The sequence below is a fragment of the Agelaius tricolor genome, unplaced genomic scaffold (genome assembly GCF_023055355.1).
Source record: "Agelaius tricolor isolate 1412-34295 unplaced genomic scaffold, bAgeTri1.0.p SCAF_2, whole genome shotgun sequence".
In the NCBI taxonomy this organism is placed as follows: domain Eukaryota; kingdom Metazoa; phylum Chordata; class Aves; order Passeriformes; family Icteridae; genus Agelaius; species Agelaius tricolor.
Genome location: NW_027269262.1, coordinates 51,761,340 through 51,833,428, shown reverse-complemented (window position 1 = coordinate 51,833,428; position 72,089 = coordinate 51,761,340). Strand labels below are relative to the sequence as shown.

The 72,089-nt window shown below is 38.0% G+C and overlaps 1 protein-coding gene across 1 annotated transcript; it reads left to right on the top strand.

Moving 5' to 3' along the window:
* The first annotated feature begins 33,197 nt into the window (after positions 1-33,197).
* LOC139585754 (desmocollin-1-like) lies at positions 33,198-53,076 on the top strand. The gene is made up of 14 exons (XM_071418689.1): positions 33,198-33,395; positions 33,871-33,990; positions 35,171-35,326; positions 36,220-36,364; positions 36,639-36,805; positions 39,060-39,194; positions 40,063-40,248; positions 41,476-41,735; positions 41,931-42,073; positions 43,237-43,452; positions 44,943-45,176; positions 47,824-47,945; positions 49,012-49,248; positions 50,003-53,076. Exons 2-14 carry the CDS (start codon positions 33,946-33,948, stop codon positions 50,198-50,200), a joined length of 2,244 nt encoding a protein of 747 aa, XP_071274790.1. The 5' UTR covers positions 33,198-33,395; positions 33,871-33,945; the 3' UTR covers positions 50,201-53,076.
* Positions 53,077-72,089: the final 19,013 nt, after the last annotated feature.

Genomic DNA, 72,089 nt, shown 5'->3' with positions numbered 1-72,089 from the left:
CAGAAGCTAGCAAACATCTTGAAACCAAAGAAACATTTTAATATTTATAAAACACTCCTTTATCGCCCCTGGAAAATGGCTAGAACTTTATAAACTGTATTGTACTTCCATGGACATGACTTAAAGATGGTTTAAGAGTCCTACTTTAGTAACAGAGTATATAATCAAGACTTTCAAAAAGGATTTCTATCTTAAAGAACCTGTGTTGCCAGAAGGTATGTTTTCTGGCAAAGAAGTTGTTTGTACAAACTGTTTACCAGGTTGTTTACTTCCACTGATTAGTGTGTAGCAACTTCATAGTTAGGAACTGGGGAATAAGATGCAACTTAAATGGGAATTTCCTGACAGTTTTCCAAAGCAGGTATCTTTATTGATGTCATGCATACATTGTAAAAAGTTTGTATTTTGTCCAAAACTTTTGGCCCTAATTAGTAGGAAATCACAAAATGATCTTTTTCTGTAAATATCTCTAGGTAAACCCTACTGGTCTGTGAATAGAGTTGGATGTCTGAGAGAGAAATAAAGTAACATAGGAGTCACTGATCTTGATTTGTTTATTATTCCTTTTAGTAGTGATCCATGAGTATTTCCAGATTTAGTATTCAAAATCATATGGAAGTTTTAATTATTTTCCTGAGCCTTGATATGAAATAAAGAGATCAAAAGCTTTAAAGTACTAAACACAATTAGGAAATACTACAACAGATGAAATTTCCTCATGAATCTGAAATATCTGATAAAATATTTCTGGCATGTACATACTACTATTACCATTTCAAAATCTGGTCTTGCAGAAGTGAGAGGCAAGTCAAGCTTCTGTACAGTGACTACACCTACAATGAATAATTCAGTTGCAAGAACACGTGAGTCATGTTAGGATTTCACCTGGCTGCCTATTCCCTGGGATAAAGGCTTTAGCAGAAGCACTGCTACCCAGGGGAAGGTGTGGCTGCTGTCTTCCTTTTTGCAAAATATAAGTAACGATGTGGTTTGATTTGATTAGGGAGCTCAGATATAACCAGACCAGACCATTGGTATAAAATTCCTTTGGGGGAATGGTGGAGAATTGTATTCTGAGATATCACAAGAACTTCCCCCAATAGCTTTTTGGGGCTATAATGAATCTCACTAAGAAATGTCGCACAGCTGCCCTCAGATGGTGCCGAGCCCTGGTCCTGCAGTAGGGAAAGTAGCTGGGGACAGAACAGCTACAGAAGTGACATCTCACATTTCCAGCGAAAGGCAAAATCAAACCTGGCATTACACAGAAGGAGCACTTGAATACTCCTACTGGGAAAGATGGCCCAACTCTTTGAGACTTGAAAGTGAACACCCATAAACTTTAGCAAAGAGTGGACTGGCTCCCTGCCAGCCTCTCAGAGACCTTCACAGAGCATCTTCTGGACAAAGCACTAGAATGGCCACAGACTCTGCACTGTGAAAAGCAACCTTCCCTCACCAATTTAGAGGCACAGATTGTTTGTTAGAATAGCATTAACCTTAAGATTCAACATTCAAAAACTGTTTTTCTGATGGCAATCTGATGTAATTGGAATGAGTCCAGAGGAAGACCACTGAGTTGATTAGATGGATGGAGCATCCCTCATATGAGTAAAGACTAAGAGAATTTGAATAATTCAGCTCAAAAAAGAGAAGGCTTTGGGGTGACCTAATTGTGGCCTGCCAGTACCTGAAGGGAGCCGGCAAGAAAGATGGAGAGAAACTTTTTACAAGGGCATGTAGTGACAGGACTAGGAGGAATGGCTTCAAACTTAGATCAGATTTTAGGAATAAAATTCTTTACTGTGAGGGTGCTGAGGGACTGGAGCAAGTTGTCCAGAGAAGTTGTGGAGGCTCCACCTGTGGAAATGTTCAAGGCCAAGCTGGATGGGTGTCTGAGGAACCTGGTCTAGTGGAAGTTGACCCCATCCATGACAGGGGGATTGGAACAAGAAGATATTCAATGTATTCTCCAACCCAGGCCATTCTATGATTCTGTGATTCTATGATTCTACACAAAACTTATTTAAAACCATTCTGTACTTAAGGATTTTTAACACTTTGCATTAAATGGACATTTAGAAATTGTGGTAGATGTACCACAAACCACGTCTGTGTTTTGAAAAGCTGTCATATCCATGCTGATGTATAACGTGACAGCCATATCTTCATATACCAATTTCTGACCACTCTGTTGCATATGTGCCAGTAAGTTCAGTGTGTGTGGGTATGTTGATGGAGTGTTCACATAAATGCATCAGTATAGCCTACTGATACAATACTTTACTTGCCAGTATAAACAGTTTTAGTGGAAATAGGCAATAAAAATACTTCTTGTTATGAGGGCCACAGGTGTAGATTTCTGTCATCTTTAAGGTTTTAATTTTCAACTACGGGACATATTTCTCAAAGGTGATTTTTTTTAACATAGCCAATTACAGAATCACAGAATGGATAAGATTTGAAGGGACCACAATGGACCAGTCACTCTGCTCATGCAGGACCATCTTAGAGTATGTGGTACAAGACTGAATCCAGACAGTTCCTGAATATTTCCTGTGAGGGAGACTCCACAACCTCTCTGGGCAATCTGTTCCAGCGTATGGTCACTTGCATATTAAAGAAGCTCTTCCTCACACTTGGTGGAGGAAGGCCACTTCACCAAGAAGAAGTGGAATTTCCTGTGAATCAGTTTCTGCCCATTGTTTCTCATCCTATTGTTTGGACAAGTGATGTACAGCTGCCGAGAAAGACAATAGTAAGACCCTGAAATGCAGCTGACAACACACGATACAATGACATACATTTAAATATTGAACATTTAACATTGTTTAATAATGTCCTTTTTGGAAAAAGGTACAAATTTAAGTATACTTATAACTGCTTAATTACAAATGAATATGTGAGGAGATAAATAGAGATGAAAAATACACTGTAATCTGACTTTGATATCTGAACAGCAGCTTTCCAACCAAATGCAATGAAAATGTTGGTTAGTAGCATAGTCAGAGATAATTTTCCCATTAATCCTTAGGTAAAAGGAAGATCTAAGCTTTTTGCTGTGAATAACATCTCTAATGACTTGCTTCACACTAACAGTAAAACTGTTTGCCTAATTTACAGTACTTAGATGATGTGAAGCTATTGCTCCTTCCTATCCAATAAGGCAGCTAACCTATTGATCAAATGCTCCTTCCAGTATTGCATTAAAAGTGTAATCACTTGCTTATTTTTAACTGAAAATCCATTCTTGCCTGTAATCTCTAATTTGCAAGTGACCATAGCATCACAGCTGCTTCTTCACATAGTCACATTTCTCTAACAGTGAGAAGAGAAACACAAAGTAAAAGTGTCAAGAGTTGTGTTTTATGTCAAGGTAGTTCAGAATATTTCTCATTCCTTTTGTTTTTACCAGCCATAGAGAGGAGAAGTACAATTATTTTCAAAATTTCTTAGTCCCTCTGTGATATTTAGGTACTCTGGTTGTGTGTTCCAAACAGCATTTTTTCATCACTACTCATTTTTTGATTCAAGTCATGATAAGAAAGGCAGATATTTCAGCATAGATTCTCACTGTCACTCAGTACACATGTTCTGCCAACATTTTATGCAGCTTTGTACATTATGCAATACAATGATATTTTTTAAGTACATGTAAATTATCTTTTTTGAATTCCCTAACAAAAAAAATGTCCTAATCTTGAAAACATTTAATGATGTGCATAAGAACTACTAGTAATCTCAGTTTAGCATGTGAAGAAATGTTTTCAAAGCTAGAAGACATGAGTGTGCTTGAATTTAAATTACATCAATATTCATGGAATAATATACAAAAATTATAAATTATAAAATGGACTGTGTGTAAGCTTTCATGTGTGTGGACTTGCAGCCCATGAGAAACATCAATAACAAACTTATTTTCATACAATAGGGCTGGTTCCTTTTAAGAAAAGAGCTTCAGCATACTCTGATTCTTGCAACTATTCACCTGACACTGGTACAAACATTCAGATCAAGAAAGTAGTATTTATAAGCATATAATTGTAGAAATTAATTTCATCTTAGTCAATAAAAACCTTGTTTTTTACATTAGGTCTTTCATATTAAGTCTTCACTCCTTCCCCTCAACAATAAATCCACAGAATGATGAAGAAAGATCAGTTCTCCAAAACTGAACTCCTTTTACAATTTTTTTGAGGAAAAATCCCCAACTCTTATAAGATTTTGCTTTTTACTCTATGAAGTCTTTAAGATCATAAATATTAGCTAAAACTGTCCTGCAATGATAGATTCATTACGAAAACCTGGCTGTTGAGCACATTTCTTTCAAAGAAGGAATACATTAGAAATGGGGCTTTTGCTGACCACAAGAAAATTTTTCAAAAACTCCTTCACAATTTCAGTTTATTTACTTTGCAATTTAAACCCCCAAATAAATAGATATAAATCAGCAATTGACCAGTAAAACCAAGTAAAGTTCTAGCAATGTGGGTTGTTAGATTAAAACATGAATTAATAAACTACATTTTCATCATGTTTGGAAAAGGATTTTTAGAAATTTAGGATTATTACTCATTTTCAAAGGCATTAACCTATCACAGATTTCAAGGTCAGAAGAGACTTTTATTTTACAAAGGTTTAAACTCTGTAATCTCCATCAAGCCCATAACTACTATTTGAAATATGCTAGTGTCAAATAATCCATAAATTAAAAGTACAGAATATGCTGGCTAATAGGACTAGGCCACTCTGAGTGTTTGAATCACTAATCTCCCTCTTGATTCCCCACATTGTCGATTCCTGACCAAGTAGGGCCCAGCCTCAATAGGAAAAGTGGCTCTACCCCAATTAACCTGATATTTAGGACAGTTGAAGAGGAAATAAAAATATGTGGCCTTAATTCTGCTAAGGTTGGGGATGGCAGTAATTTAGGATATCCTATATGAATGTTTTAAACTGGTGACTGTGTCCAATAATAGAAATTCATCATTTTGTTTTCAGAAAATACTCAATATAAGAAACAGTATTTAAAAAAAAAGTATTTTGTATAAATAGAAAAGTCTCCTAAGGGCATGCAAAAGTACTAATTTTGTACTCATATAAATTATTTTCAAGACACTAACATTTTCAAAACATTAATGGTACATCACCTAGTTTACAGACATAAATGGAAGCTGATACTGAACTATCTATTAATGCAATAAAAAACAAGTTAGAAGTATGCATTGTGTTGAAATAATATAAATTGATGTATTTTTTCTCACCTCCCCTTTAATTATGCAATATTACAGCACACAGATTTCTGTGCAGATGTATAATCTTTATTACCATATTTACAACATAATTTTAAAATTATGTACATCTCATAAGAGACAATAGCGAGACTGATAATGTTGGCTTTTCTTTATTTGTGAAAAAACCCATACTAAATGTGTTTAATATGCTTTTCTGCTTTATTACTCTGACAATATAAATGCACAATTTAAAAACTGAACACTTCCAAATGTAATTTTTCCTAAGGAAAGTGTGGTTTTCAAAGGGTGCTATTGTTATTATTCTAATTTTTAGGCATTTGCATACACCTGCAATTAGAACCATGGCAATAATCTATTATTTTGAAATGTCATTTGAGATTCTTCTGTATAACTGTACTCAACCAGTTTGTGTTTTAACTCATGTAACAATACTATGACACTCAAAATTGCTCATGTTAGAAAGGCCTTGAAATGAACCTATATTGAGCAGTTTCACACTTCATAGGATTTTCATTTACTTTAAGTCTTAAGGAATGTTTCTCATTACAGATATACTGAATTTAATTTCAGACATATATGTCTTAATAACAGTTTTTGACACAGAAAACATGAAAGAAAAGATGATGACCCAAAGATGTGAAAAATTATTGAAAAAAAGGAGAAAGTTTAGAGAGTTTTGTAAATTAAATATGCATTGAGACAACACTCCTAATTCTGTCCACTCTTCTTAATTACAGAATTTAAAATCATAACGAATGTGTTCTTTTTCTTATTTCCATTGCTTGATTACTTTGTTGGTGCTAACCTGTGAATACTTCTCCACATGGCTGCCCTGGCAGAGCCAAGTATATTACAGGTGTTTAGGCATTTCCCACAAAAATTCTAGCTGCACCTGGAAGGAGGAACTTAACAGATCATAGTAGGTAATAACTCAGTTGTTAATCACTGGAAACGTGGCAGGCCTCAAAGATATGTTTTTGTCACATTATTCTGCTTTGCAGAAAGTATCTGCTAAAAGTTACTTCTAAGTGCCATAAATACCAGCACTAGAAGTTTCATCTTTTCCTCTGAAGGACTCCTTTACCAGTGGATTGCATCAGAGTAAACTTTGAAAAGAGGGTTTCTCTCTGCCTTCTCACTGCTTTTGTAGAAGTCTAGCTCTTAAAACTGTGAGTGGTGCAGACTGTGTTTACACGCAGGATAGGATCTCTTGTAAGCAGTTGGTGCTGTTCTTGCACCTGGGTTGTGTTTGCCTCCACTTGCCACAAGCCATGCTGGCCCTCCACTGTTGCCCCCAGCCCGTCTTGTAGACCTATGCAAAGGCTGGGCATGTTTCATGTACACAGAAATAACTCGTTCTGGGTAAAAAAATAACCACAACACTTAAGCTAACTTTAGGCAGGTTGCTTTTTCACCCTGACCAAGTATTTTGCTGCTTTAGATACAATGACTGCCCACATTCAAACATAATTGCTCATGATGCTTTGAGGTTCTAGTGCAAAATCTCACAGCTGGGTGAGGTTCAGCTTTCTCACCAAGCTGGCATGACTGAGCTTGCCTTGCTGAACTCATCAGAAATGATATCTCTTGCTGCAACTCTCTTAAATTTGTTCAAAACATCTCTTCATCAACTGAATGTATTTGTTTTAAAACTATATATTTTAGATTTTATTAGAATAAATAATACCATACACTTATAAAATCTCACGGCGTTCTGTTAATGGTTAGACTATTCAGATGCGATATAGCACGTTCAAAAACAAAATAAGCTTGTGGGAACCACCTATGCATTTGTCCAGTTCTAGTAAGTGTGAGATGATAGTTTCACTTGCATACACATGCCTGAGGTACATGGGGAGTTTGACAGTCTTTGACTAAACACGTTCACATGAAGAACAAGCAAAGAAAAAGAGAAAACCCTTACAGTATCGTGTTTCTTGTTTGTTTGTTTGTGTGTTTTTTTGGTTTTTTTTACCTAATCAAAGTCATAAGAATATATGCATATGCTAATGAAGGTACAGACCCTTGAATTTCCCTTCTGTAGACAAGACAAGTCTAACCTGAACTTTGTTTTCCGTACAGTCTACTTGCCTCCTTACAGACTGGAAACTACTTAAACTAAATTGGTTGGACTGCTGAATAATGCACAAACCACTGTCTTGGCCTAACTCTGCAGTGCCCTGTTAGGCAACAGAGGGCATTAACAGAGGTGAAAATGCAGTTGCTACCATGAAGCCAGTGGTTTTATACCACTGAAAATAGCACAGGTGATGAAGAAAACTGGGCCTCCCCATCCCATCTATAAAAACGCTTCAGGGGTCTACATTATCAAACACAAGGGAGAAGTGCTGAGAGCTTTTTGAACTCTATCACCAACACTAAGCCACCTTCTGTTTAGAAGAGGAGGGGGCAAGAATTTTGGGATGGAGGTGTTCACATCTCCTTGCTGGCATGTGCTGGGATTCTCCTGCAGTCTCTTTCAAGCCTGTGAACATCACTCCTGAAATGGGGAGAGGTACTTGCTACCAGGTGAGCTGAGGCACTCCTGTCTGCCCTGGGGCTGAGATTCCATTAGGCAAACACTCCCTGCTCATTACTAAGGAAAGGAGGCAGAACAAACATGAAAAAGGCCTTCACTCCTCCTTCTCTACCTTCCATTCTTACCTTGCTATTTTTTCCCTTAGCAACTTTTTGTCTTGTTTTTTTTGCAACTTTCCTCCTTGTTTTCATATCTCAGTTTTTGTGACTCATATCCCTAGCTTATGCTGAGATATTTTTCAAAGGAGTATTTATTTCTTCTCCACTACTGAAAAGTATTTTTTTGAAGCTGGCTTTTCAATGGAGCTTTATGTTACTTTGGTACAACTTTTCTTGCTTCCTAATTATTTTCATATTTCCATATTCTTTGATTCATCTATTTTATTCTGTTTCTTGTCCAATCTTGTTACCTCACTTTCTCTAGTCATTAATTTCTTTTGTCTTTCTGAATTTCTTCCCCACCTGTTCATTCAGCTCTCCTCTCATTTTCCCCTTTTACCCTTATCCCTCCTCTAATTTCTCTGTAGTTATTTTTTTCCTGATTTTCAAGCAGTGTCCTGTATGGCTTGCTCAGCCTTTCAGTCCCTAGGGATGGGAAGGGAGAGGACTGGGAGGAGAGAAAATGAGGAAGGAGGTTGACTTGAGCACACTGTTGTCCTACAGGAAAAAGAAATGCTATCTTTGCAAAGTCCATAAACACAGTTTGACTGACTCACTGTACACCATACTGAGCAGCAACCTCCTTTCCTAGGATAATGAGAGCCTCGGAGGGATGGTGGTTCCCTGAAGTATGAAAACATGAAAGAGGACTTCCCCAAAGCCATTGGGTGGAGCACAAAGGATGTGGAAAGACTGGAGGGCTGGAGAGTAAAAATGATGATAGATAAAAGTGAGGAATTCAAGCACCATGAATATCAACAATTGAATAAGGTAGCACTATAAATGCTTTGGCTTCCATTGACCATCAGCTGGTGAGGCTGGGGGAGTTTTGTGTCTGTGAGTCTGAATAAGTCCAATGTTATGAATTCTGTCATGAATTCCTATATCAGTATACAATAGCCAAGCAAAAGATGTGTATATTACAAACTCAGTTCATATACTTTTAACTGGAAAAAAAAGGACATTTTTGGTTTTAAATGTCTGAGATATAAACTTCTTTACTGCAGGTACAGGCTTAGTCATTACAGATGCATAAACGATACTGTATAAAATTTCTTAGGAATACTGATGAGTCATTTCAGGGATCTCTACTTGTGTGTTTGAACATCACCAGTTATGTCAATAATATCTGATTTCTGTATTCATGCTTTTTTCTTCCTTTTCTTCCTTCCTGCATCCTGATTAGTACATTTTCATTGTAGCTCCCTGTAACTGAAAAATATGAAAAAATGTCTTTCCCCTTAAAAACTTTTCCCTAATTTTTTATGGGAAAGAAACATGTGACATGATTCTGTTCTTCTGCAACCATCTTCATGTTTTTACATAGTTTTCTAAAAAGTGAAGACAAAGTCTTAAAACAAGAACATCTAATTTGCATTTATTTTACAAAGATTTGAATTTCTATTAAAAGCTCCAAGAAGAAGTGTTGGACCCATAAGGAGGACTGTCATCACCATATCTCTGATACTGAAAACCAGCAAAATAGTGGTTTATGATATCACCTGAAATCTGAAGGATCGGCCCTTTGTTCTAATGCTCCATTTAATTCTTCATCCAAAAATTCTAGAACAAGTTTCAAGGTGGAAAATCTAAAAAGGCTTGCCCTGTAATGGACAGTTCGTGCTGTCCATACAGTCGTGCACTCTCACAATGCAGGTCTGCTGGATTTGCCTAGGTCAATGAGAGAGTTATGAACAGGTAGTATTATCTATAGTATATGATATTCTAATATAATTTGAACACAGGTCTGCTTAATTTTCTCATAATTAGCTAAAGCTCTTTTATTCTTTGGTAGTCAACAATGCAACAATGTAAAGATAAAAGCTTTTCAACATCCTTTGCTTGTAGCAACACAATGAAAAAGGAAATTAAAACAGTTTAATTTTATTTTTTTTAATAAGATGTTCATTCTTTTGAGTATCAGACAAAAGTAGAGATCAAATGAAAGAGAAAAAAAGATACATAAACCAAACTGATTACAAGAAAGGGTATAAATTAATTAGACTGAAAAGTGTTTTGGTTTTGCAGCCATCTTTCTCTATAATCTCAAAAAACATCTAAAATAATAAATGTTAAACGTGTGCCGAAACTAACGCGCATGTATTGACTTGTCTATGCTTACAAATGGAATAATTTAAACAGACCATGGCGAGGGAATTAGAGAAATAAAGGAACAACCACGCCTATCCTTGTAAAGCATGTAGAACTGAATAGCATGAAAGAGCATGAGTGAGTGAAAGAAAATTGTATGTGCGTGTGTATAAGCTACTTAAGGTGATGATATTAAATTAATGTATCACTAACGCAGGGTGGATGAGGTGGGCCTGGTCAGCTTCCTCTTTCCATGACAAAATAAGATCTGATCAACGCATTAATTAAACAAGCATTTCATCTGTTAATTACTCTGTTATTGTCAGAGTTTTAAGAATTCTAGTGAATGCAAGCCACAATGCTGAGATTTTACAGGAGAGATCCTTATGACATTAAACTGACATAACTGCAAGATTTTAATATGGGATGGAGTCAGCATGAAGAAATAAGTGAATACTTCTGGACTTATAAATTTATCCAAATGTACTCCACATAATGTAGAAGTCACAAAGGGTCTTTTGTGGTTTCTATAGCCACCAAACCAGAATATCGTAACAAAATTCTATAGAACATGAAAATTATCACAGTAGGAAGAATGTCTCTTCACGAATGCCAAAGCATCAAGTAGAGACTGAGATGTCTAATTCCATGCTCAAAGTTTTGAAAGTTTTGCCCTAGTAATGCAAGGCAATGTTGTTTTTTTCTTTTTTAAAGTTGGACACATAATTGGAGATTCTTTTTGAGCATTATGAAGCAGATGGGAAAAAAATGACCAAATGTAAGTCATCTGGAAGTCATAGTCAATGTGAAACACGTGAAGTTATCAAGAAGTATATACTTGTTATGCAATTTGAAAACAGCTCTTCGAGTACAAAAATTCTATCTATATTCTAGCACATATAGTAAGACTTAGGAGTGCTCCAACATCAAACAGAGAACCCCTATCATGTCCTGTGGAAAAAAAAAGAAATCATCCCATGTTCCCACCATCTCTCCATCTCCTCTGTGTCCTGATTTCCACTGGATGAGAACTTGTGCATGTGGAAAGCCCATTGTATGACAGTAGGTTGCAATAGATTTCTCTGGACAAGAACAAGGTCAAGACTGCAGGAAGCACTGGAGACACCCAAGCTCACTATTTAAACCACAGAACCACAGAATGGCATGATTTTGGAAGGGACCTTAAAGATCCTCTAGTTCTTAGCCTCCTGCCATGGAAAGGGACACCTTCACTAGACCTGGTTGCTCAGAGCCCCATCCAGCCTGGCCTTGAACACTTCCAGGGATGGGACCATTCACAACTTCTCTGGACAACCTGTCAAGTGCCTCAGCACCTGCACAGTAAAGAATTTTTTCCTAAAATCTAATCTAAACCTATTCTCTTTCAGATGGAAGCAATTTTCCCTTATCCTGTCACTATGTACCCTTGTAAAAAGTCTCTCTCCATCTTTCTTGTAGCCTCCTTTCAGGCCCTGAAAGGATGCAATTAGGTCACCCCAAAGCCTTCTCTTTTTCAAGCTGAATATCCTAGAGAATGTATTGTTATCTAATACTAAAATTATGCCAAGCATAAGAATGTCTCTTTCTTCAATTGCCATTAGACATTTCAGTGGGGGTCAATGTCTTGGGTTAGGGTTAGTATACAGAATGTATACTAAGAATGCATATAGTATACAGAATGTAGCAGTTAATCTCCACTGGAAATTATGAGAACTTTAACAGAAAATAATGCTTCCTGATCTTTTGCCTTTTCCTACATTTGGATCAACTCCTATACCAATAGGCTCAGTAATTTGTGCTTGAATAATACTTTAAGGCTTAGGAAGTAATTATTAAAGGTTTCTGGTCTTGGTTTAAGGTCTTCAGCAGCATGAGTCGCCAACTCCTTCACCCCTCTTTTTTTAGCATGCTGAGCTTTTATAATCTCTCACCATACATAGTATCTACCAATTTTCAAATCCTAAGCGCAGCTTTTTAGATGTTGCTTTAAAATTCTTTAAATAAGTATTAGGTGCTTTGTTCTGGTAGTGTTCTTACCAGAATTGGATACAGATGTAAACTCTCTGTCTTTTTCTCCCAATCTCCATATCCTATCTGAGGGTCATACTAACTCTGCTTTGTTGACTGTTAGCATTGGAAACTTGTGTTTCAATTGTTGCTCCTGTATAATTCCTCTACTACAACACGAAAAAGGCTAAGGTACGCCGCACTTTGTCACTGTTTTTATTGGTAAAACCTGCCTTCAGCAATCCCATGTCCCTGAGACCAGAGGGAAAGTCTGGAGCCAGGAGGGCTTACCTTCAATGGAGGAGGATCAAGTCAAGGAACATTTAAACATACTGAACATACAAAGATCCATGGCACCAAGTGCTGAGGGAGCTGGCTGATGACATTCCAAAGCCACTCTTAATAATCTTTGAAAGGTTGTGGGTATTGTGGGAGGTTCTCAAGGCTTGGAAGAAAGCAAATGTTATGCCTATCTTTAAGAAGGTCAAGCAGGAGGATTACAGGCTGGTAAGGCTCACCTCAATCCCATGGAAGGTGATTGACCATGTAATCCTGGAAGCCATACCCAAACATATTAAAGATAAGAATGTGACTGGAAGGAGTCAGCATGGATTTATGAGAGACATCCTGTCTGACCTACCTGATGAAGTGACTACCTTGCTGGACAAGGAAAAAAAAAACCAGTGAAATATTTTTTGCTTTAACTTTAGCAAGGGTTTTGACACTTTTTCCCATAACATCCTCAGACGAAACACTGAAGTATGGGCTAGATAAGGAGACAGTGAGGAAGACTGAAAACTGGCCCAACTTGTGGGCTCAAAGGGATGCAATCAGATGCCAAAGCCCAGCTGAAGGCCAGGCAGTACTGGGGTACCTCAGGCTGGCACTGAGGGATCTGATACTGCTAAACATCTTCATTACTGACCTGGACAGTGGGACAAAATCATAGGTAGGACAGAGTGTGGATCCTCTGAAAATTTACAGATGATCCAAAACAGAGGAGGAGCTGATACACAAGAGGGTCATGTCACCATCCAGATGGAATGGGGCCAGGGGCAGAGTCCAGCAAAGGGCTACAAAAGTGATTAACATCTGGGAGCATTTGACTCTGACATGCTCATGCACCCACTCAGAGGGTGAGAGAGTTGTGACTTCTGAGTCTGGAGAAGTCTCAAGTGGGAATTTGTCAATGTGCATAAACACCTGATGGTTGGAACAAAGGAAATGGACCCAGGCTGTTCTCAGTTATACAAGGGACAATGACAAAATGAAACACAGGAAATTTCACTTAAGTGAAAGAAAAAGCTTTTTTACTATGAGAGTACTCAAACATTGGCAGAGGTTGCCCAGAGAGTCGGTAGAGTCTCCTTCATTGGAAATATTCAAAATCCAGCTGGCCACAGTCCTGAGAAACCTGCTCCAGCTGGCCCTGCTCTGAATACAAGGTTTGGATAAAATGATCTCCAGAGGTATCTCCCAACCTCAGTCATTCTGTGATTTTGTGGTTCTGTAAATGACAGGATACAGGTTCAGTAATTGACATGATATAGCATTACATTGTTAGGTGCAGCCTAACTGTTTTTCCTACAAATAGGCACCTTTTATTTTAATGTGATTTATTTTTTTTTTTATTTTCAAGATATGGTACATAAAGGAGAAAACTTGAAAAGCCTTCAGGGGTGATTTCCCTAGTCTTTATTAATTGAAAGTTGCTCTCAGATGCCACAACTAATTTTATAAGGGTATTCCATTCCTGGAAGAATTGTTACAGAAATGCATGAAGCACTTAAAACCAAACATGTTAGGGTCAGAACAAATAACAGGACATCAATGAAAATAGAAATACTTTCATGTAAAGTGACAGGGAAATTAGGAATGATAAGTTACTAAAAGGAAAATAAAAGTTTGTGTTCATTTTTTAGACTATTATTTTATACACTCCCTCCCCCTCCCCCAAATAATACAGGACATATTTGCTTGATTTTACAGTACTTAATATGGGACAATAAGCTGGGATCCCTAGACAAGTAGTGACTGAGAGTAGAGGTGAGCATCTCCCACAGGTGAATCCCCCCAACATCAACCATTTTTACAGAGGCACCATCTTACCCTACAGAGGAATGAGGGAACTTAGAGAATGTGATCATGACCTGCAGTGAAATCAGTATCTAAACTTCAGAAGAAAAACTCTTGGCCAATCTTTCAAACCAATACAGACCAGAGTTAAAAGCTTCTAATATTTTCAGTGAATTTCAATTTCAGGTGACTGAGAGCAAAATAAATGATTCATAGTTTTATGAAAGCTGTTTTGACATAATTATTTGTCTGAGTTATGGTAGGATAAAGACTGGGTAGCAACAAGTTTCTGGGCATGTATATCTCAAAAATAATCTCAGAAGTATCTTGAGGCACCTCAACAATGTAGGCAAAACTAGGTGGTGGCAAAAGGCATTTCTCATGCGGGTAGTTGGGATGGAGGAATCCGGGAGTTGAAATAGGCACTGTGTATCTGCTGAGGTAGGAAGGTTTAGAGAGCCTCAGGAAACCCTAGGGAAGCAGCACAGGAGGAAACAAGAAAGGCCTGTGGGGATTATGGGGGCTGTGAGAGCTCAGCGACTTTCCAGGCTTTCCTCTCCCAGAAGATGGGGAGAGGCCTTAGACAGGCCATGGAGGTTTCAGAAGGCCGTAGTGCCAAAAGGGTCCAGAATTCCTTTCCCACTTTTTTACTTGAAAAAAACTCCACTTACAAGCTGATTTGATTTAATAATCACAGATAGCAGCCAACACAACCTCCCATACAGAGTTTTATTGAAGGGTTATAGGTGTTATCCTCCCACAGTTGGTGCCATGTTGTGCTCTCCTGCCATGGGAAAGAGGAAAGGATGAGGCTGGGCTGGGGGCTCAGGGACACAATGGGGCTGATGACCTTCAAATAAAGCCTGAGAGATGAGCAGAGCAAGATGCAGCAGCTGTTGCAAGAAGAAGCTAAAACCAGCTGCTCACCATTGATTTGAACTGGTTCTTTGGAGAACAACAGCCACCAAATTTAGTGTAGGTAGCTAGGCCTGTATAGTCAGCCACTTCCTCTGGCTCTTACAAAGAGTTTAACACTGTCCCAGAAGTTTGCCAACTTATGTACCTGCTCATTTTGCTCTATCCTATAGCCAGCTGTGCAGTAAGCTTAGGAATAAATGTAATTTGAAAGAAAATCAGTGGAGTAAGAAATATCCTACATGTATTCCTGTGTGTAGCAAAATTTGGCAGATCAAGATACCCTAACTGCCAGTGAAGCCACCCATCCAACTGCAGGAGGGTCAGCGAGGACATAGCATGATTTTCCATGTAAGCTACACAATACAATACATCTTAACATAAATCTCTAAGAATGTACACTCAATACTCCATTTTATTGACTTTGAATACCAATGCCAGTGTTGTCTTCTGAATAATTTCTATATTTCCTTAAATAATGTTTAAGACATATACATAAGGATAAAGAATTTTACATTTCAGTGCAATTCAGCTAAGCAGTTGTCATTTCCCCTGTCTTCCTGAGGATGATTCTTAATGGTCTTGGTTGAGGTTATAGCTGGCCTTGCAGAATGCATGGTATGTGGAAGGTATACATCAATCTTGGTTTTGTTTCAGACTGCCCCCTTTGTCAGACTAGCGTTGATCACATATACGGGACTAGTACCAGTTCTGGCAAACCCTGCTTTGCAATGCTGAAGTCAACTAAAGAGTTAGGTAAACATATAGAGAAATAACCTTAAAGATTCAAACTAGTTCTAAAAGTACAGATGTTACTGGTTAGAAGTAATCTCTCTAAATATTTTAATTGCTTTCGTTCTTTACTGGCCACAGAAAACTGAGAAGGATCCAAATGTAAACAAATTACTGCCACAGAGAACTGAGGAGAATCCAAATGTAAACAATCTAATTGGGAAATTTTCTTTTAGAAACATTAGCTAATCAGGTATACAAATTTTCGTATATTGTGGATAGCGCAGTAGCATCAGTGAGATCACAGACTAAATTTTCTCTTAAAATGTTAATTTCAGAGCACAGAAGGAAACTATCCACAGTACCATTTAAAGAGCGTATTTTTAAAATATTATTTAGTATTTAATTTAAATTAGGAAGGTAATAAAGTTTAAGATTTAAATTTAGAAGGTAATAAAGAAAAACTCTCTGAAGCACTTTCCCCTTAAACTTGTCACACTGGTGTGATCACAAGTGTATACTTTTGAAGAGAAATAAAGAAATAAAGAGAGTGTTCATCTCATCTAGTTATCATCTAATTGATACTCCAGGAAAGCCCTCATTATTTCATCCCACATTTAGTGAAACAGCATCTCTTCTGCAAATCTTCTCCATTAATTTTGGCAAAAATTCTAGATGCACAGAGAATAGTAAGAGTAAGAAAGTCAAAGTACTGCCTGTATTTTAACCTGTCACATGTATTGGTACCATTGTGTCTTTTAATTGTACTCACAGAAGCTCCATTTGATTAAAACAAATATGTCATTGGCATTTCATTGACATTCCTATTTACACTAACTGAATTTGCCTAATGACAGTAACCCACATTTACAGAAGTTCACATGAGCTTAAAGGAAAAGAAAACTAATAAGGAAGGAACATTTTGCAATATATCAAAACTGTGAAATAAAGGATCATGATTTTTACTCCAGTAGCACAACACTGGAAACTGAGTTTTAAATTTTTCTGTTCCCTTCTTTTCTTCTCCTTGAGACTAACAATTACCTTTTCCTCATTCACAAAAGACATTATTGCCCTTTTGCAATTCCCATTGCCCTGCACAGAGATTTATAAAATGTTGTAATTCTCAAAAATCATTCATATCTGCAAATTTTACTAATCCCCAGGGAAGGAAAAAAAAAAAGGGTAAGCCCTTGGGGTTTATGTTGTTCCCAGAGAAGGCCACGTTCAAGGACACTTGGGAAACATGTCCTAGGAAACTCTTAAATGCAATTATTTGTGTGAGAGGAAAACGAAGAAGTAAGTTAGAGCTGCACAAATTTCTGTGCCAAGAGAAGCAAAAAAAACCACTGGGGCTTAGTTATTTTCTTATAAAAAATGTGAAATGCTGTAAAACAATACCCTGCAAATATGTCATTTTTCTACCTTTATCTACATATGGGAAAGCGATACTCAACAGTTAATGAAATTGAATGAAAATGTCTATACACAGCTGTTAAAAGAGACCTTTTTGGCACATGACTATTTAAGATTCTCAAGGTTATTTAAATTCATGCCATTCATTAGCTGAAGATTACATTTCTGTACACATTTTTAATTTTCTTTATACTATTTGCATGTTTCCTCAACCACAGTATTAATACCCTTGCCTAGGATATTTGTATTCAGCAGAGCAAGGAAGCAGACCAGACATAGCAGTACTAGATGCAGCAGTAGAAGATGTAGTAATAGAATTACAAAACAATAAAGCTACAAAACTAGTATCAGCTGTAGTAATATTTTCAAAACCTGTTTAGTCATTCTACTTTCCTCCTTGTGTCTGTAACATTATTTTTTTTCTGACATGCACAATATATAAACACCACCAAAATACTGTTTTCTCTAGAGTATTAATGGTTTTCTTATTGATTATAAGAAAATTAAGGTTTGCAAGCACACCTACAATTTCTTGAATTCATGCTTCTATTTGTTAAAATAACTATTTTTCTTAATTAGATGAACCTAAATAATAAATTTGTACAGAAAAAGAAAGGAAATACATCCTTGGGCAATTCTGTGTTTTCACACAGAATCCAAAATGATTATGACTAAGTTTTGTTCTGGCTTTTATTCTCATTGGCAATTCCTGAGTTTTTCCTTATACTACTGTTTTATATAAAAATACACAAAGTTGTCTCAGGGAGTTCCCCTTCTAGGATGATTCATCTTCCAGAAAACGTTCTCATCTGATGCTGTAGGAAAGAGAGGAGAGAGAAGAGAGGAACATGTCTACAGTTCCATGAAATGCACATAAACTACAGCCCTGTTTTCAACAGAAACCTGTCTAAATGATAGAGTAATGTATTAGGAACTTAGCCAAATCTTTCACCAGAAAAAAATAATAACATGCAACTTTGAACTAGTGTCCTCAATTGCCTTAACAAATTGTGTTTGATTCATTGATTGGAGTTAAACAATAGTTATTTTGGCCAGCATTCAATATCAGACTGTCACTTTTTCCTTTTGCTGTGTTCCAGCAAGGATATTTCATTACTTTTAAATTAGTTGTCACATGTTTTGTGATCAGAGCTATTAAAATAGATATTTATATTTAGATTCTTCATATTAAATCCTCTTAAAATGTACCTACATGGTGTTAGGCTCTGCCACAGCAAAAATTGCTTAGCAAATACCTGGGTATCTCAAAATTACTCCTGCAAAACTCAAATGAGTTTTGGAAACAGTATTCATGAGGAAGTTGCAGTACAGAACTGAGATTAAGACTCCTGATGTAAACTCTAGCTAGCTCTCAGTATCACAATAGAAATGGCATTAGAGTCTATAATCAATGTTAATTCCAGAAGTACCCATTAGAAAATCTTGTTCATTTACCTGTCCTTTGTACATTAACTCCAGATTGTGACTGAGGCTTCTTGGCTTTTATTAAAAAAGGTTTAGATCTTTAATAAAAAGCTGTATCTTGGGGCATGCTCTCTCTCCTGGGGGAGAGAAGGAATGTTGCTTCAGTCTGTGTCACCAAAAAAATTGAGAGTGCAAAATATTATTAAATAATCTATCCAAAGAATTAAAATATCAGGCATTCTAGAAAAAACAAAACCAAAACCAAAACAAAAACAAAAACAAAGGAAGGGCTTTCCAAAACAAGGGCTTATGATACTTGGATCTGAGGAGAAGTTACTTTCTGATTCTAAGTCAATGATTGATGATATCTTACTCCTTGCTGTTGCCTGTCTTTGATACATTCCAAACTTGGAGGAAAAGGAATTAAAATTTCCCTGGAGTCTATGCTGTGCATCAAAACTTGTAAAAATTCTTTCCTGGCTTATGTACAAACGAAGGGAATCCATTATCCATGGGATGAGCTGAATTCAATGAAAGACACTGCAATAAATATTTCCAGCATTTTAAAAGCAAGTATGAGTCTGTAAAACCCTCATAAACTTCACAGTTATAATTTTCAAACAATGAGGATTTCTTGCCTACTACTTCATTTGAAAAGCACATACAGGGTTTCCCTCTTTAAATAGTTACAGACTTTAAATATACAATGCCTTTTGTAAGATCATTATGCCTAAAAAACTAAACTTCTTATCTACCTTGATAGCTTAAATAGCCTTTTAAACTTTCTAAAATACCTCTTTCTATTATTATATTAGTATTTCTTTATTTTGATCCAAATTTATATTATTTTATAAACATGGACCATCTTGCTAATACTATGCACTGTAATGCTAAAATTCCTCAATCTTTACTGAAAGTTCTCCCTGTAACCTTCCAGTAAATGCAGTTCCCTCTCTTTAAGTGCCAACTCCAGTTAAGCCTTCAATTTAAACTAAAACTTCTGGATTTAGTCTCTATATGCTTTACTTTCTATTATGCTATTTTATCCTACATTTTTAATTCCCATTCACAATGTGCAGTCCACCTGTTCTTGCTAACATTGGTTGGATTTTTCCAGTGTTACATCATCCTCACCATGGTTTATTAAAGCCAATTTTTTAAAGCAGTGTTGTAAATAATGATATTAAGCAGAACTTGTTCTAAGAGTGGTCCTTGGAAAATATAATTTCTAGCCTCTATCCATCTGGAAAATTCTCTTAGCATTGTAATCTTCTCTTCAGCTACCATGTTAATTGTTCCATAGTCCTTGTTTTAACTTCCACTTTCATTTCCTTTCCTTTGATATCAATTTTAATTCCTTTGAGTCACTGCTTAACTGAAACATAGATTATTAAATTTAATTAATTGATCCCACCTGAAGGATATAAAAGAAAGATGCACTATAACATGACACAATCTACTTTTGCCAAAATCATATTGAATTTATCTTATTTAGACTTCATGTTCTTGGTAACTCTTCCATACAAAACTGGCATATTTTATTAAAGACAAATGAGGAATTCTTTTGGATATTCCACTCTTCCTTATCAGATACATGTATCACCCTTACTATTTTCTAAGGGGAAGCAATAAAGTACCATAACCAAAACTGCAGCTTCTTTTAAAATAACTCACAGGATATTATCCAGGCTGTTCAGATTTCACAAAATACCTGCCTATTTTTGAATTCACCATGGGTGTTATAATTCCCATTTCCTATTCTTATTGGATAATCTTTTATTAGTCATATATATAATTTCTTCAATTAAAACTGGGGCAAAGTATTAAGATATGTGACATTCAATATCCTCTAATCTCTGTCTGATTCTGAGGATATGACCCCACTTGTCCCCTTCATATTATTTCTATAGCACTGTGGTTAGAAATCTTATATTTTTGTTTTGTTTCTTTCAAGGATCTAGCTGAGACAGATATTTTGACCTTTTGACTCTATTTTTCTGACCTACACACTGATAAACAATCTCATTTCAGTAAATTCTCTTATCACCTACCATGTCCTGTTTGAGGTGTTTAGTGGTCCAGGCAGGCCCATAGTTCTTTATTTCTACATACTGCCTCTTAAAACTCAACACCAGATTACTGAAATTTTCTCTTCATGTAATTCCATGGGTAATTTGCATTTTAGTCCATGAGTGCCTCTTTGTTGCTTTTATTGCGTCAAAATGTGGAAGCTTTAACTATTACTAATCTTTGCCTACCCTGTGCTTGAACCTATTGTGGGAGTTTTGAACCTATTTGTGCTTGCTCATTCCAAGAATACTGTCTCAAACTACATTTCTCTCAGCTCAGTCCAAACTCTTGAATTAAGATTCATGGCTTTTAAAGTAAATGTAACATGGTGGTTATAATTTTTTTCTTATTAAAGAAATTTGTCTGATGTTTTCTCCGAGAACATCTAAGCTGCTGTCATGGTATAATTAATACTGTAACTTATTAGCTATTTTTTTTTTTTTGTCAAAACCATTTCTAGGAAATCTATGTATTTCTCTCATAGTTTCTAAGAGTCTTCTAGCACATATACAATTCTGTTTTGCAGATTATAAAATGTGTTAGGGAGTCCTCTTGGCTCCTTTAAAGACAACATCTTTCAGCTCATTCTCTAATTTTTCTCTTACATGCTAGGAATATGACTATGGGAAGTTTCAGCTTCGACATCTGTTGTGAGTAAAAAGGAGTCATAGGATTAATAAAGATAGTACATGAAAAGAGGTATGATGAGTAACACTCAAGCAACTCCTGTATCAGCCCCTCCTATGCAATTTTATTATGCATCTTTGATGTGAGAAAAAATAAAGCTGTGCAGAACAAATATATCCGGTTTCAAAGTATTTGACAAGCTGCTGTCATTCTGTTCTTGATTTATATGTATGTAACTAGAAAAAATGGAGATGAAAGCGTGATACAGAACTAATTCAAGATTTTAAATGTACCCAATGTGTTTTATAGGAGGCACAAAAGCATTTGTATCATAACACTTAATACCCTCACCTCTGCTAGATGTCTTGGAAAATACAACAGACAGACATTATGAGAGAAAAATAAAATTAACCTGCTTTACCACCCTTTTGAAGGTCCATTACATTCATACTATCTCTCACAGAATAAAAATAGAAAACTGATAGTATAAGAAACAAAGCATGTCTGCATTGTCTTTTCCCAGTATACTCTTCAACTCTGCCAATCAGTGTTTAGGGATTTCCAAAGTCAAGCACTCAGGACTGTGTCTCTAGCAATCACTGATGAGCACACCTTGTGCTATTTTTTCTAATCTTTTTTCTGACATATTTATACTTTTTCCTCTATAATAAGAGAGTACTAAGGTGCACCATGCGATTATTTGTTATAAAAATAAACATGCCTGCTTTCACTCGTTTTTATCTTATTGCCTTGGCATTCCCCTTGACAACTTTTAAATTCTCAGCTTACAAGAAACTGTGATTAAATATTCCCTATTATTATCCGTATCTCATTTGTTACACTGCAATTCCCTGCCATAGTTCTTTTCCTCACCTATCTAACCTACTACCCACTGCCTTCCATTGTTGATTCTGGATTTAGTTTCCTTGTATGAAAACCACTTTTTAGTTCTTTTCTTGATAGATTCTCTGCCTCCTGTAGGTGCTTTCTGAGATGCCTGAACTAGTATGAAGAATTTTCAGTGTAAATTCCTTCATTCACACAGTGGCAGGATTCTGCTTTCAATTTTGCATCCCCCTTCTTCCTTTTCTAATAAGTTTTGATATTCCAGCTGCTTTTCAAATGCCCCTGAGTAATGACCTGATGTTTTCTGAGAAACAAAAATTCCTTTACCATAAGGGGTTTCTGCATTGGAAAGCTGTTCATGCTTTTTCCTGCAACTCAGGACCAAGTGTGTACACTTGCAGAAAACAATCACTTATATTTTGGTAATCATGAAGATCAGTTGGCTAAACATTTGTTAAACACAGAAAAAAAAAAGCTGCACTACTTTCTTACCTACAAGACATATTTTGTCTTCTACTACTCAATTTTTTCATTAGTTGAGCTTATGAAATTTCACCACCAACCACTTCCTTTTAAAATCCTTTGATTTGGACAAAGTTTTTGAACTAGTTTTGAAAAAAAAATAGTTTTAATATGAGCTTTTTGCTTCCTTTTGCTCTTGGTTTTGGCCTGAACATGGCAAAACCCCTTCCCTATAATACTTCCTTCACTGTCACTTGGAGGTAGAAAATTCTGGATCTTCACTTCCAAATAAACTGATATAGCAGCAACTATTTTCCTGGATTTTAACTGGGAGACAGTTTTTCAACCAAGTGTTAAAAATGCCCATGCAGTTTTAAATAAACTATTTCAATCTAATTTAAAGATTCATTATCTCTATTTAAAATTATTTTATTAAAACAAGAACTATTTAATAAAATGAAAATGTTTAAATTCATAAAAGATTTTTATATAAAGATCTGGAGGTATATATACTTAAATGGCAAAGAAGGAAATTACCTAGCATTTGTTTGAAATTGCTCAATGAAATACCTGATTATTTCCCCTTTGAAAAAAGCAGATGAAAATCAAGATCTGCTGTGACAACAGGTATACTCAGATCATGAAAAGTACACCTTTTGCTAGACAAATACTGGTTTTCATATAAGAATAGTGATGAGAATTAAGTGCAAACAAGAAAAGCTGGCTTAAGTACAGAGGGTGCATTTTATTATTCTGTAATGTAAAACTGATATAAATAAAAATTTGGATAAGCATTTAAATGAAAACAGTTTCAAAATTGGGGATTTTGTCCTAAATTTCAGAGTATGCTTGTATTTTAATATGAGAAAAACAGAAGTGCAAAAGTATGAGGCTATAGACTTCAGTGCCTTATTCAATCCAACCCTCATGTGGGAATGAGAATGAGTAATGTGGAAGGCTTCAGACCACTGATAATAATTATTCTCTAAATTAAAGATGAGCTTTAACCCATCTTCTTTGATGATTAAGAAAGCCAAATTTTCAAAGCTAATTAGTTTCTCAGTAAGGGTCATTGTTGTTTATTGTTCAGGTACTCTTAAGGTAATTAGTATGCCTGACCTAAATTAGGCACATTTTGCACATTTTATTAACAATGCAGCAGAAACCCCTGACCAAAATATATGCTGTGCCTCTCTCTTCTGAGGTGGCCTACCAAGGAAGCAAATTTCACATCCAAGGATGTGATCCAACATAAACATCTGGCTGCAGGTTCTTGGTTACTCGACCAACAAAGGTTGCACCATCCTGCTGCTCAGGGAAAAGTGGCTTCCATGTTTTCCAAACTCTTTATTGGTGTGATGTGTAGCTTCATGTGTAGTGAGCACAGCCAGACAGAAAAGTACTCTGAACTATCAAAGGAAGCAGTAAGGAGTGGTTTGCCATTCTATCTCAATAGCTTGCTATGTCAGCAGTAGAAAGTAGCTGATTTTACAGAAAAAGAGTAGAAATCATAAATTATTGAATTATCCCTCCTCCCTATAAAAAAATATGCATAATCTCTTCCAGCTTCCAAACCATTAGCATTTTAGAACTTTCTGAATGAAAGGTGAAACTGCTTTTAATATCCAAGATCTAATTATTCTGATATTTAGATTATGAGAAAGTATGCAGTCCTTCCCAGCTTGTCTTCTCTGTATTGTTACCAATTGTGTATCCCTCTAACAGCTTCCTTGTTTTTTCCAAGCTTCCAATTTTTTCCAATTCTCAAGAATCTGGTCCACGTAGTCTTCAATCTTCTCCACTTAGCTACAATCTTTTCTTGTTGCTTTTCTTGGTACTGTTTTTGCTTCTACTGCTCCTTTTATGAAGCAGCTTAACAGAATTGCAAATATATCCTTTTCGGTATATGGAGGTACCTGTGGCTACAGAGAATATAACATTAAGAGGTTTATGTTGTTTCTTTCAAAAGAATTATGCTGGTTTATTTCCCTTTGATTGACATTAGTCGCTGAGCTCAAGATATTTGCAGAGAACCTGTTCTCAGCAAAGCAGCAGCAAGGCTAGAGCCTGCCAATCTATTCACATCACATTAGTTCCATTACTATATTAATTTGAAATTTCACTTATCAATTTAGCATCTTTTCACTCACCTTTGAGTGAAAGATGGTAACATTTTTGTTTTACTTTGGGTAGCCAGCCTTAAATGTGGCTGTCATGAATATAACAAATTCTCCATTGTTACTGTGTTACTACTAATCTCCTTTCACGCATCCTTTATGAAAAGATGGTCAGGTCCAGCTGCCAACCTCCACTACATAATTCTTCTTTTCCCTATTTAAAACCATTTATGATCACAGAAAAACCTTTACTCCTATTGCAATTTTAATTTAGGATATTTTTTGGTGATAGGCTTTATCAAGCTCTTGGATGAAACTCCTGCATTGAACAGGTAAAACTTAGCAATTTATGTATTGAGTCCAGTCTTACACTCTTATTGATTTTTGAGATGAAATGGCCCTCTATGACAGCAATGCTAACTCTTCTCCAATATTTCATATGACTTCACATGCTTACCAACCCCACCCATTAATAATCCCTTATACTAACTGGTCTCCAAGATAATCAAATTACAAGTAAGATTTTTTGTTAAAACTTTTCCCCTGTGATTATCATGCATACCAGTGCTGTCAAAGTATTAAGTAAAACTGTTGGAGGATTCAAACTGCAATTATGTGGTTCTGTTGTGGAATTTGGTAGGTTCTCTGTGCCCAAAATAGCATGAAACAAAGGGATGTTTCCCCCGCCACATTCCTGTTGCTTGACTCTAGACCTAAGAATGCACTCACAGGAACTTTAAATATAAACATATCCTTGCCCACCTATGGTCAAAAGCATGGTATGGGAAGAAGGTTAATTCAGAGCTCCAGCTATGAGAGCTCTGATCCAGCTCATGATCAAACCAAAGCCTTGAAATCGGTGTATAAGCTCACGGACACACAGCTCATAGGGCAGGGATTTACTCCAGTTACACAATACAGCTCTTCCTATGGGCAGGACAGCCCATTGTCAAATACCTCTCTGCTGTACAAATGCTTCCTGGTGATGAGGAAGGCGTGAATGACTCTAAAATAGTGCTGTGACTAAAAGGCATTTACTCAGGTGGAATTTCCAACTGGATTTTTGAACAGCTGAGTGACTTTGATGTAACTGACATTAAGGAAGACCCAAGATTTTCTGGGAGGAACTCATGGTAGCACAGGAGCACATGAGAGACCAACCAAGCTGTGACAAAGTCAATGGCCTCTCTAGCCCAGTGTGCTTTCTCCAGCTCTGGCTGCAAGACAACAGCCAGAAAAAGGCAGCCTTGGGCTGAGGGTGCCACAATCCCATCTCATTACTATTCCTGTCTATATCTTTCCTTCCAGCATTTGCCCTGTCTTCCCTTAATTCCTGCTTTCTCAACCACAGCAGCAGCATCACATGCAGTGTAGGGGTCCAGTGTGTTACTGCAAATACTGAACAGCATGTAGGAGGAGGAAAACACGAGTGGTACGAAGCCAGGCCAGAATTTTAAGATTGTTAATTAGGGCTTTGCAATAGACAGTCTGGGTCAACCCAATCTAGGCACCTATTCTGACAGATGTGGGTTTGCCCCACACTGACACTAAGCAAAGAATTCAAAAGCTCAAAAATGAAGTTTTGACCACAAGGTAAATAATGTGAGTTATTAGGTTTGGATGGAAATTATTGCAGGTCCAGACAATTCATTCCCTTTCTGTCCACAAGTGCTTGAATGGAGCATAATGTATTAAAATAGTTAGAAATTTGGCTCTGTGCTTCCCACCAGGCTGGAAACCGCACTAAGGCAAAGAGGAGGGTCTGATGCAGCTGCAGGGGGCTGCAGGGGACTGAGGGCTCTTATTTTGTGCTTATCTGAACACTTCAAGTGGGACAGCCACTGTGAGTTGCTTCTTAAGACAAATCATGCTTTACCCATTCAAACAAAAAAAAAAAAAGCAAAAGAAGTGATACAGCCTTTTTTTGTCAGCTCCCACTGAGTCTGTATGATGTTATTCAGTGCAATGTTTAGGGTGCAACCATCAGCAGAGCCATCCAACAACACCAACATGCCATGGAGTAGTGCAGCACAGAGTTGTGACTGTTATCATAGGTTATCACAGGTTACCACAGGTTACCTACAGAGTGCCCCGTGCCCACAGCGCACTGCTATGTAACCAGCTGCTCACACATCTCTGTGGATGCCCACGTGATTGGGGGGGACACGACCATGCTTTTAGGCATTCCAGCATTCTCATGCCCATACAAACATGCGCATCCCTCTGCCACTGCCCGATGGTTTTACCCCTCCCTACCTTCTTGCCACCTACAGTCAATACTGGTGACCTCCAGCAGTGAATGTCTCATGCTGTCAAATTCAACTGATCTCTCCTTATTAGCTTAAAATAGTACAAAACAGGTTTATTTTTTAGAATTTTTGCCTCTGAACTGTGAATTTCAATGTACATGAATGTAAACAAATAGTGCAATCGACTTGGTCTCCTTTTTGGCGTGCTTTGGGACTGGCTACAATAATAATTGACTGGCTATGGTAATAAATGTTTCTAAAGCAAAACGTGGAATAAAATGTAGCCGGCAACAGAAACACCAGTCCTTGCTTCAGGCTGAAAGGTCTTTTGCTCAGCCTGTTCCTACGGGAAGCCCACCTCCTGCGTGTGCAACCCGCGTCTCCGGGTTTGTCACTGTCATTTCGGCTTTTATTCACTTGAAGCCACTTCGAAACCCAGAAGCCACAGGCGACCACGCGCGGCCTCACACAGATCAGCACAATCCTCCCGAAAAGAAAGAACCCGGCCGAAAATCCTAAACTTTGTCTCTGAGCGCAGGGTACTTCGTCCCGCCATGGCGGCCGCCGGCCGGCACCGCCCCGACGGGACGGGACGGGACGGGACCCGCCCGTGCGGAACCTGCGCCCCGCGGAGCGCGGCCCGCAGGGAAAGGGAAGGCAAGGGAAGGGCAGGGAGAAGGGAGGGGAGGCGGGCGAGGGAGCCGCGCCCGGGAGCGGCACGCCGGGGCGGGGGCAGAGCTGTCCCGGGCGCGGCTCCGCTCGGCTCTGCGCGCAGCCGGCGCCGCGGCGGGGCGGGGCAGCGAAGGGAGGGCACGGGCAGCGCCTCGCCGCGGAGGTGGGCGGCGAGCGGGCGGGGTGTTCCAGCGCCGGGCCCGGGACGGGCATTACCCAAAAGGCGGAAAAAAAAAAAAGGCAGTAATTAAAGTCGCCGCTGCCGCGCGCGGTCCCACCCTCCCCACCGGCCGGCTCCCGTGGCAGACGGGAGGGGACAGCAGAGCCGCGCTCCCGCGGAGTCGCGCCGCCACCTCCGCCGCCACTTCGCACTCGCTCCCTCGCCCGCCGTGGCAGCACCGACGGCGGCGGCTCCCCCCTTCCCGCCCAGCCCCGCGCACCATGGCCCCCGCAGCCCCCCGCCTGGTCCTCGGCCTCCTGGTGAGTGAGGGAGGCAGCGAGCGGGATCACTGGGATGAGTGGGTGGGCGCCGGGGCCGAGGGGAGCGCAGCGGAGCGCACCTGGCCGCGCCTTTCCTCCGCGCTGTTCTTGCTGCACCGCGGGTGCGCAGCGCACAGGGGAGGCATCCGAGCGGTGATCTCTGCCTGGCTCTTGACTCCAAGTCGGGTTTCTTCTCGTCGGGGCCCTTGCGAGGGGCGCAGAGCAGTGCGGAGGCTGCGCGGCCGCGGGGGGCTTGGGCGCGGGCAGGAATCCAGCGGGATGCGCTGCTCGCCTTGGGACAGGTGGTCGGGTAAAGGCTTTTGGAGCCTCCCGCGAGGTTACGCGACGGGCACACGCTCGGGTCGCTGATGCTGCTGTTGGATATTCATAGGAAAAAAAATACCGCAGTTGATTTTATTTAAATCTCCCACTCTGCCTCTCCCCACCTGGTTCTCCTTTTTCCGTGGGAAGGATTGTGCCACGGATTGTGGAGCGTGTTGAGCTGCCCTAAAAGAGTTAGTTGTGCATGAAACACTTTTCAGCGATTTTCTTTACATTCAATTTATTGTATTTGTACATAATTATCAGCTCCAGAAAGGCCTTTGGCAGGCAGAGCAGGGTAGTTCTCTCTCACGTTTTTATTTTTTAAAATTTATAGTAGATGAGTAAAAGTGATTTTTCTATTGTTTCCTAGCCCCTTTCCTCTGCATTAACATTGCATTCACAAAAAGAGGGCAGATGGTTGGTTGAGCCTGTGAAAGAAAAATACTTGGTAGTGTTGAAGCACTGAATTTATTATTTTAATATTAATTATATATGCACATTTTAATGATAATGTTACTATTTCAGACACTGTGTGCCTGCCTTTGCCAGGATATTAAAGTAAAACTGAAAGAAATGCAGGCACCTTTATTCATATATCTAATTTAAAAAAGGAAAAAAATCTTCTGTCAAGCAGAAAAAACCAAACAACACTCAAAGGAAAAAATCCTGAGGTGTCTTCTTTGTGTAAAGTGAAAGGACATTGCAACTTTTTTTTACCTGATGTTTCCTTATGCCTTGATGTCCATGAATAACTACCACTTACTTTTGTTTAACTCCTCAATAGTTTTTTGTGCTGACATCAGACTGGGCTTGGCATTACTATTTTAAAATTAGATGTCACATTGACTCTTAAAATATTTCAAGAACAGTGTAAAAATATGTTGTGATTTCAATAACTTAAAAAATTAGTGCAATGACTTTCAGGAGAGAGTTCTTTATTGTCTGTTAATAAGGAAGGCCTACTAATACATAAGCAGGGATGTTTAAATTATTTGTATATATGCAATTTTTATATCTGCGTATATAAATAAGGAACTATATGAAGAGCTTTTATGATGCAGACACAGCATTTTTTTTCTAAAGGGTCCTAATGTCTTTCAGAGTTTAAAGTATTTTTATTTAAATATTTTCTTAATAAGCATCAGAAGTAATTATCAGGATTTCCATTAGCTATTTACTTCGTTATACCTTTAATCCTAAAGGTATGTGCAAAATAAAAATGCTTTTCCTTTTTTGCTAGACTTTCATCCTGAAAGAGTAAATGCACATAAAAGGGTGGATAGATTTGTTTACATTTTTCTATGTCTTTGTTTAATTGTCTGTGTGATTTTTGGATTACAATTTTAAACCTAGAGATAGAAACTAGGCAAAAACACATACATGTAATCTGAGATCAGGATTCACTCACTTGTGCTGAGAAAAATCTTTGTACCTCTATGTAATTCTTTTTAGAAAAAGGTCTGGTTATCTACTACTCATTTGAATTTTAGGAGGACCCTATTTTGTAACTGGTTATATGGGAGTGGACTGCTGTGATGCACGACATTTTATTTGTGTCATATCTAATTGCTGAAGCTATGTTTAATTAGTTTGTTGAGAATGCACTTTTAAGATGCAAAGTGATTTATAAGTGCAAGTGTCGTCATGTGGTTTTAATGAGACACTTGCCCCTTTAATGTTCAGCATCGCCACAATTCTCATAAACTGAGTGTTCGTGCATTAAACCCTAATATTAGAGACCTGGGATGGCCCGGAATGCTGTTAGAGGGAGTGCACAGTGAAGTTGTATTTTATTGTATCTCTACTTAAGTAGGAGTGTAGGCAAAATCCTCTAGTCAAAGGGAAATCTTGCTGTTAATGCCAGTGATTTTAGGAAAAAAAAAAGCAACAAAACTAAACACAACTCTTGGACAAATACAGGAGCAGTAGTCAGATCTTGTTTCCAGTTTGAAACTTTGTATACTGTGCTGCACAGTACCTGAATTTTTAGGGAGGAGTTCTCTCAGCGCTGTTTCACTTGCTTGTCATAACAAACAAACAAACCAACCAAAGTCAGCATCAGTGTCTAGTTCAAAATACCATGTAATTATGCGGGTTTTTTTTCTTGATTTCTTCATTTGTTTTCTAGGTGCTGAGTTTGTGCTGTGAAGCTTGCAAGAAAGTAATTTTTCATGTTCCTTCTGAACTAGAAGCTGACAAGTTAGTTGGCAGAGGTGAGAGAAACTATGAAATTTCCAGCTTAACAACATAGCATTGCACCTTTGCTGGAGATGCTGTTAACAGTGGAGGAGACTTTATTTTTAATGGAATGAATGGATGACTGGAGAGCCAGCTAAACAGCTGGATCAGCTTTTTATGAAGGATACGCCCTGTGTTTGTTACGGATTTGAACACCAGCTCCATGCATCCCTTCACCTTTTGCATAAAGAGCTATTGTCAGATTACAGGATTTAATTTAAAACTAAAATGGCAGAATTTAATATTTTCAAAATTTGGAGTTTAAGGCTTACTATTTAAATAAATGCTTGATATTCCAAACTGCACCCATAACCCACGGTCATATGAAGAAGAGAATAAGTCATTTGGACAAAGGAAATGATTAAAAAAAAGAAGACAAAACCTGCTTAACCAGGCACCAAGAGGCTGCTTCTGTGTGAAACACGGATGTGACTGCTCAGCAGTGCTGGGGCATTCAGAGCACACGAGGGGATGTGATGCAGAGGTGTCCTGCATGCACATTCTGTTGGGAGAGTGCTCCTGTCTGACTGGACAGTCTGCCTCAGTTCAGGGCACCTTGCAGGTGACTGGGAGGAATAGAGGAGACCAGAAAACATCCCACTCCTATTTTCTTTTCAGACCAGTCTTTCAAAGGCAGCACTGAAAGGTGTGGCATAGGAGGTGCTGAAGGATTCTGTGCTACCTGAGACTGAATTTGAGAATGCAGGGGTGTCCTTGGTGGGTCCTGTGACAGCAGAAAAGTGTGCTCCAATTCTGCAGTCCTAACCCATATTTCTGTAGGAAGAACAAATAAAGTGAATTGGTAGTTCATCACAATTGCTCAGAAAATCTAGCTTTATAGTGAAAATTCCTTGATCTTACATTTAAATTTTAAAACAAAGAAAGCTGCTACAGCTGTGTGAGTTTTCATAGACTTTAACATTTCTCTATGTAAATAAACTTCATTTATATAAAAATAGAACTTCATGTTATTGCAGTGCTTTGGAAGAACTTGCATAACACGGAACTCTAAATATTTTTTCCCCCCAAAACTTTTAACAAAACCATTATAGCTCAAAAGACATTACTTAAGCATTTATGGAGAAATACTTTGAATTTATAAAAGGACCATACCTTGACAGTGAAATTAGTCAGGATTTTCCTGCTTATCATAAGGGTTCTTCTTATCTTATACCAGAGATTTTAAAGAAAAAAACCCCACAAAACTATAACTAATGGGTTGACTCATATAACCATCAGAAACAATATCTCCAGTCTGGTATTTTTGGAAATGCAGTGCTGTAATAGGCAGCAGTGTAAGGCACATTTAAGTGAGGCAGTGATATTCTTTTCAATACTCTGTTTGCACTCTACAGATGAAAAAAGGATAGGAGTCACTGCTGCAGTACCATAGAAAGTCTAGGAAATCTTTATTTGTGCTTTTAAAGGACAGACTTAAGAGGAAGAAGAAATCACATAGCATTTTAAATTATGGTTCCCATCTGTTTTTGCAGTTTTGAAAGTGGAATTTTAGTTTATTGAAAATGTCAGTTACGTATGCAGGATGTAATTCTGAATCTTCATGAATTTTGCAATCACCTTTCATACAGCAGTGTCCCACCCACTATGATACCATTAAAAGAGTATTGAAAAGTTTTGGTTTTGAGACCATGACACACCTCTTGTGCTCTGCAATGATTATTTGTTTGGAGTTTGAGTCTCTGACTTTCATCCTTTTCAGGGTGCCAAAACATCCTCTTTTAGGGCTGATTTTGCTTTTTCTCCAGGTGTAGTACTAAACTACTTGCTGGTGAACCGAGTTTATTGAAGTCAAAAAATCTATTTTAGCCACAAGTTACAGCAAATACAATGAAAAATACCTGGGAAGTATGCTGAAATTACCTGTATGGGATTCTATCACATGCATATTAAAAAATTGCTAATTGTTTGTTCTAGTTAGTCTTTATCTCTCCCATCTGTCTGCCTCATAATTTAAAGGCCTTTGTCCTCCCAAGAGTATTAAATCACGTAGTACCAGTCAGTGCTTTCCTCCTGAGGGCAAAACTTCCAAGATGTAACATCTCCATTGGGCATTTGCATTAATTAATCGTCTTCTCCGATATTGTAGGGCATGGAGCACGAGGCAAATGTAATAGCTACTGCTCCAATAATGGGCATGTCTGCAATGATTTTTGTATATAAATGTACATAATTTCATCTCTGATGCTTCAATAATTTTACCAGTGTAATAGTGTTTTGTTGAGTGATATCCATATAGCACCCATGTCGTTTAGGAAGCACTAATGAATACAAGAGTGGAAATTAACGAAAGCATCAAATTTGAGTGCATAAGTGGGTTTTAAAAGCAGTATTGGTGTTGCTTAAATACTGAGTGACAAACTGTTGAAGACTCTATCTGTCAGTAAATACAATTTTTACTTGGGGTTTTTGGTTTGTTTTATGAGGGATATTGTTTTTTGCTGTTTGAGTTATTGTTTGAATATTTTTTTACAGTTGATTTGAAAGAATGCCTTCAGTCTGCAGACTTTATCAGTTCCAGTGATGAGAACTTCAAGGTTCTAGAGGATGGTTCTGTGTATACAACATCTGCTCTCTCTTTGTCTGCTGAGAAAAAGACTTTTACCATATTACTTAAGGACATTCAAGAACAAGTTGAAAAGAAAATACACGTTGACTTGGTGGAAGAAGAAAAAAAGGTTAGGTTCTAATTCCAAGATATCTTACTTATTTGAAATACTTTTTCACAGAATACAGCTTTATACTAAGTATCTGTAGTCAAGTTTTAGAATTCAAATAATCAGGCAAAATACTGGTGTAGTGTGTATTTTTATTTAGCAATTTTTGATTACAGTGTTGCTTTAGTCAGCAGATTTCCTTTCTCAAATGGGAGATGCTAGCAAGTAGCATAATCAGGAATGTCAAGAATCTTAAAAGCCATGTTTGAGGAATTAAAGCAGATCTTATTCATGCAAAGTATCACAAGGAATGAAAAAGCTTGGAATATTATCACAGATATAATCAGAAATGAAGACCTTGGAAAAACAAATTGTCAGTCGGAAGACTGGAATGGGGAGAAAAAGATGGAAATGCAGGATGGCAGTTAAGCAAAAATATATGCAGTTAGGAATATATGGATGTATTCTCATCTGTCTTCCTGTATTCTTGACCCAGACACCGAATACCAGGCATGCTAGGGATACAGTTCTGAAGAGAACCAAAAGAAGGTGGGGCCCTATTCCATCTGTCATGATAGAGAACTCACTTGGACCTTTCCCACTGCAAATACAGCAGGTACATTTTATATAAACCTTAATTTTATGACCCATGCTAGTTTTTAATGTGAATTTTATGATAAAGAAGATGAGCTGTCTTGTATTATCTACCAATGACATTCCTGCTATTATTCCTCTGTCTTGTTCTGTCCTGTTCATTGTATATCTCGTGATCTTGTACCTGAAGTAACTTGTGATCTTAGTTGTTGGAGTGAAATGGCATTGTGCAAAAGTTGAAAAAAGAAGGGAGACATTCTATCAAAGAGAGCTCTTTGGCCTGGAAATCAGTGTGTGTAATTGAAAGAAAAGCAACAGCAAATAACCATCCACTAAACATTGCTTAGAAAAGGATTTTGTAAACACAGACTGGGGTAAATTTTGCCTGCTTGTCTACATCCTTTCTGGAGCTCGAGGTGTAGCCTTCAACCCTTGAAGGCTGAGTATGGCCTGTGTTATTCAGAAAAGTAGTTAATGGGAGAAAACAAGTAGGCGTGAAAGAGAAATGCAAGAACTAAAGTTATCATAGATCCATCTAGCCTTCACTAGATTACAGACTAGCTGGTAGCAGATGTGTAGAGACAAGTGTAATAACAGAGTCTGTGCAGAGCAATCATTCTTCTACTAATCTTACCCTCCTAACTTCTGGCTTTCAGCAAATAAGGAAAGTATTTTGGAAGAAGAGTGTTTATAAGTAGATAAGTCTAATGTTGCCTCCTTGGTGCTTGTAATGAGATGCAGATGCTATCTGAATTGGCATATCTCTGAACTGTACTTTATGTGGTCTTTATTCCTTCTTGCCTTCCTTCACTTTTTCTTCTTCAGGTGCAAACCACAATCTCAGTGAATGCACTAAAACTAAAGTCTCTTGAACAGGTCCAGAAATAAGCCATCTGTATCTGCATATGCCTTGTGTGAGATATTCTAGAGATTGGATTTCAAAATTTTTTCCCTTATAAAGTCATCTAATTTGATAATTCTAATTATTTATGAGTTGAATTAACTCCCCTTCTCATGTACACACATTATAAAGAGGGCAGTCACATGTCAGGCTGTTCTCCTACTGTTCTGTGAACAGTAAATCAAGTTTGGTTTTTTCGTTTTAGGAGTTTTTGTTTGTGCTAAATATGATCATGAAAAGGTGGAAATGTATTGAGATGCTGTTGCTGTTTTTCCTTGGGCTTAAAAATGTCTTCTTATAGGTCCAGTCAGACACAGCTCAGAACTACACTATTTATTATTCTGCAAGTGGACCAGGAATTGATCAAGATCCAAAGGGTTTGTTTTACATAGAAAGAGAAACTGGAAATATCTTTGCTACTCGTGCGGTAGACCGTGAACAGTATCCAAGTTTTCAGGTACAGGCCTATGTTGTCTAAATATAATTAAATATATATATATATTATTTTAAATCTCTCATGCGTATATTTGACAGTTGGGTTGCAGGGGAAATGGTAGCAAACAAGATCTGAAATCACCTGTCTATTCTGAGTAATATCCTTGGTGTTGAAGAGATAAAATCAGTAGCAAATAAATAAATAGCTGGCCATCTAGATCTTGAGAGTAGTTTTGCTTTTCACTGCCTAATCTCTAATTGCAGCATAAATATAGTGAGCTATTGGATTTGCATCGCTTCTAGGAAGAATTTTTTAGGGAAGGTTGAAAAGATCTACAGAAAACAGAAATAATGGTAAACTCTAGATGACTATGGTTTTCTGAGTCTCTCAAGCTGTTCAGATATGTTAACAAGGTACATTGCTCTCTCTACTGGCTGAGAAGTGTAAGAAGGCAATTAGTAGAAACAGCTTCTAAAATGTAATTTTTAGTACCTATTGCTGCATTTTATTAGGTTATGTTATAATAGGGCAAATAGTTTTGCTCTCGTTCTTGTTTTGTTCTAAATAACAATATATACATCTACATTTTGATAGCTGAGGTGCCTTGTGAACACCTGAAAAAAAAGTGTTCAGGAAACTTGAGAAAAAAGTGAGAGAGTTGGAGGAGGGGTCAGGGAGAAAGTGATTAAAGTACTTTGAGTGTGTGAGGAATGGAAGGGGGAAAGATTGGAAAGCATTCAGAGTTTTTGTTCTGCTTTCACTCCTAAGATAGCAGTAACATCCCCTTCCATGTGCCTGAAGAGCCTGGTCTTGAGAAGGATGTGCTTTGCATGCTGTGTTTAATTTTGTTTTATGGACTCCTCCATTGAACTAAAAGTTCTGCATGTTGCTTAAGCACTGAATTTTTCTTCCAGATCATCTGCTTTGCAACCACTCCAGATGGTTACTCACCAGAAGTACCACTTGTGCATACAATCAGGATAGAGGACGACAATGATAATGCTCCATATTTTACACAAGATGTTTTTGAATTTTGTGTCCCTGAAAATTCCAGACCTGGTAAGAATTGTTTTAAATCACTGAACACACTTGCCACTACTCAGCTTTGTTACATACCAGTATGACTAGGTGTGATCCTGCCTTCTAAGACGTTTCAGTGGGATTTCCTGGGGAGTATTACATTACAGCAAAAACTGAATTTGCAAAGAGCAGCAATAAATGTTCAAGTAGCTCTTTTCACATGTTTAAAACAGAAACACCTTTTTTAAAAAAATAATTTTTTTACTATTTGCAGATTTTTCTGAAACTAAAAATTGCTGTATTGTGTTCACAGGTGTTGTTGTTGGGAAAGTGATTGCAGAGGACAGAGATGAGCCTTACACTCTGCATACCACGTTGAAATACCGCATTGTGTCACAAACCCCACCAATTACCCCTGCATTTTCTTTACATGGGGACACCGGTGTCATCTCTGTATTGCTGCCACAGCTGGACAGAGAGGTGATCTTTCCTGAAGCATTCTCAGCTGTCATTTAGTGCACACAGATAGCTTAACACTGCTCTGCTCTGCCATTGTGAGACCCCACCTGCAGGGCTGCATCCAGCTCTGGGCTCCTCAGTGCAGGAAGGACATGGTCCTGTTAGAGCAGGTCCAGAGGAAGGATGTGAAGAAGTTCAAATCACATCTTTGTGTGATTGTGAGTGGAGCACCTCTTCTATGAAGACAGGCTGAGAGAGTTGGAGTTGTTCAGCCTAGAGAAGAGAAGACTCAATACAGCCTTTTAGTTGTTAAATGGGGCTGATAAAAAAGTAAAGTGACTTTTGTTTTTTTTTTTACATGGGCAGATAGTGATAGGGCAATGGGAAGTGGTTTTAAACTAAAAGAGGTGATATTTAGGTTAGATGTTGAGAAGAAATTCTTTACTCAGAGGTAGTGAGGCACTAGAGCAGGTTGTCCAGAGAGGTTGTGGATGCCCCAGTCCTGGAAATGTTCAGGGCCAGGTTGTACCATGCCCTGAGCAAACTGATTTAGGGAGTGGAAGTTCATGGGGGTGAAATCCCATGGCATGGGCAGTTTAGAACTAGATGGTTTTTAGAATCCCTTCCAATCCAAGGTTTTCTATGACTCTATGAAATGCTGGCATGGGGATCAACAGACTGCTTCTTTCTCATTTTTTTGTTAATGTCTCTAAGGCTTCTTCTGAAGCTTTTCAGAAACCTGCAATTAATCCAGAGAGTTTCTGCATAGATTACCATATTCTAGCTAACCTTGGCAGAGAACTTCTTACTGTTCAGCTGTTCAACCTCTGGATTTTTCACTTTTTTACTGAACACTTTCTGTGTTCAGGAATCCCATGAGCCACTGTTTCCTCCTAATGAAGCTCAATTTGTGGTGCTTCTTGCTTCTTCACAGAGAAGATGAACCGGTTTCTCTGGAAGTAGTCAGTTGTCCTATATTAACCAGAAATATCTCCAATAGTTGAAACCTAAACAGTAACATACCATTTCTTAAAATAATGTGCCAGCCATTTATTTTTATCAGCTAACTTTCAAGCAAATAAGATACAGGATTTCTTTTTAGAAACATAATGTCATTTGAGATAGTTTACACTAGGAAGAAAATGACATGTGCGTGTAATTCAAAATAATTCTAGCATAGGACAATCATTTTAGGAGACATTGCAGCAGGCACAACTTTTCTGAAGATAAATGGAATTATACTATGGCATACTTGTGTTGTTTCATGGCTGAACATCCATGCAAAACATCATGTTGCAAAACTTTGCGTTGCAGTTACAGTGCTTAGCTTTTTTAGCTGGAGAAAATTGCAGCGATTGTGAGCATCACTGTGACTTACTAAGGAAGCTGCCACAATGACTACTTGAAGGAAGGAGAGATTGAAAAACTAGTCCACTGCCTATCTTTAAAAGATAAACTTATGAAGTAGAGCAGGAGATTTCATTTCTGCACCAGAGAAACCCAGTGCTACCTCCAGGCATTCAGAACTAGAGTTATTGTCTTGATTTACAAACTTTCTCTTTTTGTGCCTAATCCATCTGTACTGTTATGTGTTCTTTCCCCTATCCCCACACATTTTTTTCCCCTGGTCCCCCTTTCCTTGGTTGTTTACATTAAAAAAAGCTTTCTGCTGTTCTGGTTCAAGTTAGGGATTTAAGTGGGCTGCTTCCTATTGGGGAGCCCCTTGGAACTGATACGGATGCTGACTACTTCAGTGCCAGACCTTGCCACATGACAGGCATCACCTTAACCTGTATTGCCCAGACAGAGGCTGGTTGCAGCACAGTTTTCTTCATCCTCAGTGAAATAAGAGACATGCATTGAAACACTTCACCTGTTGACAGCCTGAGAGAATACTCTGTTGCTCCAAAGGGGAGAGAAATAGCAGATGAAATTGTGTCATGTGTATCTTCCAAAACTTCAGGTTCTGGGAAGAACCTGAAGTTTTGGAAGCTTTGTGAGAAGCTTTATTTGATACAGGATATGGCATGCATGTTACTAACAGATGCTGGCTGTTTCAGTACTGCTTAGCCACTGAAAATTATTTTACTCCTTTTCCTTTGGAGCTATGGGGTAAAAAGCCCCAAAGCCAATTGTCTCATTCTGTTGGAAAGCACTGAATTTAGAGCAGAGTTATGGAACAGGAATGAAATATCTAGTTCTACTCATGTGTTACTATGCAGTTAAAAAAAAGTGAGTATGACAAACTTCTGTATGCTTTTATTCTTCTTTTTAGCTTGTACCCAGTTACACTTTGTTAGTTGAAGTGAGAGATATGGCAGGTCAGCCTTTTGGTTTGTGCACTACAGGAACAGTTGTCATCAAAATCGAGGATACGAATGACAATGCACCAACTTTTAAACAGTTACAAGTAAGTCTGCATAAGTAAAATGTCTGTATAAAGGTTAAAAAAATGGTATTTTCATCCCCTTTCTGATTTCCTGATGGACAGTCCCTCAAATATGAAGTCTAATGCTCTGAGACAGTTAATGCCAATATAAATGTCTTTGCTTATTCCAGCCATGAGTATGATTCAGGGCTAAGAGTATGTCTCAACAACTGTGTATACATCTCAAATACCAGAGGAGATTTTGTAATATGAAATACATGAAAAAAGAATTCATTATTCATAAGGAATACATGTAATTTACCCTTTCTGTTCACTGCTGTAGAATATCATCAGTAATATTGAGAATACTCTTATCTGCTCTTCTTCAGCTTGTACAGAATAACACAAAAAATACAAAAAATCCTTTTATCTTTTGCCATCAAAGTAGAGATGTATTTAATCCATTTTGGATTTTTGCAAGTTATTGTTTGTTTATTTATATATTTTTTAACATTTACCCCAATGCCTTTTCTAACTCTCAGCTTGATCATGTTGCTTGATCAATTTGCATGAATGCAAATTACAATCTATAGCTGATGTAACTGAGAGAAACTGCTAATTTACCTTTCCTGTAAGGAGAATTCCAGAATTAATTGTGTCAGTGATAGTTTGAGTGTATGAAGAAGCTGAGATTTCAGTTGTACTGTCAGGAAAGGTTTCTTGTTTGACTCAGGGTATAAGGGAGGAATGGGGAAAATACACTAATACATGAAAACAAAATAAATAATTACATCAACCTGGTAAATTGACTCCTTAGGTTGAAGTAGTCTTATTTAAATATGATGTTCTTCAGTCCTGCCTTATGGAACACTATTGTCTGATTTAAATTTTTTTTTTTGGGTACTCCAAGTATGAAACACGAGTGGAAGAAAACAGAGTGAATGTAGAAATACTGAGAGTCTCTGTTGTTGATCTTGATGAACCTGGTTCACCTGGCTCAGGAGCAGTATATGAAATTATAAGAGGAAATGATGATCAGGCCTTTGAAATTACAACAGACAAAAACACAAATGAAGGAATACTGTGTGTTGTTAAGGTAAGTAAAAATTGAAGGACTAGGGGAAAATTTATGGACTTTCAAGTTTTGGTTTTAAAACATAACACACAAAGCTTGCCTTCCAGACTCTTCCTCAATTTTGTGTGTTCAGAATCCAAAGAATGTGGTTTTTCATTTCAGAAGAGCTTGGTGCTTTGGCCTGGTTCTACAGTTGGAGTTGTTTAGGCTTAGGGATGTAACTGAGGAATGATTCATGGTTTTTAACAGAAATGAGAGAGTGGCAAAGCAGGGACTCTTCAGTCTTGTTCTCTCTGGGAGTTACTTAGACTTCCTTGTTCAGCATAAAGCTCTCCAGGTTTTATTTTGCAGTGTACTGACTTCAGGTTTGCTTTTCTGGCATGGGAGGAAGTCCATATACATAAAAGAATTTGTGTCAGTTTAGTTATTTGTTAACAGTGTTTTACAGATGTGAGGTAAAAGGCCCATTGCATCTGTCCTTCAGCAGGTCCCTTTGCCTCTTTTTCATTATCTTTTATAACTGCCATAAGAAGTAACTTCTAAGGAGCAGAAAAAATTAGTATTAAAACTTGAACATGTAAATTGTAGAGGTAGAGATGCTAGTCATTTTTTAAATTAATATTATTTATTATGGGTTTTTTGTTCCTAGTAATGATTAGAACTTTTTCCAAAGCTCTGTCCCTGGTATATGAACACAGTAGAAATTTCTTACATTTATTGTAATGCTGTAGTAGACTAGAGAATATTATGACTTTAGGATAACATTTGCTCTATTAAAGCCATAAAATGTCTTTGGAGAACGTGTCTGAAGAATAAATGGTTACTACTTACTGTCAACTCCATAAATTCTCAGGTGGATTTGTAGCTTCTAGAGAGAAGTGTGATTGACCGTTGGTGAAAAGCAAATATATGTAAGCTAAAATAATGACTAACTAAATCAGAAGAAGAAAATCCCCCACTACATTTAATTGCTTTCTGTTCTTTTAGTAACTAATTTTCAGAATATTTATCCAAAATTTTGCAGTGGTATTGCTTGGTATTTTTTAGGCCTTTTTCTTTGACTAACTTAAAACTTCACATTAAAAAAAAAAAATCATGTTCTTTTACTCTGTCTCAATGGCTGATTTGAAGACAGTTGGCTTCTTTTGTAAATGTGGTACAGTTTCAGCTGTAATAATTGCGTGGTGAAAAGAATGTTAGGTTTTGTGTTGGTTTGAAGGGAAAAACACCGCCTCACCTTTGTTACAGGGACTGGACTATGAAACTGCCAAGCAAAGGATCCTGGTGATTGGAGTCAACAATGAGGCACCCTACCTGCTGGCTCCCCATTCCCAACAACTCTCCCAGAGCACCAGCTCCGTTACCGTGCATGTCCTGGATGTGGACGAGGGACCGGTGTTTAAACCCTGTCTGTTGCGCTTAGACGTTAAAGAATGCGAAGATATTGGGACGGCTATTGGGAGATACGTAGCACAAGATCCAGAAACTGGAAATAGTGAGGGCATAAGGTATGAAACTGCTTTCTTTACTAGGTTTTTTTTTAATACAGCATGGGTAGGATACGGGAAGGGGGAAATAGCTGTTGAGGCTCTATGTATGTGTGTGCACCTGCACACCTGTCGGTGTATATGAATGCATATATCTCAATATGTGTATGTATACATATGTTTGGGATCTTTAACAAGACAAATTATTCTTCACAGATACCGGATACCACCTGGCCAGTGTAATTGGGTCAACATAGATGACAAATCAGGTGAAATCAGAACTGTTAGGGTCTTGGACCGAGACATAGGAGAAATGAGACGAGGTCAATGCAATGTCACAGTCCTTGCAATAGACAGAAGTGAGTACTGAATGTTGTTGGAGTCTCTGTGGTGTGTAACAGATATTTATGTGCAAATGTAGTGTGGGCACAACTGTAGTGGTTCAGACCAGTGACACACCTGGTCCATTGTCTTGTCTTTGTGATAGCTCTGTTGAATGCTTAGGGAAATATTATTTAGCAGGGAGAGCCTTTATAAATCAGGCATGATCTCAATGTTTTGAGAAGTTATCTACCCCATTTAAAAGCCTTTAGTAATTTTAAATTGAGAAATTTTTCTCTGGAGTATATTTCTTCTATTTCTTGGCTATTATTTTTTAAGTGATTGCTCCTGGCAGTTGTGAGCTAGACAACAGAGAAAGTAGAGAGGACTTTTTGAAAAGAAGTCATTGAACTTGCAGCAAACAATTCTAACTCTGTCAAAGTTTGCATTTAAAAGTCAAATGTTAATAATACAAATTTAAATTGTTTAGAACTTCTATTGTCTATGTAGTAAGCATGATATAGGCATCTGCAGTCAACTATTTCTAGAAAAAAGGATTAAAAAGTAGATGATGTAGTTTCACTGGAATGCATATGACAAACATCGACCATTTGTGTATTGGAAAAACTATAATAGGAAGGAAGAGTTCATTTATTTCTTGTGTTGACTTTGGTGACTTGGTATGTGCCACTGATGAATGCATGGTGACTTAAAGGGTAGGGGACAGAAAGAAGTGCTCTGTTCCCTTAGGGTTTTTGTTCCCAGAAGTTAGGGAAAGTGTAGTTAATTTTCTCTTTCCAGAAGTTAGAAGGATGGAAGTCTTCACTTTCTGCTTTTGTCTCTGCTTGTCATAGTATCCTTTACTCCTGGTTTATGAGGTCTTCCTCCTCTTACCCCTCCTACCTGTTAGAGTAGTATGTGTTCCCACACAGACACACACACTCAGCAAAATACAGTCTGAACATGCAGAATATGGAGATGTGGGAGCTGCTGATGTGTCTGCAACCAGCCAAGCAAAGAGAAGCAGCCAAGAAAGAGCTGTGAGAACTCCCCCTCTCTCTCTGGCTAAATCAGCAGTTGCTTTCCAGCTTACTTCTAAACATGAATATTACAGTTAATGATATTTAATTGTGAAAGTTTGGACCAGAAACTGTGTCAATGTTTGAAGTAAGCGCTAAACCGAGTTATTTTTATCTCATAGATGGTAAAACAGGCACTGGAACAATTCAGGTTTGCATCGTGCCTGGCAACAAGAATTTCCCCCGAATCACTCAAACAGACTATATCATGTGCAGAGACAGAAAACCGATTTGCCTCACGGCCCAGGATGGTGACGAGGCTCCGTACAGCGCGCCCTTTGAATATCGCATAAACGACCGCAGACTGGCTTCCATGTGGAAGCTAACTCCACACGATGGTATGTGAAAACTTCCTCCTCCTCCTCCTCCTCCTCCTCACTCAGCTGCAGGCTGCCAGAGGAGGCTTTGCTGTCTCTCACTTGGGTATTCTGCAGGATTAGATTGGATGAATCTCTGCTTGGAATTGGTGTAGTCAGTGGAGATACTTTGGGGCTTGCTGATGATCTCTAGTGGTCCCTCTAGTTATCATCCAGTGACGACACTGTTGGCATCCCAAACTCAAGGAGAAAGATCTGTCTCTTAAAGAAGAAGAATCTGTCCCAAGCATCCTTGGGTGAGAAATCAGCTGCTGTCTGAAATCATGACATAAGAAGATCAGGAGAGAACAAAATCTGATGTAATGCACTAACACCTGGAAAACGCACTATAGATTCATAATTCATAAGGAGTTTAAGAATGAAATGACTGGTATTCCAGAGAGAAATAGAACTTTTCTTAGTCAGTTATTATGATGGAGGACTGGGAAACTGAAACTTTACCTAAAATTAATTATAAGCTGACAAAAAAAAAAAAGTTCTGTAAGTTTTTATGTTACTGCTGTTGTTACCCAGCACACTTTTTGTAAAGCTGATCTGGGCAGTAGATAAACAATTTATTAGCAAAGGAATCACTGTTTCCTGAAATTTGTTGATATAAAAAGTTATAGTGATGGTAGTTTCCTGGTGGTTGCCAGATGATGGCAACAAGAGCAGCACTTACATTTGCTACTATGGTGACATGAATTGGTTGCAAAGGATATCATTCCATCTCACTAAGAAAGGCAAAAGAAAGAAAAGTCTGAAAGCAAAGGCATCTAAGAGTTTCAAGTTTTATATCAGGCAAATTGAAAGCTGCATTTTGGATGATACCCATGGTTTCATATAGCTCATCATAAAACAACCATTATGTACATCATTGTTTCATATAGCTCATCATAAAGCAACCATTATGTACATCAGTGCCAGTCTTGTACATTTTTTTACAAATTATTTCTTTTGGCCCTTAAAGAATATGGTCATTAATCATTGCCTCTAAACAGGACAGCAGATTAAATGAGTTTTTTCCCACTGGAAATAGTCATTCTCCCTGAATAGAGCAATATAACTAAAGAGTAGAACAGGTATAAATTAAGTTAATAATTAATTCCAATCACACTACCAAAAGCCTTTTTAATAAATGTCAGTTTAGTTGATGATCTTTACTAGTGAGCCCAAGTCGTGTCATTTCCTATAATGAACTAAATCAACTTCAGAATTTCAAATCATATGTTTTCAGAGGGTTGTATAAGGTATGCTTTGTCAGTTCTAATATTTAAAAGGTGCTGAATGTATAAATCCATTCAAGATCTAGTTTTGTATCAACACATTTAATCTAACTTGAAACTAATTACTGTGGATCTGGTAGCAGTATAGCTGTAACAGCAGGGAAAATTGTGATTATGGTCACATTTGTGACAACTGAGTTCCAAGCATCATTGACCCTAGATCTCGTTTTGTCTTTTTTTTTACAGATAATTCTTGGTATCTTTCACCAAAGAGTGATATTCCGTATGGAATTTATGAAATTCCTGTAAGTGTGATTGATAATGGAGGAAAGATAGGAGAGAACATAGTAAGAGTTAATCTCTGTGATTGTGTTACTCCAAGTGAATGCGATGGCAGAACTCGTCAGCTTGCTGGTGGAAATGTTACCCTTGGTCTCTGGGCCATCCTTGCAATGATCTTAGGATCATTATTATTGCTGCGTAAGTACATTTTTTTAAATACAAAGTAAAAGTCATTTAATTATAAAATTAGCTGAGAGAACCAGATTCAAACTTGATTCATACATTTTTATTTTGGCTGTTGTATAGATATCATCACTGACTTAATGTACCTGCTCTGTTAATATGAGAATCACAGGCTTCCTGCTCTCATGCTGGAGCTACTGTGTGTGGATTTCTGTTTATTTGTTTAAGCATATTGTGTGTGAGATGTTCTGTATGTTCATGTAAGTGAGGCCAAAAACACCTGCATTTAGTACTTCAACGAAAAGACTTCAAAAATGTTTGTGAGTTCTAGAAACATTTCTGTTTCTAGGAATGCCGAATCAATTTCCCAGAGTATTTTCTGTTGTGTTGTGGATTAAAATCTGAGGTATCTGAGACTGGATTTCACAAGGGATTTTACAAGACCCCATGTAATCATGGAACAATTGAATATACTGAGTTGAAAGGGACCTATCAGGATCAGTGCATGCAAATCCTGGCCTTGCACATGGCACCAATAATCACACCATATGCCTGAGAACATTGTCCAAACACTTCCTGAACTCAGGCTTGATGCTCTGACCACTTCCCTCCAGAGCCTGTTCCAGTGCCCAACCATCCTCTGGGTGAAAAATCTTTTCCTGATATTCAACTTAAACCTCCCCAGACTAAGCTTAACGCCGTTTCCTTGAGTCCTGTCACTGGTAATGAGAGTGAAGAGATCAGTGTCTGCCCCTGAGCTTCCTCTGAGGAAGTTGAAACTGCAGTGAGGTTTCCCCTCAGTTTTCTCTTCATCAGGCTGAACAGATCAAATGACCTCAGCAGCTCCTCCTACAGCTTCCTCTCAAGGTTCTTCACCATCTTCATGGCCCTCCTTTGGATACTCTTTAATAGCTTAAAATCTTCCTTATATTGTGGCATCCAAAACTGCACACAAGTGAGGCCACTCTAGCCCAGAGCAGAGCAGGACAATCCCCTCCCTTGCCTGGCTGTGATGCTGTGCTTGATGCACCCCAGGACATGCTTGGTCCTCCTGGCTGCCAGGGCACTGCTGGCTCCTGTTCAACTTGCCACCAACCAGGACCCCCAGGTCCCTTTCTGCAGCTTTGTTCTCCAGCATCTCTGTCCCCAGTTTACACACACATACATCCAGGGATGCCCCATCTGAGGTGCAGAAACATTAAATGACAGGGTGAATAGTTCACAACAGACCAAAACCTTGAATATATGTTGTGCTACTGGAGCCCAAAACATAAGATTCTGAGAAGAGTAATATTGCTATTAACCAGTGAGACAATGACGGTGATATAGAAAAGCAAAAGGAAGTTTGTTTTATTTTACCACAATCAATCATGTTATTTTAACATCCTTAAAAACTACAGAGGACATGCTGCAGTAGCTAGTATTTCAGAATCTGGGTTTTTGGTTTTTCTTTCTTTCTTTCTTATCCATTTTTTCTGGTCATAGTAAAACTGTCTTGCTCCAGTTGAACCTCAGCTAGCTGTTCTTACTTAAGTAGCTAGAACACTGGGACATGGACATGTTTTGAAGGCTAGCTAGATCCATGTTTTATCTCAATGGGGCAGATACCCAAATTTGGGATATATCCTGAAGATGAATTTTCAGATGTGGGAACCTGCAGTAGGGTAACTGTGTGAAATGGCACCTACCTCTTTTTCACTGCCTTTTGACTGCGTCACTTACAAATAGATCCTTTATTTTACTGTGGATAGGTTTTACCCTGTGCATCCTCTGCTCAGTGCTGTCATGGATGTCTTCTTCCCATCTGTCAGCATCAGGAGGCAACCTGCTAGAATCATTGATGCAGATCTCTCTGACAGCTGATGCTAGAGAAGCTAAATTAGCTTGAAAGTGGCTCTTGGCCAATTTTCACAGAAGTTTATATGTTCAGAGATGAAATTTTTCAGTGGGCAATTAGGCAGAACTCTCCCTCATGGGCTTCTTTATTTTTAAGCTAACAATTTGAAAAGTGCAGAAGACAGAATGGTTCTCTGAATGAAAGGTTTAGTCATTCGTTTAGAAAAGGTGTTAGTTAATCATGATTCTGTTATTCAAAGACATTTCTGGGTGAGTTTCTGGCAACAAAAAGTAGTATTATTAAGAGAAATAAAATGAATACAAGAGATTAAATAAAATTGTTCTATAGCGTAATCCTGGAAGTCCTCCAGGATTCTGCTGACCTTTCCTGTGAAGCAGAAGTTTCTGGTATTAGGACATTTAGCTTGCCTATTAGTGCCTGATGATATAATTTGACATTTGCATATTCAGACATGAAAAATATCTCCTGTACAACCTAATTATAGGCATAAGACACGATTTTTCACCTGGGTTTGGACTAAATTTTTCATTACTGTGAAATTAAGTAAGTCACAGTGCTTTCATAAAGGATGCTTGCATTTCTTTTGGAAATGTTTTAGAAGAATGAAATAATTCAACAATGCAGTGATTACTCCCTATACTGTTCAGAAAAAAAAGTGAATATATAAAGCTTTAAGTATGGGCATTTTTGGAAATGAATTTCTTTTTAAACCATTCTTGATGCTTAGGCCCTTAAAATTCGTTATCCAACATAAGCAGGTACCATTGTGAGGTAAAATTTATAGTATTATTTCCTTTTCCGTAGTAATCCTGATCACAATTTGTGGCTGCTGTGGCGCTGGGGCAATGCACAGGCAGGTGACTGATGATTGTGCCAATCACAATTTAATCATTTCAAACACAGAAGCTCCAGGAGAAGAAGTGATGGTAAGTTGTTTTGACATAGAAACTTGGAATTGAGATGTCCATAGCGTTGCAATTTGAGAACAGGACCACCTGCAAGTAAGTGTTTTGATAAAGGAAATAGGCTAAGAATGAAGGAATCATTAGATGTACTTTGCTATTTAATAAGAATTTGAAAATTGTTACTTTAGGCAGAGGTGGTAGTACCATATACATTTAAACATACTTTGTAGTTGTTAGGCTGGCTACTTGTAGTTCTTTCAGATTTTAAGGATTTGGTTGGCAGCTTCAGGTGAACATTTTAATAACCTTGCAGTCATTTTTAACATTGACATTAGATTGAAATTTATTATTTTGCTTATGTTGAAAATGTGTTAATGGAAAAACATTCTTTTTCCTTGGAGAAGGATTTTTATATTTAGCAGATAGCTGTGTAAATTGCAGCTGCAATTTCTGCCCTTCCCCTGAAAAATGACCTCAAATGCAGTTGACTTCATGAACAGGTCCATGTTCATGAAATTTTTCTTGCTTTTTGCATCTAAGCCTCTTTCAGTCTACCATGAACATAGTTCAATCCAGGACTGCATTCATGCAGAATAACTTAGTTCTTTAGACTACCTCTTTTCTGTCATCCTCCACCCCCTGACATTGTCTTCTTCAAGAAGAGGAGATGAATTTAAAAATAATATTTCGTGTTGAAAACCAAGAAATCGTTATGGTGGCACGAGTCAAATTTCTTGTTGTCTATGAAGAATAATGTAATGCCATTATAAACTCAAATATGGATTGTACATATTTCACTGGGATAAAACTTCCATTCTTTGATATCATATCATCATATCATATTTAAATGCAGATATCCTCTCTTCTCTCTTGTCATAGTATCCTTTCCCGAGATTTACTGATCTTTAGATATTAAGGATAGCCCTTTGTTTAAAATATCACAGTGCCAAGAAAGAGACTTCTCAGATTTCAATTGTGAAAGTTTCTGATTGCTGTTTCTTCTTTTTGAATCAAAAAGGAAAAAGAAATGAGGAGAAAAAAAGATGTCCTCACTACTGCTTTTTTTTGTTTTGTTTTGTTTGTTTAGGATCACAATATAATTCCTCTACAAAATACATGTGATCAAGGAGGGTATGGAGTAAAAACAGGAGAGCAGCAAACATTTGAAATGGTAAAAGGAAGAGGGCATACCTTGGAATCAGTCAAGGGAGGTGGACATCAGACTCTGGGATCAGTTAAAGAAGGAGGAGGACAGACTATGATGGATACTTGTAGATACTCCTACTCAGAGTGGCATAATTTCACACATCCTCGTTTAGGCGAAGTAAGTATTCTGAAACTGATTTTCTTTGAAGTGTAGGCTATGGTCAATATGTACAGGCTTTTGAAGGAAGACATGTAAATGTGCTAGAAAGGTGGCTTTCTGGTTTTGGTTTCATTTCATTTTTCCTCTCCTTTGCTCCTCTGCATCCCCTTTGGAATATTGCTCTTTCAAGGAGTAATCCTTGACCTATTTCAGGCATAAGTGTAAATTACTTTCTTCTCTTGGCTTAAGCTATAGGCAGTGTGCTGTTTTTCATTCTGAATAATTACTGAAGCTTTTGTGAATTTTTCTGAGGATGTCTGTTTGCTTTTAGTCTAACTGCTTACTTCATGCTAATTTAAACCTCATACTTAAATTAGCAATGGAGCAGGAATGAATGTACAGCATTAAAAATGTAGTCCATTTCTTGGAGATCAAAAAGCTCTCACTACTTGTCTAACTAGTTATGTATAAATCAGTCTTTTAATTTTCATTGAATTTTAGTTGCTTGACAGGTTATTTAAACAGGTTCTTCCTCTTTTATTGTTACATATGTAATTAGTAGAAATTATTTCTTTATTAAATACTTATATTTTGTAGTCATAATGATATAGACCAATCATGTGCATTTTTTGTATGTAGGAATCCATTAGAGGACACACTGTGATTAAAAATAATTGAATGAAAGGTAAATCAAAAAGAAATTTTTTTTTTTTGCAATATGTTCAGGATAACAATTTAAGAAAATGATAAGATCTGTTCTGTTCCTATCCAGAAGGTGCACCTATGCAGACAGGATGAAGAACAGAAGCATTCTGAAGATTATCTCCTTTCATATAACTATGAAGGAAAAGGATCTTTGGCTGGCTCTGTAGGCTGCTGCAGTGATCAGCATGAGGAAGAGGCACTTGACTTCTTAGATCAGTTGGAACCCAAGTTTAGGACATTAGCAGAAACATGCATCAAAAGATAAATGTGCCTTTCAGAGTGCTGAAAAAAACCTGTAAATAAGTGGCTGTCATCTTTTGTGATATTAGGTACTTTGGAATTGAGAGGGGTAGAGGTTTATCAAAATTAAGATAGACTGGTAAGAGTGTAAATGACTCTTGCTTTAAATTTATATTTTCTTACACTGGACACATTCTGTCAGAACAAAGGGATTCAAAATATCTTTTCTTTAGGTTAATATAGTAATGCTAGTTTCTACTTAGATTACATTTTGCATTCTTTGTGATTGCTCACAATGCAAAACTTAGTGTTCTTTTAATTAACTTTCCAGCTTCAAAATTTTATTGTATTTGGCTTTGGAGAAGGAAAGCTTTATAACTCACTGTTTCTTTGTTTTCTTTTAATTTTTGTAGAAATGAAGCAAATCATGTTGTTGGTGCATATCAAATACCTTGTTAACTTATATGAGCTGAGATACCAAATATTTTTTCATTTTGGACATAAAAATACTCATGAATATATTAGAAAACTTTACATTTTGATTGAAAATTAAATATATATATATATATATATTGTATATATGTAAAATAATATTCAAAAGTATATTTTTCTCCTAATGGGTTACCACCCATCAAACTTGCTATCCTAAGGGATTTATGGCATCACCACATAAGGTATCAGCATTGTATGCGAGGATGTATTTTTCTTTTAAGGAAATAAGAGATCAAAAAAAAAAAATCATGCAATAGAGGAAACTATCATACTTCAAATGAATGCAATATAAATCTCATGTTTACTTCACACAAGTTTGTACCTCAGTTTCTTGTGAGTTTTGACATAGTATCATTGCAGAAATTCTGACCATTGCCGAGAGTTTTGTCCAGTGTAGCTACCACTGCCTTTTCTACTTGCCCTGCTGTGGACTTCATGAAACTGTTTCTTTTTGGAAGTAGAGCTTGACAGAAGGTAGGCTCAAATGGATTGAGAACAGTGTTAATAATGTGGTTTTGAGATATATTTTTATTGAGATGCAGAAATACAGTGGGAGAAACTGGTTTGTTTTGAGTGTAGTTTGGGGTAGTTGTAGAGGTCAGCGTTTACACACGTCTCTGGCAGAAACCATCTGAATCCCATTTGTTACTGTACTAGATTAAGCATACATATACACTATATATATATATACACAAACACACAAAAGTCTGAAATACCTTTGGCAGATGACAGTAGTGGGACTTGAATGCTGCCATAAGCAGCAGGTGGTATTACACCTCTGCTTCCCCGGTTTTAGGTATTTTTTTTTTAATATTTGCACTCCTGGTTAAGTAATCTGTCTTCTTCTCTCTGGGAATTCTCTTGTGCCTTAAAAGAACATATCAGTGCCTGTGAGAAACTTGTGCAATTACTTATTTCTGTAGCTATAAGTCTGCTTTTAGGATTTGCTCTGTAAACATACGCCTTAGAGATATTTTAAAAAATTTACTATAGCTAATGATCTGTAATAGGAATAATTGCTAACAACCAAGAATCATACTGCTCTTAATTTCAGTCACTGCTGACTTCCAGTGGTTGCAGTTCATTCCATAAGAATTACGGTCAGTGAAAACCCATAACAGTATAGAAACTTAGCAACATTATAAAATAGTACTTTTAAAACTATGTTTTACACTGTAAATGGGCTTCAGAATATTTCTGGTAAGAACTAGCTGTGGTTAAGAACTTCATAGACCAATGTTAAATATATTTTCGAGTATCATTTGAAAGTGGTAATGAATTCATCCTGAAGTAAATACACTGCCAGTGGCAAGAATGACAGTCATCAGCAGCAAAATACTAGATGAGAAGCAAGGTGTTACAAACTTGCTTCTTTTAAAAAATGTGTGCTAACACTTCTCTTCCGAACACTGCTCATCTTTATCACTAACATAAACAAAATTTACTGTACATGGACGGTCAGATCTGTGACTGATATGAGTCAAAATTTCTCTGCTGATGCCAGTGGAGCTATGCTGACTTCATTTCAGGTGAAGATCTGTTCCCTAGTAATTTTCTTGCTGCTTTGTCTTGCATTTTATGTTTAGTTATTGGCTATACGCTTTTTAAGGTAATAGTAATGTCTCCCTTTCCCTCTCTTAATGTTTAGTGGTGTTTTTGTTTGTTTGTATTTTAAATTATATAAAAATCCTGTGGTTCAGAAGGACCTAGGATAAATAATGACTGCACTCTTTTGAAAATTACTTGGAGGGTGGTCTAGAGAAAACCCTGCAAGTATGGTTTCTTTCCTCATGAAATACAGTAGTAGTACTTTTCTAAAAGAATAGATTAAATTTGTATGAGCTTAAATTGAATCAGTGTTGGCTGTTTTAAGCAGACGGTTGTCAACTTACCATCCTAGAGTTAAAATAATATATTACTTAAATCAAAATAATACTTTACTAGCCTAATTTACCTTAAATTTTTTTTTTTTTTTACATTTCAGAAAACATACATAATTTTTTTTTCCAATTTTAAACAAACTAGAAATCTGGAATTACTCCTACTCCTTTGTATCTTTTAAAAACTAAAATTCTGAGTTGAATCAGCTTTTTCTGTAAAACCAAGACTAGAAAAAAGAACTGCAAAAATATTATTTTTATTATATCTTCTAATTATGTGAATGGAAACTTTGTATAAAGCATTAAAGTTTACAGATACCAAGTACCATTTGTGTAAATCTTATAAAAGGAATATTTCAAAATGTATAATTCACTTGTTGTTACTGTTTCGAATTGCCTTAAAAATTGTGAAGATTTCTTCCCTGCAACTAGGTTATCTGCAATCTACCTAGCTGTGTCAAAATTATCCTAACATCGTATTTTTAGGTTTATTTTGTACAACAGTGAGTAATAAATTTTTTGCAAAATAAAAGGATGTTCTATAAAAAACTCTTCATTTCTTGTGCATGAACCAGTTTATGAAGATAAGTATGTCTATTTCTGAAGGGGATTGAATTTTTAAATTTTAATGCAGTGCTTTTGTGCCACTGTAGTGCTGTAATGCAATTAGTAGTTGTCCTTGCAGCATGAGCTGAGGAGGGGTCTCACTAGAGTTTATACTTGGCAAATTCAGGATATTAAGAGCACAAAGCATTACTCTGTCATCTTGCTGATAATTTGTAAAAAATACACAGTGCCTGCTTTGCAAACCTCATAAAAACCATTTGAAAACCAGTAGCAGCAGATAACCCAATGTTAATATGTTTGGCATGTAAAGCTGTAGAATATCAGTATACTGGGGGTTATGAAATTATGGTAAGGAGACAAGTGGAATGTAAGTTTGGTTATCTAGATTCAAGGAGAGGGAAATGCACAGAATGGCTGAGATTGGAAAGGACCTCTGGATGTCCTCTGGTCCAACCTCTTTGCTCAAGCATGGCCACTTAACAGCTGTTGTTCTGGACCATGTGGATTTTGAGTATCTCCAAGGATAGAGACTACCGCCTCTCTGGGAAATCTGTTCCAGTGCTCAGTCACCTTCAAAGTAAAAATGTTCTTCCTGGTCTTCAGATGGTGCTGCCTGTGTTCTGGGCACCACTGAAAAGAGCCTGGCTCTGCCACCTAGGCAACTTTGCTTGAGGTATAGGTATAAATTAATAAGATCAGCCCTGAACCTTCTCCAGGCTGAACAGTTCACATTCCTCAGCATTTTCTCATCAGAGAGAGGCTCCAGTCCCTTCATTGTTTTTGTGCCTTCTTTGGACTGCCTCCAGTATGTCCTACTGAGGAGCCCAGAGCTAGACACAACAGTCCAGGAGTGGCCTCACCAGTGCTGACTAGAAGGGAAGGATCACTTTCTTTGACCAGGTGGCAACACTCCACATGCAGCCCAAAATGTCACTGGCCTCCTTTGTGGGGAAAGCACATTGACTCATGGTATCCCCCAGGAGCTCCAGGTCCTATTCTGCCAAGCTGTGCTTTCCAAGCAGCCAAGCTGCTGCTTATGCCATTCCAGCAGGTATGAGGGTGGTAAAAATGCCCCATGAGGACCAGAGCCTAGATGGGAGGCTGCTTCTGGCTGCCCATGGAAAGCCTCATGCACTTGTCCTTCCTGGTCAGGGGATGCATAGCAGACACTCACATTGTCTACTCCTTAATCCTCTTGGATAATTTCCCAGTGAGCAAGGAGCAAAATTGTCTAGAGAGCAGGTCAGGCTGACATCTGGGTCTATCTGTCCCTGGAAGCAGAGAGTCACCTGTTGCTGTCACCCACTCTCTGGTTCCTCCTGGTGCCTCTGCATGGCTCAGGGTCAGCGGGCACAGATGCTTCTCTTGAGAGCACACCTTGTTCCTCCTTAGCTTTGAGGGTAGTGAACCTGCCTTGATAGTCACTCCTTGTCAATATTTGTGCCACTGGTGTTTTTCAGTTCACACAGAGAGTGCCCCTCTTTCCACCCCTCTGTTTTTTGGTGCTGTGGGACTGTAAGAGGAGGAGGAAGAGGAGGAAGAGTGAGTTCACACAGGCAGCATGGAGAGGGTCTGTGACACTCCATGCTGCTTCATGGACCAGCCAGCATCAGAGGGCTGAGCTCAGCATTTGTGTCCTGGCCATATTCATGAGATGGAGGGTGGTTACATCCACTATGCTGGGGCGACTGAGCTGTGGAGAAACTGGTGGGAGGGGAAAAAAAAAAAGACCTGAAACTGAGTCACCTCAACCTCAGTCAGCCTCAAGCTGGAGTTGTACTTAAGCATAACAATGAAAATGGGATTCAAAGTCTCTCACTGATCTTGCACTTTTCCTGGTTTTATGTATTTTCCTAGGGGGAGAGTAAGGGGGCAAAGCATTCTTTTATCAGGAGACTGTTACACAACACGCTGTTCTTGCTCTTGTAATCCCATTCAGAGCCTTCTGAATGAAAACAAGACAAGTGTTTTAGGTTAAAAGGACTATCTTATTAGAACACACACACAAAATGTACTTGAGATGAGAAGGGCACCAAGCTTGTCTAACAGAAAATAGACTACCATCAAATTTATCATTGTTTGCTATGTTTTTTGTTTTGGCCTTACAACTTTCATGATTTATCCTTTTTTTAGGGTACAGTGTGTGTTTTCACATGGATTATTGTTGATTTCCACTGAAATATTTATTGATTATTACCCTTCAGTATATTTTCAAGTGGAACAATGGGAATATTCATTCAAATGTCTATAATATCTTCAGCTAAATCTGTGACATTAAACAAAAAGGGGTTATGTATAAAAATCAGATTTGCTGGACTTAAAGTTGCCCAGGTGATATTTATGTTCACTAAAGTTAAACAAGGAGATCTACAGAAGCAGTACATTTTTTTGGACAGTTTTCAAACACCCAGAGTCTTATTTTGGCTGAGGCATGTTGAAAACTCTGTGTGCAATGCTTTCCATCAGCAAATACCTTGAAGAAATCTGCAACTCCAAAGTACTAGCTTCAAATGTTATAGAGAGATGACATTTATTTTCAAGCAACTCCCCAAGCAATTTGTTTTGTTCTCTGATCCCAGCCTCCTCATACTATTTTGGGACTTTTCCTCTTTAGCTCTAGCCTCCAGATCCCTTTCTTATCCTAGTTTTCTCTTCCCTTTTGTTTTTGTTCTCAGCCTTGGCCTCAGGACATGTCTCTGTGTGAATGCTGGTATAATTTCTTACCTCTCAAAGGATATGTTTTGTATTTTTTTTTTAATATGTCAAACACCTCTTTTGCAATTTGCCCTCTCTTCTTGCAGTCCAGCTTCTGTGTAATCTGAATCTGAGAGGGCTGTTTGCACACCAGTACAGGGTCTGTGAAGAAAAGGCAAATAACTTATATAACTTACATTTTAAAAATGTAGACATCTACAAATGAGGTTGTCATCACACAGTGAATTTGTAGTTAGCAGATATTTAGATAATGGAGTTTTGGATCATGATTCATTCAATCTGAAGATAAAGGTTTCTATTTGGTCAAATGAATCCCACCTCTGTATCTAATTTCAGTTAGAAAATTATGATTACAGTGGCAATTGAAAGGAAAGCCTTAGTCAACTCTGAAGATCCTTAGACAAAGTGTGTTTCAGAAAGGTCATTCTTTGCATATGAGCCAACAAACACTCAAAGGCTGTCTGCAAATTTCAAATCAGACTCCTAATTTGATCAAGTGGGACAGGCATGATACCAATACATATGTAACTGAAAATACACATATAACTAAGGAGAATAACCCCATGGAAATAGTCAAACTTCTATTGAAAGACCTAGAGACACTGAAAGTTTTGAACAGGAAGGTTGTATGTGTATGCGTGTGATTTATTTTTTCACTCTCTAAGAAAGCATTCAGTTTTTGAGCTAAAGTTAAATACACTGTTGAGAAGAGTCAGCCTCCACCTAATGCCAAACAACTTAGATTTTCAATGCAAATGATCTTTATCACTTGAAATTATTAGACTGAAAGTAGTCTTGGGCAAACACGGCCGCATTACGCAACTCTTTAAATACAGGGAACTTTGCTGTATCAACCTATAATTAAGCCATTCCATAACTACAACTAAACCATGACAAACTTATCACATAAATACTAAAAATGAAATAAGCTCATAAAGTCCCAACTCTTTCCTCCCACTCTGAGGAGGCTGTAATTTGACCAGATCAAAGAGTATATGATGAGGTTTTATGATCCCCTGTGCTCTAGAACACAACAGCGATTGGCACCTTTTCCTTGCCTTCCTAACACATGGTTTTGAGATCACTTTATATCTTGGTTTTGTTTCATACACAGCTCAATCAGTCACTACATCAGTAACAAAACTAAAGGGAAGAAGTTATGTATATCACACTAACATAACACAAATACAGGAAGCCTTTAGGTAGTAATCAAAGGATACATGATTTTCTCATGCTACTGATAAATTCTGTAGTTACATAAAAAAACCTTTTCTGATGACCAGTGGATGTCTTGTTACTGAAGCTAAGGTTTTAGTTGTTTTCTCTGAAATTAACCAGATCTCTAGAACTCCAGACTTACAGTGTTAGTAAGAGCCAGCAAAAATTTACACAACAGATAATCTTTTATTAACAGATAATTATTTTTAGTAATTATGAAGGAAATAACAATATAAACAGGAAAATTTAAAGATCATATCATTATGTGGGGTAGCACTACAAAAACAATCATAACCTTTGCAGTGTTAGCTTAATTAGTTTTTGTCTAACAGAAATTGTACGGGGGGAAATTTTTTCATAAAATATTAACCCTATTTTGTTCTAGCTTTAGGACAAAAAAATCTTTTTTTTTCCTAACCAGTGATGTTTTATATAATTTGTTTCCCAGGACAGCTGTCTCCTTTGTTTGTGTAATGGTGACAGTTTAGCATGGATCACACTGGCCTGCAACATGAATATCAGGAAAAAATGGAAGAAAGCATGGTTTGCTCTTACCAGAGAAATGGTGTCAGGAAGATGTTAGAAATAGCTATGCTCACTTTATTCACTGTAAGACTCCCTTGTCTTAGGGTGAAATCAGGTGTAAACACTGAGAAGATGAAATTTTATTTTCCTCATCATTATTATTAAAAGTATATATTTTTTCCAAAAACTGCTCTGCTTTCTGTTAGTCTGATACATGAGTATTGAGATAGGGTGTCAATGCAAACACCCAAGATATAATACTCAATGTGAAGATCTCTGAGCCATCACTTTTGGAAGAGAATGCGTTTCTTTCTAAGTACCCTACAGAGTGTTTAAAAAACCCACTTCATTGTCTCTCAGCACTTTTGCAGTATTCACCCTTTGAATTAGGAACATGAGAGAGGACAGGTCAACTGAAATGCATACTAAAGGATGATTTGTTGGCAGGAATGAGAGTTCCTGGCAGCAGTATCTGCCTCCATTTGTTCAACCTTCCCTGCAGTGAGGGTGCACATCTCTACAGCCTTCCCAGCCTGTGCCCCAGCTAAGCAGCCCTTGCTGCTGAGCCATGGGCAGGCATCGAAGGAGGTGCCAAGCCTGGGAGAACAGGCCAGCTCTGCTCTGTATAATGTTTCTGAAAATGGGTTTGCAGGGAAGAGCAGAGTGCAGCCAGCAATGCTGCCAAGAATGCAGCACTATATATTTTCTCAAACTCGATAGGGTTATGGAAAAGCTGGAGCTCCTAATATTTGAGCCTAGTGTCACCTATGACAGTTTGCTGCTGATAAATACAAAGTTTGGAACTAATTTTCTAGACCATTAAATGCTTTCTATATTTTTCCGGGGACATATACACGTATGCAATAATATATGCAAAAAAAAAAAAAAGGAAAATATGTAGATGGGGTGAAGAGTGTCTTTGATGTCATTTTAAAAGGGAGGATAAACCTTGAAAGCTGTTGGTCAGTTAAACACTTGAAAAGCAATTACTTCTGCTTGAAAGATTAAGAAATGGTTTAATTGGTCAAAAAAAAAAAGTAGGGCAGGCGTTGTAATAAAATAAACTTCTGATTTGTTGTTATTGCAGCTGAAACACAAGGATTGATTTAAGCAGGAGATAACCTGTGCAACCAGCTGATCCTGGAAGCTGCGGTTATGTTTTCAACTGTGGACTTATAGCCAGGTGTGGGACAGTGGCCATCAGTTTGACATAAATTTATGTACATAAAAACCTCTGAGTACAGAGTCTGACAGACCTGACTGATGGAAAACTCCCTTTCCTGACATCTGTGCATGAAGCTCTTCATGCTGTGCTGTTAGTGTTAACAAGGACCACAGCTATGAGTGAAAGTTGTTTCCATTAAGGATGGGAACAAGGTAGAAACAGGAACTGCAAAAGACAGGAAACAGAATATCATTCAGCTATTGGTATGATAGATTATAAATGCACTATTATGTATGTGAATTCAGATAAGAAATGCAAATAATTAATTGATGTTTTTGAGAATAAGATAACAGACCCATACTCATCACATCCATCACAGGAGAGCATAGATTTTCTCTCTATGGTGCATTGCAACAAAATATAGGCAAAAAATTCAACATTTATGACCTAATAAGCATCTACATACAATGTGTCTTAGAATGAAAACAGACCTAAATTTGAACCTTACTCAACCCTTTTACTGAAAGTAAACTGAAGCATTTTGCACAAGTTAATAATTGTAAGACAAGACTGAAATGGAGTAAAAATAAAATTTGTAAATGATTTTTCCTTTGCATAGATCTGCTCAGTTAAAAGGGAGCAATCACTTCCTTTTAAAATATTTTTTAAATTCTAACAGCTAGACCATTGTGTGATGGTGCTCAAAACTGCTGGCATGAGGTGAGTTTTCCAGAACCATGCCGCACGCTCAATGACTGAGCGGCCAGAACCTCAGAGGCTGATCCTACAGGGGCTGTAGGCGTTCCAGATTAATTCCACGTTACAAACAATCTGTCACACTGGATCAGTAGGTTAGAGTGCTTGGTGCCAAGGCTTTTACTTACACACTGAGGATGATTAGGGCAATTTCAGGTGACCTCAGCCAAGATTTAACCTGGCTCCCTGACAGGAACATCCCCTTCCTGTGATTAAAGGCACTTTGAGGGCTGCTCACTGGTTGAAGCTTTGTATCATCATTAGGAGTGATGAGTGTATTTAATGTACACACAGAGCAGAGATTTTGGTTGAGTTTCCTCCTAAACAAATTCAGTTTGTTGCTACCAGAACTGGTCTGAGAACTGCACCAGCATGCAGTAAGTGGGGGTGACTTGGACATTTATCTCAAAGTATTTTAGAGAGAAATGTCAGTGTAGAAACTGCTTTGATGACTGGGGCACTCTTGCCCACTGCAAGCTATGTACAAACCAGCAGTTTGTCAAAAGCATGTGAGACCTGGCATCTGCTATAAACCTCTCTTCTATCTGACACTGTAAGAAGTCATCCCTAAATTCATATTGCATGATGTTCATCAAGGATTTCTTATCATATTTCATTAAATTTAGAGATATATGAGGATATAATGTTTTTCTGGTTGCCTTCAGCAACAGCTACTACATTTATTTGGGTCACTCCACATGGAAAGACAGGTTCATTGCAATAAAAGCAGAAAGCAGAAAGGAGACAGGTTAAATATTTTAAAATCATCAAGTGACAAATTTGTTGATATAATTTAAGTTAAGGTCATATTCACCCCAGGCTGTGAAACTCAAATGCACAAGGAAAACAGGATTGTTTGACTGGATCAACTTGTAAGCCTGTAGTTGTGCAGAAACTGGTGAACATCTTGCTAGTGAAGCACAGGAAACTTTTGATGACATAGTAGGTGCAGAATCTGGGACAACTGATAGCATCATACTAAGAATGAAGAGAATATTAAAAGTAGTTAAGATCAAGGCAGAAGGCACATATCAAAACTAGTTAGATTAAATGTAGATAATGGCTGTGTGAATATGAGTTGTTCAAAACAATTTTCAAGCCAAGTTTAAAAAAAGTAGAAGTATTGCATCAGCTACATCTTTGAGCTTATATAAAAAGTCATTAGCCTTTCATTGCGCTGAGAAAGAAATTATTCATATTTACTGGAATAATACTGTCTCCTCATATTCTGAAATCAAAATTTTCTATTTCCCAAAATGGTATTTCCTATGTATTTGTCTTTGTGATTTATATAAAATACTCCTTTGCCTTCCAGGTGCACACAGGAAATAAATGTTATAAGATGAAATGAGCAGAGAAAACTTATACTCCAGCAACCCTTTCAAAATGCTAAGATTATTAGTTGCTCAATGAATAAAATTGATGAAAAGAAAAGAAAATAAGAGGAGAAAAGGAGAGAAGGGAGAAGTGAGATGAGCAATGAGAAAGAAAAGTGCAATACATTTGAAAGTATTGCATCCATTGACAGAGGTACAAATATCTACTGTACACTGACTTGCTTACTAGCCTCTACTTTGGTCATGCAATCTGCTTTAAAAAGCAAGCTGAAATTCATATATTTGTTCATGAAGTTTGCTGCTTGATGTGATTTGACACTCTTACTGAGTACTGTTCTGCTGCTACAAGGCAGTTTCCTTTTACTGTCCAAACATGTTTTACCAACGTGATTTAATTGGCTCACAACAAAATTGCTATGATAATAAAAATTCTCAAAGAACAATGATTGCAAAATTTCCCTCAACAGTGACTCAATTGTGAACAAGATCAAACATAAATGCAATAGAAGAAGAGAAATGTTGAGCAACTAAATCTGACTCTTGCCACATGAGACACCCAGTAAAGCTAATTTTGCCAAAAGACATGTCTTGAATTTACTCTTCTGGAAAGGAACATTAGAATACAATGTCCTGTGAGGCAACTGGGCCAACACAATCATCAGAAAATCATATATGAAAGGAAGATTAAACTCTAAGGAAGATTAAGCTCTTCAAAGTGAATAACCTGTTGCAGAACACCAAACCACAAACGTGATTGGTGAGTGACTGGAAGCAAGAGTTCAGAAGCTGAAGGGTGGATCTTTAGTTTAGCTTGCTTAGGTACACGCCATCAACATAATCTCTGTTTCTTGCTTGTCAAAGTTCTTTGTTTCTCCACTGCATTTTCTATTTCATTGTCCTGGTTTTTGGCCTTCACCTTAGGCAGTGAAACACACAGGGGCACAGAGCCTGTGGGATGAGAATAGCTGTAGCTGATCATGAATTCCCCTATCCTGTAGTGTGGACACTCCCCTCAGCAACCCGCAATTTACTGTGCAGATCTGTTCCTATTCATCTGCACTGTGTCGTGTAGCCAGAACTGCTCTATCACTTATTTCCATTGTTGTTCCTAACAAGTGCATTCCCAAATGCTTTATGATGTTCATATAAAAAATAATAATATTGTGGTGTAGTAGTTATCAGAGGAAATGAAGACTAGAAGCAAAAGAATTAATGGCAGAAATCCCTCTTAGTGCTAAGTAGCAACTCCTGAGCTTCATGGGAAAAGTGAACCAGGATGGAGTGCATGAATTTCACTACTATCTAAGATGCAAATGCACGGAAGAACAAGTTGGCAGTTCTCTAAGTTTTGTGCTCTCTCCGATTTGCAGCATTCATCTCTTGGGCCAATTCCCAGAGAACATGAACCAGTTAGAACAGCAGTGGCTAAGACAAACTCTTTTGCCAAGATATTGGCATAAACTATTCCAGTTGCTTGAAAAACACAAGGAAGTGAACTTATACCACTGAAACAAAGGCTGAGAGTAAAAATGTGTAATGGTGTGACATGCTGGAGAGACAGTATTTATGCTTTTTGTATTGCTGCAAATTTTCTTTGCCTCAATCCTTCACTCGTGTAGGAGGGCTGGTAACAGCTTTGTAGCCAAGGACTGCAGTGTCTGAAGTTACTCCAGCTAATAGCAAGACTCATAGCCCAGAGGTTTACTGTGTTTACCCAGTACAAGTTAAAAACAAAAAAGAAGAGACTACGCTTCAGAGTAGGTGCACTCTAAATAAGTTATATGCACTCTGAATAAGTTGCATTGGTTTTGGTTGGAGTATAGTAGCTTGAATGATGCTGTGGTAAGGGTTTGGGATGAAATTAGCATTGATAAGTTTGTTATTGTTGTATTATTGTATTATTGTTGAGCAGCACTTACACTGAATCAAGGTCTTTTCTGCTCCTCACCCCACCAAACCAGTGAGGAGGGTGGGAGAACACAAGGAGCTGGGAGGGAGCACAGTTAGGACAGCTGACCCCAGCTGACCAGAAATGGGGGAAGAAGGCAGAAGGAGGGACATTTGGAATTATAGAATCTGTGTTCCCAAGTAACTCTGATGTGCGATAGAACTCAGTTTTCCTGAAGATGGCAGAGCACCTTCCTGCCAATGGGAAGTGGTGAATTAATTCCTTATTTTGCTTTGCACTGCTGTGTGCCCAGCCTTTGCTTTCTGTTGTGTTGTGTCTGTATAAGTTGGACTGTTCTGTTCCCCTTATCATGTAATGGTTCTGCCCTGGTTCTCTCATCCCTCCCTTGTGCTGTTATCCCAACTCCTCCCCAGTTGCCTTGGAGATTATTGTACCCTTTCTCAAATCCCTCCCCAGTGCCCTGTCCATCACTTGGTGCTCCCACCCTTCTCTCTAGAACTCTCTAGAAACTTCCATCTAGAGCGTCGAGTGATTGGCTCAGGGGCTGGGGCCCCACCCTAAAGTTATCCCCATTGGTGTTCTCCCTAAGTCAATCTTTTGTAGGCCACTCCCCTCTGATACCCTATTCGTCCAAGGACTGACTCCTCCCTTGTTTCCCTCCCTCCTTATAAACTGTTGCACCTTCCCCCTCTTCCTCTTTGGCTGTCGGTTCCCGTGGGGCCCAATAAATCTGGATTCACCACAGCTGGAGAGCGCTCTCTTTTTCTGCTGACTGTAGCCATAAGCCAAGCCACGTCCTACCACAAGGTCACGCTGCTGTCATAGCACAGAGCGTTTGCCTCAGGTGCTGTCCCGAACCATGGAAATTGGGATAGTGCTCCCCTACTGCTAGCGGTGCTGGATAGCCAGCCGGGACATCCGAGAAGGACAATCTTTCTCCAGCTGGACTGCTTCAGTTTTCCCTCTTAAACTGTCCTTATCTCAATCCATGGGTTTTCACACTTCTGCTGTCCTTATTTTCTCCCCTACCCCTCTGCAGGGGAGTGAGCAAGCAGCTATTTTAGCTGCCTGTTGAGGTTAAACCACGACAGAACTGAATCAAAGAACTTGGATTGAAAGGTAAAGGACAGCCTTACCAGATGTACAACGTTGCCTAACACAGTTGGGTGCTTCTCCAGTCAACAGATGTAGCAGCACCTCCGTATTCCACCTGGATTTTATCATATGGTTCTGCTTTTTACACTGTTCCTCTCATGTACTCATAAGAGTATAAATATTTTCATTCATCTTACAACAGGAAACATGACTTTTTTTCCTCAGAATGATAATTATAGTTTATGTAAAACACTTATTCACACACTTCATGTTTCTCTATCTCATGTTACTACAAAGGAAAAGATTTGCTCTCTATTTCAGTTGAGGTAATATGGGCTTTTCCTCTTATCCTAATATTCATATATGACAACTGAGTGTCTCTACTGCATTGATTTTCATAATTATCCAAGTTTCAACAAGCCATGAATATTTTAATTATAATATTCTCACTAATGTGTTGCAAGCTGATTTTCTCCAAGCTCCCTTCTCAATTTATTACCTAAGAAGTCTTCTATAGGCAAGAATTAAATCATATCACAAGTTTGCTTTAAAGAAAAAAAACAAACAAACAATGAAAATTAATGCAAATCTAGCCACGTGTACTTACAGAGATAAGAAATACTTGTACCAATTCATGCTTAAAGGGGATGTAATAGTTCCAGAACTGACTTCCACTAGATCTAGCACTTCAAGTTTTCCCAAAGAAACCCCTGCAGAAAAGAACATTATAATTCCATATTTAATGTAGTTTTGTTTGTAGAAGTTTTAGAAAGGGCATTTAGCTACAGACTGTATGCATTCATTGTTTAATTTAGTATCACAGGATTAAGATCCTGAATCATTTTTACAGCTTAATGTACTCCACCACAGTAAGTTGAGAAACAGAGAGCCTGAAAGTTCTCTTTCTCCTGTCCTACAACTTTCTACTGCTACATTTCCATTTCTTTTGCTGTCAGATGTCAGGAAAGAAGTTTATCTGAGTTTTTTTTCAGTGTTTCTTGAGGATCCTGATGGCAGTTATTGATTGAAAGAGAACCTGGGAAACTTGGATCCTCCAAGCTCCTGTGCTTCTTGTCAGTAAAGCTCTATCCTGAACAAATCCACTGATCTAAATAGGAAAATATTTAAAATTAAATATTGCAGTGAGCCACATGGAGACAGGCCATCTCTTATGCAATTAGTTCTAAAGAATTAATGTTTTACACAAAGAAGGAAGCACTGCAGCTACATTGGGGAGGATGTCAGAGACAACAGTTAAAGGAACTGAGTTTCATTTTAGAAGATCAACACTAGTTGAAAGAAACAATTTTATTACTAATAACTAACTAGTTTTATGTTTCATCTGCAATTGATTTTAGAAACACAATACAGGATTACATTAACTACTAGTCCAGTCTATAACAGGACTCAGTTTACATTTTGACACTCATTCTTCCTACTGGGACCAAAGCAGATGATTTCCCTGACACAGAGGAATCCACAGTTGAACAAAAGAGCAAATGTCACTTTGAGCCCAGTCTTTTTACCCATTCTGTCATTGTGAGTTGTAGTAGAAACTTGTGGAGCTCATTTGTTAAGGAAATTTCCCAGTCTGACCATTCACAAGCCTCTCCATCATTTGCCCTCCCGATGACAGAGATTTTCACTGCTGGGACTGAAGCCCCTTCACAGCAGGAGGCTCCAGTGACCCCACGGGTCCCCACCTGACTCATCACACATCCCACTCACACAGTCAGACCAGGTTTCCTCACCAGTTTTACCCCAGGTTTCCTATGGCAAAGTCTCAGATGTCTTGCTCCATAAAGCCATTTATTCATGGTGCAGTAACACAGAACAGCTTGAGCTGGTGCATCTGAGGAGGATCCCCAGCCAAGGAACCCTCCTGGGCTTTTATACCCTCACAGTCTCCCCATGTGCCAGTCGTGGAACAGTCTCACTCTTGCTCCTGAGTCTTTGTCTCCTGCCTCCTTTTCCATGCCCCCCCCACATGGCTGGCATCATGACCTTTGTTATCCTAATGGTCACAATTCCCAGTTCCTGCTGCCTCACTCGTCTTCATGTGTGTTATCCCAAAGCTTGGCAACATCCAGTTTCATTTCAGGGCTTTTTCCTTTGATCAAAACATGTACTAGAAACAGTGTGCAGCCATACTCATCCTCCCAAATTCTAGGGCAGTGTTTAGGACCCAAAGATAACCAGAACCAGTCATGAGTTATACACCACTTACACACAGAATCACAGAATGACTAGGTTGGAAGAGACCTTCAAGATCATCCAACTCATGCCTTAAGTATCTTAACTAAACCATGGCACCAAGTGCCATATCCAGTCTTTTTTTGAGCACGTCCAGGGATGGTGACTCCACCACCTCTCCAGGCAGGCCATTCCAATATTTAATCACTCTTTCTGTGATAAACTTCTTCCTAATATCCAACCTATATTTCCCTGACACAGTTTGAGACTGTGTCCTCTCATTTCTGACATTTGTTGCTTGGAGAAAGAGACCAACCCCCACCTGACTACAACCACCTCTCAGGAAGTTGTAGAGAGTGGTAGGGTCACTCCTAAGTCTCCTTTTCTCCAGGCTAAACACCCCCAGCTCCCTCAGTTGTTCCTCACAGGGCTTGTGTTCCAAGCCCCTCACCAGCCTCGTTGTCTCCTCTGGACATGCTCCAGAATTTCAAGGTCCTTCCCAAACTGAGGGACCCAGAACTGGGCACAGCACTCAAGGTGTGACCTCACCAGTGCCGAGTACAGGGGAAGAATGACCTCCCTGCTCCTGCTGGCCACACTATTCCTGATCCAGGCCAGGATGCCCTTGGCGTTCTTGGCCACCAGGGCACACTGCTGGCTCATGTTCAGTCTGTTGTTGAGCAGTACCCCCAGGTCCCTTTCTGTCTGGGCACTGTCCAGCCACACTCTTCCCAGCCCAGCTCTTCCAGCGCTTCAGGGAGTTATTGTGGCCAAGACAATAGAGGCTGATAATCTATGATTAATAATCCAGAAAAGGCAAAGAATGATTGTGCCTGGCAAAATTATATTAATCAAGTGAAGAACTACACCAATTTAACTTTCAGTTGTAAAAATACTTACTGCATGGTTTCAGACTAAAAAATACGAACTAAAAGTACAAGATAAACTTGAGTGATTACTAAAAGCAAAATTTAATTTAACTGCTTGGAATGAAAATAGAAATTATCTTGAGCTACCTCTGAAGCTGCGATGGTTCTCAAAAGACTCAAACTTTGATCTGGGGTGGTCTCTCAGCTGCAGGGATGCACGGTGCTTGTGCATCCCGACACAGCCAGCCCGCAGCATGCGCGGCTCCCGGCACTGCGGGAACTGGCCTCAGGATGGCAGCATGCGATGGCAAAACAGCAAGAGCTTTTAATTATCAGTTCCAACCCAAACTGCATCCCGGGCTGCTGCAAACGAGCAAAATGCAGACTAAAGATTGCAGTAACAAACCACAAAATCATGTTAGGGTGAAATAGAATTAAAAGGTATCATAATCCCACATCCAGACAAAGTGATGTATTCAATTTTCTTTCTAGATGGCAGTTTCTTTTTTGTAAGTGCTATGATTTTTGTATTTCCATTTGGTGTGTGTTTGTGTGCTAGAAACCACTTAATCACCAACAGATGAAAAAGGAGCACAAAGTCAGATGTCCAGGATTTCTGGGACAGAAAGGAAGTAAAAAAAACCAAAGAGGAAGTTAAAAAGGCAGCAAAGAAGGGCACCTTGTTCAGCTTTCAAACCCAGTCCTTCTTCATCACAGCTCCCAAGCCTGCCTTCAATCAGTTTTCAAAATTACAACGTATTTTCCTTCCTGAGGTTCATTTTGCCTTTCCTTTTGAAACATGAAATCTTTGAAATGGTGCCAGAAATGTATGTTAAAAGCAAAGATTTCTGCTAGAACCACTCTCCACCTTCAAGTATGCCCTGTCCTGCTAAGCTGTAACCTTCACCTTGTGCAGGTGGAGCAGGTCACAGAGTGCAGCAGTGCATCCTGAGATGAAGGCATTACTTCTGTTTAAAGAAAGCACAGAAAATTTGGGGCAGTGGGAAATTAAAAGGTCACTAGGGACAATAAAGTCCTTATAATTCTGAGAAGAAATACCTATACCATCTCAAAAAGACAGTCTTTGGTGGAAAAGTGATCTCTACAGACGTGACTTGTGTACAGGAAAACCTCACTTTCCAGCCAGTAATGTTCAGTGATACCCTACCCCTCAGAAGCCTTTGTAAAACAGGAGCTTCAACATTAAATCGTCTGTTTGTCCCTTTTTTTGTGTACAGCAACTCCTCTGCATTTTGCAGCCTGTGCTGCCATCGTGTGGCATGTTACGTGTCCATGCATTGAAAATCAATAAAAAAACAAAGGCGTGTTTTCCATTGTTTCTCTCTTTCATTTGCTGCTAGCCTGGCACTGACTGTCAGGAGAGAGATGGAAGACTTGAATCCCCAGTAGCACTCCAGAGTTTTTTCCTTCTGATTCTTTCCTGTTTTTGTCCTTTGTTCTCAAAAATGTCAGAAAATCCAGCCTGTCATGACAGTAAAGTCTTCCCAAACAGTAAAAGGCACAGAAGTTGCTGAGCCTTTGATATTGTGGGTCATTTTCAGCTTCACTGGAAAGCCTTACCTAGTAGCAGTCAGAAGCTGGTGAATAGAAGGTTTAAGACTTCTACTAAATCTTATTTTTTATTTTTAATTCACTTTTTTTTACCCATGATGAAGGAAAATTATGTCTTTATTTGGTAATGAGTTTCATTTTCTACCTCAATTTACATAAATAGTGTGTCTTTTTCTCTGTTATCATAAAAGTAACTGGAGAAAGGTTTCCTCTTGAACATCTCTTCCCATCCAAAACCCAGGAGGATTGCTTGCAGTATTTTGTTTTATTCCTCAGTAGTACCATTGAAAGGACTTAATATTTGTTGAAAAATTGCCACCTAAAAAGAAATTTCTAAAGGATTTTAGTAATTAATTCTGTCTCTGACCACCTAAACTAACACATCTCCACCATCTGTTTGCATCCTACCATGTTCCATGCATATTGCTAAGTGCAAAATTTAATGCAAATCCTACTAAATGCAGGGAGAAGATCACATAAATTACAGTAAGCTTTGGATCATATCTCTGGTGGTCAGGCAGTTTCTTTGCTGGTTAGACAGCAGAAGTTGCTAAAATTAATTCCTAAAGAGGAAAAAGAGAAAACTCGAATCATACATGGAGCATAGTCTGTGATCAAAATGCCAAAAGTCACATAAACAAACAGCTTTTGCCTTTCTGCTGAAGCAATGATTAAATAGACAATTAAACAGCCAAACACTGTTCATTAAACCCACCAAATTTCTAAGTAGCAACAAGAACCCAGCTACAGAACAAAACCCTGCTTTATTTTGTACAGTTTAATAAATATGATGACATACTGTTTCACTTTACATCGAGAGCCTGCAGAGCCTTTCAAGTGCTCAGTGAACTGGCTCTTCTGGCATTCTGGCTAAAAGTATGCAATATTTTCACTCACATGGAAGGAAAAAAAGCAAAACAAATAATCTAAAAAATTCTACTGTCCTCCAGGAATAATTTAAAGGAGCTGTTGGTATTTTAATTTTTTTTCTTCTCAGATATCAATTATCAGGTAAGTGATACTTGGCTCCAGTGAAATATATCTCTCCAGGTAAACTTTTTTTTTGCTGTCAACAGGACTACTTGCTACTTCACCTAAAACCACATTCATGTCATGTTTTAATGAAAATTAATTTTATCAACTGTCAACTAGTTTCTCTAAAGAACTAAGTCTCCTTTGAAAGCAGAAATTAGAGTAAACTTCTGTCTGCCTTATTTACAGAACAACTAATTGGCCAGAAGAAAACAAAAAAAAAGAAAAAAAAAGTTTTTAGATAATACCTTCATTGTCTTTATTAAGGAATTATGGGAAATTCTCATGTATATCTTAATGGATGTCAGCAAGAAGAAAACTTGGTCCCAGAAATTATTTGCTACTTGTTAGAAAGTTTCAGTTGAGCAGAAGTGACTATCTATGTTGTACACTGGAACAGGTGAATTGGCTCTATCAAAGGTCTTTCTTGACTTTGCATATTATCTCTTGTCAAATTTTCTCATCTTTCCAGTAGGTGCTGGAAGTAGTAAACATCATGCCAACAGCTTGAGTGTTAAACTGTGCTGACTCTCTCAATTACAAATATTTAGTTAGGAGCATCATTACAAAGTGTGTTTCATTTCCTTCTGCAGGAAAACTATACTATCTGCGTAACGAAATCAATGTGAAATGAAAGGAGTAAACAACAGCTTGCAAAATAAATATCATGAAGCATTCCCCACCAAAGCTTCAGTAATTACTCCATGGAATAGACTGCCCTTAATACAACAATTAATTAATTTTTCCAAATGAATTATGCAAGCCAATATTTTTTCTTCATTAATGTTTTGTTGGAGTCATTAAGTTCCATTAATGAATAACAAAGAAGCAATTGGAATTTTATTCTAGCTGATGTGTGCTAATGTGCTTAACTTGAACTAAATGTGTTTCCAGTATGTAATCAAATTTGAATCAATCAAATCAATTTACCACTTAAAGTCCTTTTGGAGCTGCAGCTGTTTTATATGGATGTCTCTTCTCAGAGAAGAATACAGACAAAACCCAAAAGACTACATGACTCTGGAACATATAACATTGTAATTAGGAACCAATCTGTCTGAGTTTTGTTAGGAGGGTACTGTTTTCCCTGCTCCAAGCTCTATTATAAATCAAAGTAGCTAAATTATTTCCTAGGAATAAATTATCTAATGAATTTAGATTTCATAAAGCTTTGGAAGCTTTATGAATTCTAGCTGATTTCTTACTCTTTTAAAATTCATTTTTCACAAAACAGAGTGAATAAATAAGCTAATGGAATAATTGGAACTTATGCAGACTATATATTTTTGTCTACACATAATTGTTTTCAGGGATAGTCAATTAATAAAACTGATGAACAATGAACAGTGCATATAATTGTTACTGACAATTTTCATGAAAACCTTTCTTCATGCAGCACTAAGGAAAGATATTATAATTACATAATAAGAGAATACAGATGAGGTTTCCAGACTTTTATTGGAGGTGCACAGTGATAAAACATGATGAAATGGGAACAAACTAGGAAATAGGAAATTCTGATTATTTTTTTATTATTATTGCTCTTTTAAACTTACCAAAAAACTCTCAACCAATAAAACAGCTCCTGAATGTGGTTGACTATAAGGATGCCCAGAGAGGCTGGGAATCTTAGAGGCACCTGAGATGCAACTGGACATCACTCTAAACAACCTGACCTGATTTGACTAGCTTTGAACATGGTTTGAAACAGATGTCTTTCAGAGATCCCATCCTACTTAATTATTCAGTGATTATGAAATTTGTTTAAACAAACATGTATTCACCAGCAATCTAATGCAAACAAGGCGGAACTGATAATACTGATACTGCAGATTTGTCTTTGCTAATAGTAAGCTAATTTGACAACCCTGTAGACTAGAAGTTTCAAGAGTATAAAAATACCTGGCCTTTATAACCTCCTCTGAGATACCTTATTTTTACTAAAGGGACACCTATAGATAAAGCAAAAATATGACGTTAGACATCTCTCAAGAAAAGGTGAAAAATCTTCTCAAAAGCTGTCATACTATATTTTTGACTTACAGACATCCTTATAATTACCATTGTAGGGAAAAAAGTGTCTCCATCTTTCTCTACATTTTCTTGGGACCAAGGTTCATCATAGGAGTCTATCTGAGGTCTTCAGTTATACCTCCAAAACGTAAAGGAAACTTACATTTGTATCAAACATTATTTGAGTAAGCTTGTCACAGTCATACTGGTTCTGTAAAAAGATTTCCAATAGACCTTGTTAAATGGTACACTGTACTCTACGTGCAGGACAAGAAGACATAGCCCCAGGGTCTACTAGAGGAAGTTCAGGCTGGACATCAGGAAGAATTCCTTTATGGAAAGGGTGGTCAGGCATTGGAACAGATTGTCCAGAGAGGTAATGGAATCACCTCTCTGAAGGTGTTCAGGAAATGACTGAATGTGGCACTTAGTGCCATGATGTAGTTGACAAAGTGGTCTTGAGAGGTTGGACTTGGTGATCTTGGAGTTCTTTTCCAGCCTTAATGATTCTGTAAGTATTTTTACTTACAAAACATATAAAACCACCCAAACACACTTGATAAATAATTGATTTGA

What these genes read in the sequence shown, in the direction of transcription:
- LOC139585754 (XM_071418689.1), top strand. Translation starts at nt 33,946, where the DNA reads ATGATAGAGAACTCACTTGGACCTTTCCCACTGCAAATACAGCAG. An exon ending in TGCCACAGCTGGACAGAGAG is followed by an intron (nt 36,806 to 39,059) that starts GTGATCTTTCCT and finishes TCTTCTTTTTAG; the next exon opens with CTTGTACCCAGTTACACTTT. An exon ending in AGGATCATTATTATTGCTGC is followed by an intron (nt 45,177 to 47,823) that starts GTAAGTACATTT and finishes CCTTTTCCGTAG; the next exon opens with TAATCCTGATCACAATTTGT.